Raw genomic sequence first — 72,089 nt, 5'->3', positions numbered from 1 at the left:
GGAAAAAATTTTCAAAATTATTATGGGTTTGGCTGGGCTTGGAAAATATTCCTCAAAATTAATATGGGCTTAGACCTGGCTTGGGAAAATCTTTTACAAATTATTATGGGTCTGGCTTGGAAAATTTTTTTAAAATTATTATCGGTTGGACCAGGTTTGAGAAATTTCAAAATTAAATATTTTTCAAAATTATTAAGGTCTTGGCGCTTGGAAATTTTTAATATATAATATGAGCCAGACATTGGCCAAGGAAATTTTTCCCAGGCCTGGGCCGGGCCTGATCAAAAAAAGGACCATGAGGATCTCTGATTAATGCATTACGATTTTTTTAAAATTTTATTTTAGTTCTGAACTACCAAAATTATTATGGTCTTGACCGGGGTTTGGAGAAATTTCAAAAATATTGTGGACTTGGACGGCTTGGGATTTTATAATATTAAATATTAGCCATAGGTAATCAATAATATTTTAACAAGTAATTTTCATTTGGGTTCAAAAATTTTAATATATTTTCAATCAATAAATATCACTCTTAGTATTAATGGGTTGGACTTGACCTGAAGGGGGGGGGGTAAAAAGTATAAAAATTAAGGTTTTTAAATAAAAGGTAACAACTTTTGTAAAAGAAAGAAGAAAATTCTCATTTCTCGTCATTTTTGACGGGCTATCTACTAGTATTGTAAATAATGAAGTTTTGCGTATGCCATAAATCCTTAAGATAGTCTTTAGCCATTTTTTTGCTCAATACTCAATAAAACTTGATATCGAGAGTCTAAATATATAGAAGCATATACAACACTATTTTGCAAATATTGTTGCCCTCGAATTTTCATGTTTTCTAATATTTCGAAAAATGGTTAGTAAATCTTTCTAAATCTAATCGGCATCTAATCCATATGCCATCAAAATCAGCTAAACATAATTGTTCTGATTATAATCTTGATGTTGTTATTTTTAAAGGAACTAATACTAGTAAGGTCCTTTATTTGGCACCAATCATCTTCTGACAAAATGACTTCATATACTCCTATAAAAACAGATATTCTTCAAATTTAATAATCGTTCTAGCATCAAATTGAAGACCAACGTGTTGTGCAAACTAATATTGTCATTGACCTTTTCATTGATTTTAATATTCCTACAATTGTGGGAATTCTTAAAAATTTTGCAAAATCCCCTGCTTTATCAATGATAGTTTTAAGTGATTATTTTTTAGGCAATCATTAATAACCAATTGTAGAGTATGGGCCTGATGCAATATATATTTATGGGGAAATCTATTAATAACTTTACATAATAAAATACTATTACCTATACTAGAATATAATTTATGATATCAATCTCTTAATAAAATGGAAGTCCAGAAACAAAGTTAAAAGAAAAACGCGAAGATAAAATAAATGATTCCATGGAAAAAAAGTTAATAAAATTATAAAAAATTTTATGACATCTAGAACCCTTGGACCCAGTGGCGTAGCTACGGGGGTGGTTTCGGGTTTGGACCCCTCCCAGAGCAAATTTTTTTTTAAGATTATACTTTCAAAAGACTTAAAAGTGACTTTGTATCAAATAAATACCATTAATATTTATATTTTTCTGGTTTTGATGTTTGTGAAAGGATATTATATTACTATTGAATTTATTCTGGGTAGTATTATTATAAAGTCATTGAGAATAATCTACTAAATTATAATAACATTATTCATGCATTTAAAAATATTTATATATATTGTCGAAGATGTGGTTATGATTTTTAAGATAAACCAAGGCCGAAGGCCCGTTAAAGGGGGTCTGGGGGCGAAGCCCCAGGGTTTTATATGTATGGACCCCCTCTAAGGAAAATTCCTAGCTACGCCACTGCTTGGACCCTTCACTTTTAAAAAGGGTCCGGGTTCGGGTACAGCCAAAATACGAGGGTTCGGGAGGGTTCAGGTTCCGGGTTCTGGTTCACATCCCTGCTTTTTAAACAAATAAAAAAAATTAAGTTAAAAATTAGTTATATTCGATATTAAGAAAATTAAAAGACAAAATGGAGAGATCATTAAATATTGCCAAAATAATGAATCTGTAAATATATATGTGAAATATTGTAAAGTAAAGAGACAAGGATCAAATGTCTAATCTTAGTAAACCGAATTTTAACTAGAATAAAATGAGTTACAGATTTTTAATGTAATAAAAAATTTGTTTAAATTTAAGTCAGATTATATATATAGAGTTATCTAATTGTGGGGAGGGTTATTTTAATAAATTAAAGTTTTTTAAAAGGTTTATTAACTTGTGATTTTATTAAAATGAAATATAAAATTCAGAAAGGGGTATTTATTGTAATTATGAGGGTGCGGAAGTAGAGAATTTATATCAAGCATTTAATGTGATGAAAGTTGTGATAATTATATACTATAAAAAACTCTACCATTAGTACAACGCTATTTAATAACTCACTCAATTATCCAACCAACACTATAACTAAAATAATAAATTTTCAACTCCAAATTTTATTGATTAAATATATTTTAAAAATCAAAAAGTCATAAAAGTCATAAAAGTCATCATAATTATAAAATTCAGTCCGTTACTTTTTTGAGCAATCACGAGTTTTACACTAGATTATAAAATCAGGCGACTATTTATAAATTTGATAAATATTAAACAAAATAATTTTTTAAAATAAATAATTTTATATAATATGACAAAGTGGAAGATTTATTATGATTAGTGATTATAATTATGGTAAAGATATAAATTTGTATAATGGGTGATTTATAAAAAAATAATAGATTTTTTGTTTAAAATTATTATATTATATATATAAAATTGGAGCCTTTAAAAAGGTGGACATGTGTGTTGGCCATTTTTAGTCCATTTTTAATTAATGTGAAATATCATGAATGTAATCCATTTTTTTTTAATGTTGATATATTATTAATGTGATTTATGATGAATGTAATCCTTATTTAATTAAGGTGTGATCTATTGTGAATGAGGTGTTAATGTATTTCATTTTGAATGTTTTATTAATGTGACATATTTTGTGTGATAATATTGGGGTAATTTGAATTAAAAATATAAATTATTTAATTTTGAATTTGAAAGATATGTTATCATTGTTGAAAAATATATGATTATTGATTGTTAAATGCTAGAGGTGATGCATTCAAATTTAAATTAATCTTTTCATTATAATTAATGTTAATGATAATTTTAAAGAAGTCTTATTATTTTGATGTGTTTGTAATGATAAGACATAATTGATTTTGCAATATTTCCTGTCTAACCATTATGTTACCATATTCATTTCCCTATCTTATTTTTTTTTGAAAATTAAAATTTTATTTGAAAGAAAATATTCCTTTAATTATGTATATTTAATAAAATTATATTTACATATACAATATATATTTTACATGTGATTATGCCACCAAAACTTTTTATATGTTTCACATTGTTCAATGATTATGTTAAAACATTACTTTCTTTATCTTATTTTTTTTGGAAATAAAATTTTTATTTGTAACAAAATATCCCCTTGATTATCTATATGTAATGAAATTGTATTTACATGTTGTTGTAGTATTTTAAAATGATGTTAACGATATATTATATTTTTATATGAAAAAGAAATGAGGTCAAAGATATTTTTGTATTTTATTTAAAAAATAATAATAATAATGTTTTTTACACTTCGAAGATTGTTAATTAAAAAGAAGTATTATATATTTATTAGTTAATTTTTTTCGTATAAAAAAGAGGATTTTTTTTTATAAAAATTATATAAATAAAATTTTCATCTAATAAGTTATAAGAAGTCTACAAAACATGTAATCTATATTTTGATTGTTATTCTTTTATAAATAAATATATATCATATATGTTTCATTAAAACCCTGATGTGTTGAAAAATAGGAAAATGGTTTTCATATGGGAGTAAAGGTAGCAAGGAGCTCAGACTCAAATTGATTTTTTTAAAAAGATTATGAGATGATTGTATCAAATAAACTGATGAAAAGTAAATAAAAAATAAAGTGAATTTTGAGAGATTATATGGGAAAATGAAGCTTATCTTAGAAATTAAATGAAATCATATATTTTTTTGAGAATATAACATGTGGCCTGTGAAGAGTGGGCGTGTTGTAATTGTGTATTTTTATGTTATATATGTATATAACTTTATATAATAACCAATGTTAATCATAATGTTTAATGTATATTCGTAGATTTTATATTTAATTTTATACAATATCATATGACAATTTTATAAGTTATTGATGTTAAATCAATTTTTATTATTCTGAAAAATATATGTGATATTGAATGAAATATTATGTTGTTTATATGATTTTGCTGTGGATTGGAAATAAAAACTATCTTTGAATATGTTTAATAAAATATGTTCTTAACAATAAATATCTACAATTTTTATAATTCTACGTGACTGCAGAAATTTAAAAAAAAAGACAAAATATTAATTTCACACAATATGCAATAAAAGAGGGAGCACCGATCTTGAAGTATATTTTTTTTTATAAATAATAAGATTTATTTAATTTTATAGAAAGGCATGATAGTAGAGAAAGTGATTACTTGTATGATGTTATAAAAGATATACCCGAACCTGATTAAGCAATGAATGGGTATGAGATCTTTATTCAGTATTCTATTAACTTGAAGGACCAAGAATCATTAAGAAGACTAGAAGTCATTGTAGAAGACATATTAAAACATTCATTACAAATTTTTTCAAATTAATTAATTTTATAAAAATTATTTTAAATTAATTAATTTTATAAAAAATGTTTTCAAATGAGAAATTAAAAACGTTTCTCAGTGAGTAAAATTGGAATCTTCTACTTTATCATTTGATTTATTCATCATTGATGATTCTGATTTGTTTAGCAGGGTCTACTTACATAAATTAAAGGATTATCTTAGATAGCATGCTTTAAAGTAAGGTGTATATATTATATTTCTTATTAAAACTTTGAAGTTACTTAGCTTTCTATTAGAGGTGGGCGCGGGCCGTGAAATTAGGCGTGACCCAGCGTGTCACGGTGGGTCCCGGCGTGAATGAAAATAAATTTTAAATTCCAAGGCGTGACTAGGCGTGACGGGCCATCTCAAAATTTTCAGCGGGATTGATCGGGCGTGAACATAAATTTCCCGTGAATCACGGAAATTTAATTTTTAAAATTGTTTTTTATAAATATGAATTTGCAATTTTATAATTATAAATTTGCAATTTTATAAAAATATTATATATTTTCTTATTTAATTTAGTTCTTTTTTAAAAAAGAATAATTTATGAAAACTAAAAATCTTCCGCATTTTATAAACAACATCCGGTATAATTTTGTTAGTTCTATTTTCTTTTTATGTTTAGGTGTTTTTTATCGCGAGACTTTATACTAAATTTTGCTCAAATTTTTTACAGAAAAGTCAGTTATATTTTATTTGTAAAGATCTTCAATCTTTAAATGTAAAGTGAAGGACTTTACAAGCTAGGCCAAGAGATAAATGTTGGTGTTACTATGGATAACAAAATATAAAAGTTGTGAACCGGAAAACTCTCATGAATACTATAGGTCCAAAAATATACCATGAAATAAAATTTAAGATTAAAAGCATGATCATTGTCCATAATCACTGATATTTGGACGGATGACTATAAAATTCTAAGTTTTTTAACCATTATAAAACATATTATCATTAAGGATTTTAATTAAAAACATTTGTTTTGGCCACAAGGGCAATGGATGGAAAAAACGTCAAAATTAATAGTGTAGTCAATTCAATTTTAGGAGAATATACAAAAGTAGAAAATTACTTAAATAAATGTATAGTTGTGAGTGATAACGGATCAAATCTTATAAGTGCATTCAAAGATGACGAAACGCTAGCATGTATATGCCATATACTAAATAATATTATGCATTATATTTTTGACAATTGTTTAACTGAAATAGCTTTAAATATAAATGGTGTAAAAAAATAGTACAATATTTCAAACACAGCTAATAGCAAACTAAGCCACACCCTTAAACAATATTTAATAGCGAGAATAACGAGATGGAACTCTGTATATATCATGATACAGAGTTTCTTAAAATCATATTCTGAAATACAGGTGTACTTGTTTAGCAAGCAAGAATTAAATAGATTAGCCACAATTGATATCAGCATCATACTCGAGTTAGATAAATTTTTATCAATATTTAAAGAATGCTCGAATAATCTGAGAGCAGATTCTCGTCCCACAATAAATAAAGTTTGTCTATGGAAACAAAAATTAATAAAATTTTGTTAACTTTCTGAACGTGATACAATAATAATCAAAACCTTAAAATACAGAACAAGATTTCATTTAAAAATTATTATGCAGCCACTATAGTAGGCTTAATTCTAGATCCGAATTTCAAAAGACTTAAGTTTTTAATCAAAAAAGAAAATGATATATATAAAACATCTTAAAAAAAATTATATAAAATTAGATGATATGCATAAGTCGATGCCAACTACCATTTATAACTTTTCTAACTTATCCTAAACTCATAAAAAACCGTATATTCTAAATGATTAATACCAACTATCACTTTCCTAATTCATCCTACACTCATAAAAGACCATATATTTTTAGATGATACTGATGAAGCATCAACATCACCGATGAAAACTGTGAGGATGAACTTAAAAGATTCATATAAGATAAATAACAAGACAATATGAAGTTTTGGAAGCAGGAATATTCTTTTCCTTTTTTGAGAAAATTATCGAGTAAATTTATCAACTGCAAGTTCGGTTTCTAGTGAAAGGTTATTTTTCTGTAGCCAGTCTCTTACTAGAGGAAAGGCGTACATTGAAATAAACAAAGATGGACATTCTTATTTTTCCAAATAAATTTCGATTTATAGATTGTATTTATTTTTTGTTTTTAATATGGATTATGAAAATAGAGAAATAAATAGAATGAATTCAAAAAATTGTAAAATTATAGCAATTGTTTTGAAAAATTTAAAAACACCGTGAATTTTTGGGCGTGACGGGCGTGAATCAAAATATTGCTTGTCGTGAGCGGGCGGGTCGGGTCGAAATTTTTTTAGTGTTAAGCGTGAATGGGCGTGATATTTTTTATTACCACCGTAATTAGGCCCGCGCCCACCTCTACTTTCTATATCAAATTTTGTTATAATTATTTACAAGAATGAATTTAAGATTTTTTATTAAGTATTGTAAAAATGTAAATGTACATAACATTGTAAAGATAAAAATTAGTGTTGTTAAACGGCTAAGCCGAGTCGACTTAGCTGCGACTCAAGCCTAGTTTCTAGTCGATAAAACGACTTTGACTCGAGTCGACTAAATGAGCTGCATTGGTCGGCTCACTTAGTCGGCTCGCTTAGTCGGCTCGTGTAGTCGGCTCGCTTAGTCGGCTCATGTAGTCGGCTCGTTGGGTCTGCTCAATTTTTTTGTTTTTTTATAAAATCTGGTAAATTGCTAAATTTTGGGGAAATGATTTATGTGAACAAAATTATAATAAGAATATGTTGTTTTAGTTTTTCGTATTTTTTTGGCATAAATGGGTTAAAATAAGTATTGCTAAGGCTAACATGTTTAAATAAAATTTAGTGAAGATGTACCATAGCTAAGTGACAATTGTCATAATCGTTGTTTTTAAAGTTTTTCGAATTTTTCTGATGTAAATGGGCTAAAATAAGCATTGCTAACATGTTTAAATGAAATTTTAGTGAAAATGTACCATAGCTAAGTGACAATTGTCATAATCGTTGTTTTTAAAGTTTTTCAATTTTTTTTGATGTAAATGGGCTAAAATAAGCATTGCTAACATGTTTAAATGAAATTTTAGTGAAAATTACCATAGCTAAGTGACAATTGTCATAATCGTTGTTTTTAAAGTTTTTCGAATTTTTTTGATGTAAATGGGCTAAAATAAGCATTGCTAACATGTTTAAATGAAATTTTAGTGAAAATGTACCATAGCTAAGTGACAATTGTCATAATCGTTGTTTTTAAAGTTTTTCGAATTTTTTTGATGTAAATGGGCTAAAATAAGAATTGCTAACATGTTTAAATGAAATTTTAGTGAAAATGTACCATAGATAAGTGACAATTGTCATAATCGTTGTTTTTAAAGTTTTTCAAATTTTTTTGATGTAAATGGGCTAAAATAAGCATTGCTAACATGTTTAAATGAAATTTTAGTGAAAATGTACCATAGATAAGTAACAATTGTCATAATCGTTGTTTTTAAAGTTTTTCGAATTTTTTTGATATAAATGGGCTAAAATAAGCATTGCTAACATGTTTAAATGAAATTTTAGTGAAAATGTACCATAGATAAGTAACAATTGTCATAATCGTTGTTTTTAAAGTTTTTCGAATTTTTTTGATATAAATGGGCTAAAATAAGCATTGCTAACATGTTTAAATGAAATTTTAGTGAAAATGTACCTTTGATAAGTGACAATTGTCATAATCGTTGTTTTTAAAGTTTTTCGAATTTTTTTTTCTATTTTAAAGTTCTCATTAGATTCTATAATTAGCTCACAAATATTTTCACCTATGTGAGGATAGGGAAACTCTAGAATATCTAGCAAAAAATTTTTTAATATTCAGAATTCGTCAATAAAATATACGGTAATCGCACAATATGATATGGAATTTTGTGACCATATATCCGTGGTTAGAGAAACTAATCCCGTGACATTACTTAAAATTTTAATTATGCCATCTTTGGCACTTAAGAATATATTCGATAAATACCTTTTTGCAGTTTGGCGACAAACTATCTTTATATTTTTATTTGCATATTTAAAAATATCCTTAAAGGTTTCGCTCTCCAAAATATTGAAAGATATGTTATTCCTTATAAGGCATCTTAATATTAATTTATTCATATAAAGATTTTCGGTATCAGATAGTTTTCTGGCTCCGAACGAATCAGGAATTGCAATAAAATTGGTGGATAAAGCTTCAGGATGCATAGACTTCATATGCCTTCGTAAATTTGCTAAAATTATTATATAAGTAATTAAAGATAAATATAAAATCTGAATGGGGAGAAAAAAATGAAATTTTCCAAATATTAAAGATAAAGATGGTAGATAAATCTATTCTGATTTAATTAGACCTGTACCCGGCCGTTAATTTTATTTACGCCGGAACAGCCGTCGATTTTATTCAAGCTTTAATTTTATGTTTTTTAAATATCTATTTAATTTATAAAATAAATTTGAAATCTAATGGGGCGAAAACAAGAATTGCAAAAATTTTGCCGGGTTCGCATCCCTGGGCGATAATGTTTTTGCCGTAAAGATTTAATGTCATTTGATTCTATAAACAATGAAGGAATAACTGATTTTCTAAAGTTTTAAAATTTAAATAAAATGATTATTAAAAAATTAATTGTCCAAGAAATATAAGATAATTATTTCTCGTCAGAATAGAAATTACATAAATGTAAATTGGTGTGAGACAGGAAATAGTTGAAAAAATGAATTAAACCATATAAACAATATGTTAAAAAAGAACGCCCAAATAAATTATAAAAAAATGTAATTCATTGTTTTATAAATTAAATTCATTAAAAAAACTTTTTAAATAAATTTCGTTCCACCGTCGCCGACAATTTAGTAGGCGGTGGCATAATCTGCACGCCGCAGAACCTCGATGAAAAAATTATAAATCGCCGCGGTAGATTGCGACATCGGCGCACAGGTCTAGATATTATATTAGAAGTAGATTCATCTAATGAAGGTGTAGATAATGTGGAAAAGCCTTTTAAATTAAAATTAGTTATTTTAATCAGTTGTTAAAGTAACGGGTTATCATTTTGGTAGTGTTAGGTATTAGCATAAAAAATACTATCACTGATAATTTATTTTAAAATAAAGGATATTAATATAATAGAAAATCCTACTTTTACATATATTAAATTATGCAATTTCATTATAAGTAAAAAATAAAACAAATTTATCTCTAAATTTTTTTTATAAAAAGTAACCTAAAATTAGCCAAAGCTGCTTATAAAAAAAATAATAGCTAATAGCGCATTATGATAGATATCGCGTTAAATTTTTAAGGGGTTATTAAACAACTGATTTTAATTTGGTACTTTTATTGAATTAATACACATAAAATATAGGTAAAAATTATGAATGATTATTTAAAAAAATATACTTGTCGCTGTACTCACTCTATACATCTTTTGGCATAAGGAACATTTCCTATGCGTTTTTTGGGGAGTATGGAGAAAATAATTTTTAATATTAGAATTATCAGAAATATTTATAAAATTTTCCCTATCCATTTCCAACATTGAACTACATCTAAACTCAGTGTCAGTATGGGTCTATATAAAATAAATAATTTTTTTAAAAAATAATTCGTGCCTGGCGTGGTTTGAAAAATTTATAGTTTCAAATAAGAATAGGCTCATTCAATTTTTAAAAGATTAATAATAAAATTTAAAGAAATATTTATTTATATTCCTCTAAAATTATGAGAGATGGAATAAAAAATTTCACTAATCGGATGCTGAGCCAATTAGAATATTGGGTATTAATTCTATTGTTAAAACCTCAATTAAATATAAATAAGAGCAGCAGGATTGCTAGTTGATTAAATAAAATAATAAGCAGATTCAAATTAACTTCGAAATCTAAATTATTATAATTATCAAATTAAAAAAAATCATATTGATAAATTTTAGCAAAATTATGTAAAAAAACTCATCTTCAATATTAAATATACATATAGTTTACCTCTATCCCTGTAATTTCTTGTTGGGACTGTGATGATTGTAGAACTGAATATAAATAACTCGAATTAAAATCCATGGAAATATACTTAAAAATTTTTTTATTTAGTCTGTCTTCCCTAATGTTTTATATAATAAAAATTTTCTAATGTGTTTTAAAAATAAGAATTTAAAAATGATTATATTTTATTAATTTAAATATCGTTTGGTATTACAGCTAAGGTAAACCAAACGATTAATTTATAATTTAGCAATTGTTATATTGTCTGCCAAAAACATTAAATATAATTTCAAAAAATAATTATCAAAAATGAGAAGAAAAAATAGATAAATGCTCAAAAAAATAAAGATTAAAAAAGACCAGATTGAAAAGGTTAAAATATATGCAAAAGATTAAAATGTATAAATCATAAAAAGAATATTATATCTGTATGTATGATGAAAAAAATAAATTGTTAAAAAAATGGACCTAAATTTATAAATTGAAAAAAAATAAATTGAGAGAAGATATAGTATGAAAAATAAAAGTAAAGAAAATCACAAAAGGTTAGAAATAATTTGAGAAAAGATACAGTAAGAAAAAAAACGTTATGAAATCGCAAAAATTTAGAAATAAATTAAAAAGGAATAACTAAAATAAATAAAAGTCAAAGAAAAATTGTCAAAAATTAAAAAAATATTAAGATTTTCTTATTTTGAATGGGAAACGCTGTATCTAGGGTACATCTTCACTAAAATTTTATTTAAACATGTTAGCAATGCTTATTTTAGCCCATTTACATCAAAAAAATTCTAAAAACTTTAAAAACAACGATTATGACAATTGTCACTTATCAAAGGTACATTTTCACTAAAATTTCATTTAAACATGTTAGCAATGCTTATTTTAGCCCATTTACATCAAAAAAATTCGAAAAACTTTAAAAACAACGATTATGACAATTGTCACTTATCAAGGGTACATTTTCACTGAAATTTTAGGGGAGACCGGGGTAAAGCGATTGACGGGGTAACAATGTTAACGCGAATAACTTTTTAACCATTGAGTATAAAGACCTTAAATTTGGTGTGAAGATGTATTTTTATATCTAATTTCTTACCTATGTTCATCTTTTAAAAAACTTACCTGGTTTTATATATTTTGTCAAAAAACTGTTTTTTACCCAAAAAATATAAAAATCATTCTCTAGTATATTTTGCTTTTAGTAAAATTTACATATCCTCAGGATTCAAAATTTGGCACACATGTTCCTTAATGTATTAGCTATAAAATAAAATTTATCTGACATCTTTAGCTATATTAGAAGTCACGCAATAACGATATTTATAATATATGTCACCTAGGGGTAAAGCTGTTATGGGTAAAACGGTTAAAATATAAAATTATTCACATTAATTTTTCATTAATTTATTTATTATAATTTTTATTGGATCAACCAAATAATGAGAAATTATAAAAGAAAAACCATATACAGAGATGTAAATATAATAAATGAAGCCATAAAATATAAAATAACAAATAATACTTCATTAAATTTGTCTGCTAAAAAATTTAACATACCTTATACAACGTTGAGAAGGAGATGTAAAATTGGTATTAAAAGTTCAGATCATCATAAACAAATATTTACAAATGAAGAAGAATCTAGATTGTGTGACTACATATTAGAAGCAAGTAGGTCATTTATGGGATTAACGCCTAAACAAGTAATTAAATTATATTGTTTGTATTATATTGTATTTCATAATTTTAATAACTCAATTTAAATATCAATATTAATTTGGTAACTTTAATAAAAATGCTCAATTGAAATTATATTGTATTTCATAATTTTAATAATGCTCAATCTAAATATCAATATTAATTTAAAAATGCTCAATTGAAATTATATTGTATTTCATAATTTTAATAATGCTCAATCTAAATATTATTAATTTGGTAACTTTAATAAAAATGCTCAATTGAAATTATATTGTATTTCATAATTTTAATAATGCTCAATCTAAATATTATTAATTTGGTAACTTTAATAAAAATGCTCAATTGAAATTATATTGTATTTCATAATTTTAATAATGCTCAATCTAAAAATCATGTGGGGCAACAATTTCAGATTTATGATATTCCAGGAGTGTTAAAAAATGAAATACCAAGGGCAGTGACATCAAAAAATATATTAAATGGATTCTTAGCATGTGGCATATTTCCTTTAAACCCAAATATATTTACAGAACAAGATTATATCTGCTGTAATAATTCAAATGCTAACTCAAATATTGAATTTGAAAATAATGATGAAAATATTACAGTGACTCAAAATAATGATAGTGATTTATCTATATTATTGAACGAAAATGTTCCAGATGATATTGATGAACCTTATCATGATATGTTACCATCATGCTCAAAAAATTATAATAAAGTATTCAATCCTTCATCTATAATACCTATTCCAAAATTATTCAATATTTCATCGGATAAAATATCTAAAAAAAAGAATTCAGAAATATTAACATCTACACCTTATAAAAAAAAATTATTAATTCAGAGAAAAAAAAGATATCAAAAAATAATTGTGTATGTGTTATTTGTAATAAAAACTATAAAAATAGTCGCGAGGGCGATGAATGGCTAAAATGTACAATGTGCCTTGAATGGGCACATTCTAAATGTGCTAATTATGATAATTATTTTACATGTCCTTATTGTATCGATTAGTTTTTAAATAAAAATCATAAATAAATCTTAAATTTGTAATATTTGTTAAATAAAACAATAAATATGTGTCAAATATTATTTTAACCACTTTACCCTAGTGCTTATCCATTTTACCCTGTACCCAGGGTAAAATGGCGAAAATGAGTAGTTTTACATAACTAATCATAGCTCCTAAAATATTATAGGTAGAGGGCTACACTTTTTTTTATCTTGTAGAAGAGAGATGGGGCTACACATTGATCTATAATTTGTTGTGTTTGACTCTTGTTTAAAATTTTTATGGTAAATATGCAAAATGCCTATCGTTTTACCCCGGTCTCCCCTATTTAAACATGTTAGCAATGCTTATTTTAGCCCATTTACATCAAAAAAATTTGAAAAACTTTAAAACAACGATTATGACAATTGTCACTTATCAAGGGTACATTTTCACTAAAATTTCATTTAAACATGTTAGCAATGCTTATTTTAGCCCATTTACATCAAAAAAATTCGAAAAACTTTAAAAACAACGATTATGACAATTGTCACTTATCAAGGGTACATTTTCACTAAAATTTCATTTAAACATGTTAGCAATGCTTATTTTAGCCCATTTACATCAAAAAAATTCGAAAAACTTTAAAAACAACGATTATGACAATTGTTACTTATCAAGGGTACATTTTCACTAAAATTTTATTTAAACATGATAGCAATGCTTATTTTAGCCCATTTAAAAAATTCGAAAAACTTTAAAAACAACGATTATGACAATTGTCACTTATCAAAGATACATTTTCACCAAAATTTCATTTAAATATGTTAGCAATGCTTATTTTAGCCCATTTACATCAAAAAAATTCGAAAAACTTTAAAAATAACGATTATGACAATTGTTACTTATCTATGGTACATTTTCACTAAAATTTCATTTAAACATGTTAGCAATGCTTATTTTAGCCCATTTACATCAAAAAAATTCGAAAAACTTTAAAAACAACGATTATGACAATTGTTACTTATCTATGGTACATTTTCACTAAAATTTCATTTAATGTTAGCAATGCTTATTTTAGCCCATTTACATCAAAAAAATTCGAAAATCTTTAAAAACAACGATTATGACAATTGTCACTTATCAAGGGTACATTTTCACTGAAATTTTACATGTTAGCAATGCTTATTTTAGCCCATTTACATCAAAAAAATTCGAAAAACTTTAAAAACAACGATTATGACAATTGTTACTTATCTATGGTACATTTTCACTAAAATTTCATTTAAACATGTTAGCAATGCTTATTTTAGCCCATTTACATCAAAAAAATTCGAAAAACTTTAAAAACAACGATTATGACAATTGTCACTTATCAAGGGTACATTTTCACTAAAATTTTATTTAAACATGATAGCAATGCTTATTTTAGCCCATTTAAAAAATTCGAAAAACTTTAAAAACAACGATGATGACAATTGTCACTTATCAAAGATACATTTTCACCAAAATTTCATTTAAACATGTTAGCAATGCTTATTTTAGCCCATTTACATCAAAAAAATTCGAAAAACTTTAAAAATAACGATTATGACAATTGTTACTTATCTATGGTACATTTTCACTAAAATTTCATTTAAACATGTTAGCAATGCTTATTTTAGCCCATTTACATCAAAAAAATTCGAAAAACTTTAAAAACAACGATTATGACAATTGTTACTTATCTATGGTACATTTTCACTAAAATTTCATTTAATGTTAGCAATGCTTATTTTAGCCCATTTACATCAAAAAAATTCGAAAATCTTTAAAAACAACGATTATGACAATTGTCACTTATCAAGGGTACATTTTCACTGAAATTTTATTTAAACATATTAGCAATGCTTATTTTAGCCCATTTACATCAAAAAAATTCGAAAAACTTTAAAAACAACGATTATGACAATTGTCACTTATCAATAGTACATTTTCACTGAAATTTTATTTAAACATGTTAGCAATGCTTATTTTAGCCCATTTACATCAAAAAAATTCGAAAAACTTTAAAAACAACGATTATGACAATTGTTACTTATCTATGGTACATTTTCACTAAAATTTCATTTAAACATGTTAGCAATGCTTATTTTAGCCCATTTACATCAAAAAAATTCGAAAAACTTTAAAAACAACGATTATGACAATTGTCACTTATCAAGGGTACATTTTCACTAAAATTTCATTTAAACATATTAGCAATACTTTAGCCCATTTACATCAAAAAAATTCGAAAAACTTTAAAAACAACGATTATGACAATTGTCACTTATCAAGGGTACATTTTCACTAAAATTTCATTTAAACATATTAGCAATACTTATTTTAGCCCATTTACATCAAAAAAATTCGAAAAACTTTAAAAACAACGATTATGACAATTGTCACTTATCAAGGGTACATTTTCACTAAAATTTTATTTAAACATGTTAGCAATGCTTATTTTAGCCCATTTACATCAAAAAAATTCGAAAAACTTTAAAAACAACGATTATGACAATTGTTACTTATCTATGGTACATTTTCACTAAAATTTCATATAAACATGTTAGCAATGCTTATTTTAGCCCATTTACATCAAAAAAATTCGAAAAACTTTAAAAACAACGATTATGACAATTGTCCCTTATCAAGGGTACATTTTCACTAAAATTTCATTTAAACATATTAGCAATACTTATTTTAGCCCATTTACATCAAAAAAATTCGAAAAACTTTAAAAACAACGATTATGACAATTGTCACTTATCAAGGGTACATTTTCACTAAAATTTTATTTAAACATGTTAGCAATCCTTATTTTAGCCCATTTACGTCATAAAAATTCGAAAAACTTTAAAAACAACGATTATGACAATTGTCACTTATCTAGGGTACATCTTCACTAAATTTTATTTAAACATGTTAGCAATGCCTTTTTTAGCCCATTTACGTCAAAAAAATTCGAAAAACTTTAAAAACAACGATTATGACAATTGTCACTTATCTATGGTACATTTTCACTAAAATTTTATTTAAACATGTTAGCAATGCTTATTTTAGCCCATTTACATCAAAAAAATTAGAAAAACTTTAAAAACAACGATTATGACAATTGTCACTTATCTATGGTACATTTTCACCTAAATTTCATTTAAACATGTTAGCAATGCTTATTTTAGCCCATTTACATCAGAAAAATTCGAAAAACTTTAAAAACAACGATTATGACAATTGTCACTTAGCTATGGTACATCTTCACTAAAATTTTATTTAAACATGTTAGCCTTAGCAATACTTATTTTAACCCATTTATGCCAAAAAAATACGAAAAACTAAAACAACATATTCTTATTATAATTTTGTTCACATTAATCATTTCCCCAAAATTTAGCAATTTACCAGATTTTATAAAAAACAAAAAAATTGAGCAGACCCAACGAGCCGACTACTTGAGCCGACTAAGCGAGCCGACTACACGAGCTGACTACACGAGCCGACTACACGAGCCGACTAAGCGAGCCGACTAAGTGAGCCGACCAAGTGAGTCGGCTCATTCGGCTCCTTGATCGGCTTGAGTCGGAGCCGTTTTTTACGACTACGACTCGAGTCGCAAGTCGTAAGAACTCGACTTTTTAACAACACTAGATAAAATACATATTTATTTATTAAATGTTTCTCTAAAATTATTGATTGTGTAAAATTTGGAAAGAAATTTTTTTATGTATTTTAGAATATCTTAAACTTATCAAATTTATATAAAAATTTTTTTAAAACATATGGTAATATCCAGATTCGATACAAATTTGAAAAAAATAGTTTTAATCATTATCAATTTTTTTAATAAACGAAATATAAAGATACAAAATTTGATGGCTTTATATATAATATATTAATAATAATAACATAAAATTGGCTTATATTAACAAAAAATTATATTTAATCTTTAATGGCGAAAAATCGGATAAGTGGAAAAAAATTAATTTTTTTCAGTCTAAATTAATGATGTAAAATTGCCTGTGTAACGTATGAAAGTGATCTATGAGATTTTGATAAGGTTTTGATTTATATGGCCCCCAATGTTTTTAAAGAGATAAATCGAAAGTTAAAATTTTCATAACATAAATTTTAAATAATATATAATATAAAGACATTAATGGTATGAAACCTAGCTGTTTAATAGCTATAATCTCTGTTTTAGAATAAAATTTTAATAATATTTTGCAAGAGATATATTGTTTCATTTCAAGAGCTTATCCCTATTTTTTTAAGATTATTAAGTAGAATAATGAGAAATGTAAATTCAAGGAACATCATTAGAGTTAAGGATATAATAAAATTTCTCTTTTTAATAATATAAATTTAATTGCTTACGATTAAATAGTCGATAATTTATAATAATATACAAATAAATTGAATGTTACATGTGTAGTGGCTATTCTTGTTGGCTCGTATGTACATCTAAATTTTTTTTTTAAATTGTAAATCTGATTGTTTTGTTTTTTTTATGTAAATCGTTATAATATCTAAAAACCCGATGCCGCCTATCTATAGTCTGTATTTTATATATTTAGTCTGTATTCCATACCAAAAAATGCCTGGGATGATAAGGTTCAGATAAGTGATCTGCATCGGGCCTAATTTTTTAAGTCCGGTCCGGCCCAAAAAATTTTTTGAAAAAGTTTTGTCAGCCCTGCCCGAACCCGATTTTTTTTTTAAAAAATTTACCGGCCTGGCCCGATTTTATTTAAATATAGAAATTAATTTTATAATTACTCAAAATAAAAGACATATGTTATATGGCGTCTAGTTCTATAAATAAAATAAATATTTTTATTTTACATATAATTTTCAATATAAAATTGATAAATCTAAATATATTTTAAAAAATTTCTAAGGCCCGACCAGGCCCAAAGCCCATTTGGGCCGGACCGGGTCTACATTTGCAGATCTCTAGTTCAGATTATTGATTGATAGGCTCCAATCAATAATCATTAGTGTTATGACAATATATAAATATTACATAATTTATCATTTGTAATAATTGAAATTATAGCTTAGTAATATTGAGGAAGGGAAAAGATCCTTACTAACATTCTAATTTATATAATATAAAATTTATAAAATAATATTGTAAAACAAGTTTAAGTTAATTAAGTAGGTCATATACCAAAGACTCTAATCCCATTGCTACTCAGAGGCACCTTAATTTTTCCTTTTCAGATTTCCTATACAAGATATCTTCTTGATTGACATTAATTTATTGAAAACTTCTACATGACAGAAAGTTTACTAGAGGCAAATCCCCCTTTTCTATCCTACCCTCTAAAATTAGTACCCACCCTCTGTAAACATTGCAAAGAAGCAAAATTAAATAGCTGTGAGATTTTTATTATTTAAATGGCTCCCAATGTATTTGAAGCGATAAAAATAAAAATCTCATGAAATCATTTTTACACGGTAGGTATTAGCCGTGAGATTTTGATGATGTGGGAATTCGAAATCTCACGGAAATCACTTTCACATGTTACATCTAGTAGTGTCGGCCTGGCCAAAAATCCAGCCAGGTATGCTGGAATGATGGTAGTTATGCATATAAGTATACTCGCCTTATTATAAATCACATGGGAATTACTATTGGCTTAAAATTGCTATGATGATTATCAATGGACAAATATTTTTTAAAACACTATTGGTTAAATTTGATTGACGTTTTTTAAGGATTATTATAATAGATTATTAAATCGATTAGTTAAAAGATCAATATAAAAAATAAATTGATCTAATAATAATAAATATAACACTTTAAAAAATGAATCTGAAATATAACGGAAAAGTTAAATGTATGAACGAATAAAATTGTAATTCATGCTACTCAATGTCTTAATATATCAAATAATTTTATATGTAAATCCCATATGTCTAACATTCTCCTCTCTGTTTTCTTCTCTTAATTTTTTAAAATGTTCCTCGCTGTATTTGAAGTTAGCGGTTATCGTTAGAAGCATGGAAAACAACAAGAAAATAGACTTAGATATCGCTTTAGAAAATATCTTATTTAATTATTGCAACACCTGAATGCTACCACAAACATGATACCGAGTAAATTAATGTTTTCAAGAACAATTAAAACCAAATTTGACTTAATTAGACCCTTGGAAGAAAAATATAAGGAATTAAAAAGGAAGATAACGTCAAATAGAAGAATCGAGATAAACAAAGTTTTGTATAACACTTTCAAGGAAAACATTTGGGACAAATGAATGACAGATAAAGATGGGAATTTATCACACAAAATAAAAACTGGAAACAATGTTATAAGAAGACATTTAGACCGGTTAAAAATATGATCAACTAATATTATTCCACATAAGAGTATCACAACATTTGAAAAATATAAATTGTGGTTATAAAACTATTAATTTAATACCGAGTACACAAATTTTTAGAGGGGGAAGAAGTAATGATCAAAACCAAAATCATATTTAAGATAAAAATATGTAGTTCAAGTTCAAAGTCGTAATAGTCAAAGAAAAATTAGAAATAAAATATTACCTTAAAAATTTGACAATTTTGTAATGAATATAAAAGAAGATTTAAAAAACTTTAAAAAAATTAATTAATTTAAAATAAATTCCAACATAATAAAGACTATAATAATCAAAATATATATAACGTGAAAAAATATTATATATAAGAATTTTTTGGATTGAAAATTAATGGAAATCGACGAACGATAACGATCAAAGCTGATCAACAAACAATGACGAATAACAAGCCTGACAATCAATAAGACGATAGACCACGTACTAAACTAGGTGAAGCAATGATTTTTGTAGTGGAGCTAGGGAGCTAAAATAACAAAGAGATAAATGTTGTTAAATTCAAAAATAAAAATTATATTTTTTATCTTAAAACATATTTAAAAACTTATTTTTAAACTATTATTGATTTTATTCAAAAATTTATATTTTATTTTTATTATTCAAAAAGACTTATATTAACTTATATTTCATTTTAAATACTTTTACGTTAACATTCAAAAAACTTATGGAACAAAAGTACGGAATGATGGCTGGTGTTATGTATTTTATATATTGATTATTATGATGTTATTATCAGAATATATATGATTAATATTATTTGTATGAATCCTAGTGATATATATTTATGCATCTATTTTTATATTTTTCTTATGTTGTATATTTTTAGTTATTATTCAAATATATTGGATTATATAAACGCTATAATTTTTATAAATTTCAGTGATATTACATTTGAAAAAAAGGTTTCCCTTTTATCACATATGTTTCATTTATAAACTATAACTCATTACTACTCCTTATTTCATTTAATTTTAATTAATCCGCATCATACCTCCTCCAACGTGTTTATATAAATTTTTTCTATAAATATAAGAAATTATATATTTAATATATTTTTATGTACATTACAGCTGGAAATTAATTTTCTTTGTAAATTATAAGTTAAAATTTTTTAATAAATATATCTTATTTTAGGAGGTTTTAGTCAGTTTGTTTTTGAATACGGTTTTCGAAATTTTAATGAAGATATTTTGTATTTGTATTTATATTCAAATACCTTTACTTCAAATGCACTTGTATTTATATTTGAGTATTTTTTTAAAAATGCCCAACGCATTTGAACAAAAGCTCATCGTGTTGAGAAATATTGAGCGCTTTTTTCGTTACGTTATTTTCATATGATTTTTTTTTAATAAATTTTTTTTTAAAGTTTTCACATCACGATTATTTTGGCTTATTGATATTTATTTTATACATATATGCAATAAAACTAATTCAATCATTCAAATTATTTTCATTCACGATTCATTTTCAAGGTTTAGAAATAAACCAAAGAATTATTGAAATTATTATTTAAATTGCAATTAATTTTGTTTTTGTAAATTATTAGTATATTTCAGTATTAATTTAAGGAACAGGAAGTGTAAAATATTCCATTCCTCATAATTTAATTTAGGCTTTTATTGATATAAGATCTTTAAATCATTTTAGCTTAATAATATATTTTGAATATTGAATACAAAATTCACTTATTTACTCATTCCTCTCCTAATTTTTTAACTATTTGTGATTAAAATAATTTTGCCAGATATTTATTTTACATATACAATTAAATGCAATATAAATTAATAGGATAAATCAAGAAAGTTGACATAAAATATAAGTAACCATCTTAAAATCATTTGATATATAATGCATATGTTTTTTAAAGTAAATCAGAATGATTATCACAATGAACTAGCAACCAAAAAGTATCCTTAAACTTTCAATTCAAGCATTAGAAAATCTTAAACATTAACCTCAATATAATATGTGTATACCATACAAACTAATTTAAATATATTTATTATAGAAAATATATTCTTCTTCTTCTTCGTTTTATGGCGATTTCCAGGTTTACCCGGGTAGGCCAGTTTTCCTTCTGATTTTTCTTTTCCATTTTTGACGGTCCTGAGCATCAATATTTGTAAGATTCATGCTTCTCATATCCGCCGCTATCACATTTGTCCACGTCATCTTGGGTCTTCCTCTAGGTCTTGATCCTCCTACTTCCATCATTGTGCATCTCTTTACCCAGTCATCTTTTGTCATACGTTCCACATGCCCAAACCATCTTAGTCTATTTCGTCGCATTACCATTCCAATCATTTCTATACCTAATCTTGCTCGCAATTCCTTGCTAGTTTTTCTTCCTCTCAGAGATACCCCACACATCCATCTAATCATCCTCATCTCTGTTCTTTCTAATTTGGCTTCGTGAGTCGCTTTCATTGCTCATGTTTCGCCGCCATAAACTAAACAACTCCAAACACAACTTACGTAAACTTTCCCCTTTAACTTCAGAGAGACTTTTTTTATTTGTAAGAATAGACGACATCTCTCTGAACTTCTTCCAAGCTTGTCTGATCCTTGCAACAACGGCAGAATCTACACCACCATCTACGTTTAGCATATCACCTTAATAACAAAATTTATCCACTTTTTATAGGGTTAACCCATTGCCAATATCTAGACCACCATTTTCTAGGTTATCATTATTATGTATCACTTTCATGCATGTTCTACAAATAAAGGTCATTCTTTTTAACATCAAACTTCCATTTTTCCCGCTACATCTATTATGTACCCATTTCTGGCATCTGATGCATTGGATAGAATTTCTAGAAACTCCTTTCCCACATACACCCAAGGCCACTTACCGGAATCATCCATCTTTAGATTTTCCCCACCAATCATCACCTTTTTCTTTGATGCATTCATTTTCAGGCCCTTTGCTTCCATAGTCATCTTCCATTTACTAATTTTATCCCTCAATTCTTCCTCACTGTTTGCCTTTAATACAAGGTCATCTGCATATAATAGCTCCCAGGGAAGTCCTTCACGCATTTCTCTAGCCACCACATCCATTACTAAGATAAATAATAATGGACTCAGCAGATGAAGTCCTACCTTCACCTCAAAGCTGTCACTATCACCATAATCCGTCCTACTGTTGTTTGTGGTCCAACATACATTGCCATCACTGCGATAACCAACCATTCCTCCACACCTGATTTTCTCAAGGCCCATCTAGTAACCTCACGCGGCACATTATCAAATGCTTTTTCCAAATCAACAAACGCATAATAGAGTTTCTTTTCCTTCGCAACATACTTCTCCTGCATTTGTCTCACCACAAAAATAGCATCTGTCGTGCCTTTTCCCGATGTAAAACCAAACTGCATTTCATCAATTTTAATTTGTTCCCTTATCCGCTTCTCTAACACTCTCTCAAATACTTTTATTGCATGTTCCAAGAGTATATAGCTCTGTAAGACCCGCAATCTAAAGGATCACCTTTCCCCTTGTATACTGGGATAATTATACTTCTTCGCCAGTCCTCGGGAATAGTTCCTTCTGTGACAATTTGATTGGCTAAATTTATTAACCATCCAATCCCTAAATCGTCAGAACCTTTAAACATCTCTGATACCACCATCGTTAAACCCGATGCCTTCCCTTTTTTCATCTTTATCACTGCTCTCTTTATCTCGACCTTGCCAGATTTACACCCTGAACCTTCTATCTTTGCACAACTAACATTATTATCCCATTCATTTTCTTCATTCAAAAGTCCTTTCATGTAAATCTTCCAGGTGTTCTTAATACCACTACTATCAATCACCATTTTCCTTCCATATTTTCAAACACTTTACACCTATCACATCCTGCCTCTTTTTTGACATCTGCTTTGCCATTCGAACCCTATTTCCAATTCCATCAGCGCATTCAGTGGCGTAGCTAGAAATTTTCCTTAGAGGGGGTCCAAACATATAAAAATCTACTAGGTGGAGTTTATATTTTAAAAAATGTCTAGTTCTTAATCTCATCCCAGACTCCTCTTTAACAGGCCTTCGGCCCTTTGCCCGGCCTTCGGCTGGGTTTATCATACAAATCATAACCATATCGATAACATATAGTAAATATATTTTTTTAAATGCATCAATAATTTGTTTTATAATTTATTAGATTATTCTCAATCTTTATAATAATACTATCCAGAATAATTTTAATAGTAATATAAAATCCTTCCACAAACATCAAAACCAGAAAAATAAAAATATTATTGGTATTTATTTGATATAAAGTACCACTTATAAGTCTTTTGAACGTATAATCTAAAAATAAATTTTTGCTCTGAGAGGAGTCCAAACCCGAAAACCACCCCCGTAGCTATGCCACTGAGCGCATTCCATTTATTTAACAAACTCGTGTCTTTTTTCTTTTTGAGCCTTCGCTATTAATTTCTTAGCATTTCTTTTAGCCATCTTGTAAATATCGTTATAACTATTTTCTTTGATATTATGACATACTTTGAAACACCTCCGTTTCTCATCCACAGCTTTTGCTACCTCCGGGTTCCACCACCGAGTCTCCTTATGTCTAGCCGGCCCATTTGTCTATCCACATACCTCCTCACTTGTCATCACCCAGGCTTTCTTCATGGCTTCCCACTTGTCATTTACCCCAGATGCTTGTGTAACCTCCGCCTCCCTAATCGCCAATGTCATATTGAATTGACGTCTAGCAATCTCCTCCTTCAATTTCCAAACCTTCAGCCTTGGCACAAACTTTCTTTTAGTGACCCTGGCACCTTTAAAGTGAGATCCCTTACAACTAGTCGATGCTGATTTATACATTCCTCTCCCGGTATCACTTTCACATTTTTTACTATACATTAATCACATCTCCTTAATAACAAGTAATCCACTGCACTTTTGGTACTACCCGACTTATAAGTCACCAGCTTCTCTGATTCTTTCTTAAACATTGTATTACAGACAATCATATCCATAGCATCACTAAATTCTAAAATCCTCTCTCCTTCCAAATTTCTCATTCCGTAACTGAACCCTACATGTACACCTTCATAACCCTCATTACTCGCTCCCAAATGTCCATTCAGATCACCAGCCAGGATAATCCCCTCTTCATTAGCCAGTCTCGATATCATCCCCAATAGACTGTCCCAAAATATATCTTTCTCTTCTTCACTTCTTCCAACCTGAGGAACATATGCCGAGATAATATTATATAGCTTTCTACCAAAAATTATCTTGATAACCATTATCTGGTTATCTAGCCTTCTCACGTCGACTACTTTGTCTACCAATTTCTCCGCAACCAATACCCCAACTCCAGTCTTACCATCATTACTTTCTTGCCAAAAGAATTTATACTTTTAGCTAGTCTTACCAATCATTCTTGTCCTATTTTCTTATCATCTAGTCTCCTGTATGCAGCAGGCATCTATATGTCTTCTCATCAATACATCGATGACTTCTCCCGCTCTTCCCGTCATACTCTCAACATATGTCGCGACCCTAGCTCGATCCCCCGTAAACTGGTTTCTCCACTTATTTTCAGGTCATTTATGGCCGTCATAAGTTTCATTTTCATGAATCGTGGTTCCATCAGGTTTCCCATCTTTCTTTTTGTCGTAGGCGGATGAGGAGGCCCACGGGGTACTTTGGGCTGTACCCCGCGTATGCTTTGTTGTAGCCATAGGGAAATTTTGTAGCGAGGTTTTTACAATCGGATGACCTTCCTGACATCAACCTCTTTAAGTGGTTTTTAAACCCCATCGAGGAGACTGTGATTCTATTCCTAGACCCAGATTACAGTGAACCTTTTAGACCTCCATTAGCCGCCAAAAGACGTTGCCAGTCTCCCGCCACGACGAGGCTGAAGGTAGGATTTTGGGAGAGTTATAGAAAATATATAAAATATAATAATAAATTTATTCAACAATATAAAATGTATATGAAAATATAATGCATATACAAATAAAGGTAAAAATCTATAAAAAGAGTTGACAAAAATATTATAAAAAAATAGTTATGTTTATTATATAAAAGATTAGCTAATATCATATTTTTTTTTATTTTATACTTTCTCTTCTAGCCAAAGCTGTAGGTTGGACATGAATCTTTGATCCCTTTCGAAAATAAGTTTTTTTATCTAAAAAATAAGGTTGAAATTGAGTTTTAGTTTTAAAATTTTTTAAATCATTTTTTAATTTATGATAAAATGATTTTGTTCCTTTTAATAAAATTGATTTATTGAATATATCCTTGGATAAATCTTCAGCATCCTCTGATGTCATTAATTCTATTTCAGTAATTATATTATCATCATTATTATTTATTGGAAAATGTTTTAATTTGATGGAAGCTATTCGAATCTTCATTATTATGATTGTTTTCAATAAATCAGAAAGTTTAAAATCATCTGCAATATTTTTTAAGGGTAGATAAAATGAGGGACTTGTGCAACATTCGCCTAAAGCTAAGGGAAATTCTATTACTGTCTTGGGTAGTAATTGGAAGTAGAGATCTGCAAAGTTAGGCCCGGCACGAACGGGCTTCGGACGGGCTCGGGCCTAATTCTATTTAAAATAATCGGGTTCGGGCCGGGCTTAATATTTTTAAAAAAATTTCTGGCCGGGTCGGGTCGGATTTTGGAAATATATCTATATTTATCAATTTTATATTGAATTTTTTATGTAAAATAAAAAATTTTGATTTAATTTATTGAAACTAAACGCTACATAAAATATGTCTTTTATTTTAAGTAATTATAAAAATTAATTTCTATATTTAAATAAATTCAGGCCTGGCCGGACCGGTAAATTTTTTAAAAATAATTTCAAATTCGGGCCAGGCCGGCTAACTTTTAAAAAAAATTGGGTTCGGGCCGTGCGAGCCAGGCTTGAATAATTAGGCCCGATGCAGATCACTAATTGGAAGCGCATTTACAAAAGTTTCTTTGAATTCTTTCATGGTTTATACCTAAATAAAAATATTTATCAAATATATTAACAACATATTAACCTGATGCTGGCATAGTGCACAATTTGAACCCTTGGTACAATTGCACATTCCCAATTTAACGTGGACATGATATGTGTAATCTTTAGTAATTTTGTGATACACATTATTTGGTAATTTTTTAACATCATCATGGGAAAAATTTAATTTTTGGCTGAAATAAAAGATATCACTTTGTTTATAATTTCTACCAATGTGTTGTAGAATCTTATATTATAAATATGGTTCAAAAATGTTAATGATGGTTTCTGTGAGAGAGCTTTTGAGCATAAACTAACTAAAAACATTAGGTTCTATATAATATAATAACCCATAAAATATACCGATCTAAATATTTCTATAATGGTAAATAGTTAAGATTTCATATTTGTGGTCAGCTCTGAAGGAAATGAAACTGGCAGAGTAAATAAATATTTTGCTAGTCTCTCAGTTGAATTTATAGAGGAATTAAATCTAAGTTCCATTTTTTTATCCAATCTAATCTAATGGTTAGATAGTGATATCTTTTAACATCTACCAATGACATTCCCATGTCAAAATAATTTTCAAAGAGTCTTGGTCTTATAAAAATTATATTAAATATGATATTTATTGTTTACCTTAGTATGAACTTAATCATTTTATATCATAGGCGTTGCCGGGGGGGGGGGCAAAGGGAAATCCCCCCCCCCTCTTCAGAAATTTATCACTTTTTGTAAATATCATTTTTAGCTAATAAAAAATATCCCCTTAGTACTCCCCCCCCCTCTCTGACCCTTAAATATGTATGCATATATCTTAAATAATAATTTAAAAGAAAGAATGTAAAAGTTGATATTTTTTTATAAAACTATTCATCATAATTTATAGATTTTTGGGAAAATAAATTTATAAATATGTAAAATGATCCAAAAATGTTTTTTAATAAATGGAATATAAGCCAAAGATAAGTCTTAAGACAGAAGTGAAATGTATTATAATTATTAATAATAGATCCATAAAATTACTAAATAATATAATATATCAAATATAATTTTTTATAAAGTGAGTAATTTTAATTTATTTATCTTAATAAAAGTAAAATATAATTATAAAATTATTGATAAAATTAAATCATAAATTAAAAAAATATTAAAGCATAATACAAACAGTGGAATATTATTATAACAACCCATAATTCAATAATAATAAGAATAAGAATACGACTCAACTTTATTTATTAAAAAACACTCACAACAATCTCTATACATTAACAAAAGAAATATACAAATCATAAATCATAATTATCTAATCTTCATTTCCCAAAGCATTCTTAGTTCCTCGCTGACATCTTCTCGAATTAATCCAAACTCTTCATCCCAAAATGGACAACAAAAGAATCCTTCCCATCAACCCATCATGTGATCATCATCTCCCCTTCTTCCCCCAAGGAAAACTTAATTCCCCTGTCAGAAAATAACTCACATTTGATGTATTATAATAAATTTATTTCTTCTTTTTTTCAACAGTTTCAACAATTATATGTCGTAGATTTACAGTATATCTAATTATCAAATGACAATTAAGTAATTTTTACCAATATAGCGAATTATATATTTTACAGAAAACTATAAAATATTGATAAGGACATCAGAAAATATCTTTTAAAGATGTTGTGGGATGAATAATATGAAGATTAAATTTAAATCTCATTTTTGCTAAAATAAATAGATGGCGTTAAATAATTAAATGCAAATTGTTGCTATATTTAATATCAAGAGCATTGATTAGTAAAATTTGTTAAATTATTAACTGTAAAATTGTAAAAGTGGAATTTATTGTATTTTATAACTAACTATATAATAGAGTAAAATCAACTATATGTCTACTTACTTTTTATAAATAAATTTCTTATAATTGTTTGGAATAAATTATTACTATCACCTTTTTTTAAATTTTTTTAGATGTGATGGTATATCCAAGAAATATGTAAATCAATTCTAAAAATTGAAAATTTATATATGATATGATATTAATTCTGCTAGATTTAATCAACTTACTCCATAAAATAATATTTTTACAAATATGTGATTTCAACACACCCAATTATAAGCTTGAAAAAAATAAATGTATAATATTACTTTTTTAAACTTTTACGAGTGTTGTATACAATAAACGATGAGCTTGTGGCTTCTTCCATATCATGAATAAAGTTTTTCACTTTTTCTGAACTTATATTGAATGTTCTTAGAAGTATCTGACCCTGCATTTTATTTTGGACAACAATATTATATTTCTTCATTTCATTAGACTTTCGAGTTTAATAGTTCCTATAAAATAAAAGTATAATTTTATAAAAAATAGAAATAAATTACTTCATTTTGTGTGAACTCACTTGATTGCATTTTGGTTGAATGATCGAATTAGTTTATTTGCATATTATTTGCATAAAATAAATATCAATAAGCCAAAATAATTGTGATGTGAAACCCTATAAGCTTTAATTAAAAATTATTACTTTGCATTATTTTAAAATTTGCTAGAAGTTATCCTTAAGAATTTAATTTCCATTTTTGCATCTGATGAATTCGTAAATTTATCAAATAATTTATATTTATACTAAAAAAATTCTTTAAAATATAGGAAAAATTGGGCTGAGCAACAAGAAGCAGAAGATAGTATTATATATACATACATATTAAATTTTATTATTTTTTATTTAGATCTTAAAGATAGAAACATATCAATCGAACAAAAAGATGATATTAAAACAGTAACTGAGATTGTCACTAATCCAGATGGGCAAAAAATTAAAGTTATTTAATCTATTTATAACTTAATCATTATTTTGTTATTAGGTAGTAAAAAGGTATAAAATTGAAGTGAGGAAAGTTCCAAAATCTGTCATCAAAAGAAAAGTAATTTATTATTAAAACTTTTTTATCATACCCTTTTAAAATATTGATTAATTTAAACATTATATCTTAATTTTATGTATATGCCAAAAAATTAAAACATTTATATTTTTATTAAATATTTGCATAAATCAAGGCTTGGAAAAAATTTGGCAATGTTGCTGATAAAAATACCCAAGCACTCCATGATCACCAAAAATTGTGTGAAGAGACGAAATTGGAATTAATTAATTCAAATAAGGTATTTTTTTAATTAAAATCCTTTATATAATTTTGTGTGAATATTTAACATTACTATTTATAAATTCTCATTTGTTAAAAAAAGATTTGACTCTAACCTAATTAACAATAAGAGTTATATTTATATTATTAATTTCATAAGCTTAAAAAAAACTTTCCTTAGTGAAATTTTAAAGTAAGGATACTAAATTATGACGTGAAATAAGATAATTTTTAAGATTATAGATAAATATTTTGGAAAATATAATTTATAAAATAACATTTTATTTTTCCAATCTAATCAAAAACAGACTGAAAAAAGCATACAAGAAGAACCAGTTTTTAAATCATATGGTGTGAAGTGTAGGGTGTGCCAAGGGGATCATTTTACCCATAGTTGTGATAAAGGTAAAAAAAAGAATTATACTTCCAAATTGAGGCTTTTAACATTTTTTATTTTAAATAATATATTGAATTGTGTCATGCAAATTGATAAACTTTTTTTTGCTTTTTATACAAAATATAAACACTCCATTTGAAAGCACTATTATAACCAATACCAAATTTGAATTTTCTAATAATTTTACTTTGTTTCTAACTAAAAAAATTTCTTTATCTGATATTTCTTGTTTTTTATTATTTTTCTCTATTAATAAATATACAATTTACTATATTTAATTTATATTGGTGATTCATGAGTTTCAATTTGACCTACTCAGGTTTTTTATAATTTTTACTGAGTTTGCCTACATTATAATTAAAAAAAAATTTTTAGCCTCCAATTCCAGACAGCAGTTGAGATACATGACTCTTGAGGTCAAAAAAATTAGGCATTTTGGACAAAATGTTTTTCCTTTAATTTTGGATGTAATTGATCTAGAAGCATCATTTAAATTTTAGATAAGCCTAATGGTAGGCCTTTAAAGTTATATCATGTTAAATATTGTCTAAAAAATCTAAATGTCAAAAAAACGGAAATGATTATAAAATCAAATTGGCATTTTTTTATATATTAGATATAGAATTATTAATAAATTTGCAAAATTTCAAGTTTGGCCAAGCTCAGGTTTGGGAGATATGGCATTTTAATCATTAGTAAATTCTAAAAATTCATAATAAACATTTGATAAATCATAATCTTTCAAATATTTTATATATTTAAATAAATAAGTAATTAAGATAGGGGAGGGGGTATTGTTAATTTATGTAATATTTAATTCGTTCCTAAAATTCACACAATTTGGATAAACATATACATTAGGCCTAAGAAGTTTACCTCCTCGGATAATTAACCTAAATAAATCTTTGATAAAATTTGATTATCTGATGTCAAAAATTAAGAAATATTTTTTGAAAATTGTTTCAGAAGATAATTTTAATATTAACAATGAACGTGAAATCATTAAGTGATTGAAAAATAAATTTTAAACAACACATTATCAAAATAAAAAAATCCAGATATTGATTGTTTTACCAAATTCTTGGACCCTAAAAACACGAATAATAAAATTTTCTAAGACTGAATCCATGGCAAGAATAGCAAAAAAAATTGATCAAGGAAAAGAGTGTTTTCTTCAATCCAAATATTATAAAGGCCAATGTGTTTTTTGAGACTATATTATAGATATTATTGGAAAATTTAAATTCCGATTAAAAAAGTTGTATGATTAGTAAAACCATCTTATATCAATAAAGGTTAAAAGAGAAAACCAAGTGAAGAAAATATTCATTTTATGTTATCCAAGGAATTATATTCTAATTTTAAAGAAACCTATAATGATATAAAAGTGGCTTTAATAAATTTGCAGATATAAGACCAATTTTTTTTAAAACTAAAATTATTGGTTTTCTAAAATCAAAATTTTAAAATTTACGAAAAATGTTTTTTTTACGATAATTTAGTAATCAATATATGAATAAAATTCATAATTTAAGTTAGCAGGAATTTTATTTAGGAATCAAAATAGAATAAATTTTTTTGTAACAGCCCATGGCACATTACCAAAAAGAAAAAAAATAACCACCCCCCCCCCTTCCAAACAAACTTTTATAGATCATAAACAACTACTCTTTTAAATATTAAACATAAAATATTTGATAGCTTTTGACTTATATTACAATTATTGATAAATATTAAATATTTATTAATAATGTTTGTAATAGACTAATAACTAAATTGCCATATCTTCTAGACTTGAACTTTTCCCAACTTGATAATTTGCTCATTTGTTCATTAAATCTATACATAAAAAAAAATTTGAGAGAAAAAAAATGTCTATTTGATTTTATATGAATATTTCCAGTTTTTGACATTTAAAATTTTTTTAACATATAATTTTAAAGGCCTATCATTAGGCTATATAAGGATTTAAATGATGCTTCTAGTTCAATAATATTCAAATATAATAATTAAATAAATCTCAGCCACTGTTTGGAGTTGAGTTGGGAGCTAAAATTTTACCTTTTTCTTACTTGTAATATACATAAACTTATAAAAAAATTAGATAAATAGGAGGGGGTAGGATTGAAAATCTTGTTGATTTGTCAAGGAATATATCATATGTATATTAATATCCTTTTGATATACTTCTTATCACCAAAAAAGCTCTAATAGATTCCACTGGTCTTGAGAAGCGCATCATATTGCCTGTGGATGAACGAGGTAACTTTGGTCTTAACACCTTCTCACAGGATAGACCAGATGGCCAAGAAAACGAAAATAATAGTCAATCAGGGGGTAAGTATATACCCCCCAATCTTAGGAAAAATGCAGCTGGTCAGCCAATGGCAATGTTAAATGGTGGTGGTTCACTAGATTACAACCAGCAAAGACTTCGAGGTATTTAAATTTTTTGCTTTTTTAATTTACAAATATCAATTTTACAGTGTAAAAGCTATATTTTTATATTGTTTGTCAACCTTTATTTTATATCTCTTATCTTTTTAACATTTTTTAAAACTCGTATTTTATTAATTTTTTATTTAATTTGTTTAAAGGTTGGTAGAGTATTATTTAATATTAACAAAAGACTGTCTTCCTCTAAGTATCATTAAAAATATTTTTTTTAGACTATCACCCATTTCAAAAGTTATAGAATGGATTCTCTAGCGTTTTATCCTTAAGTTTAAAATATTTTAGAATTTATATCTTATTTAACAGTGTTGCTGCATTGCATTTATAATTATAGCCTAATTATCTTGATGTAAATCCATAGGATGAAGTTAAAACGCTAAAAAATGCAGGCAAAGCAGAATTTTTATTAATTATTAATAAATAATTTATTTTTGTCAATAAAATACAAATATTGACTCAAAATTTCTCGCCTTGACTCAAAAACTATAATCTAGCGTCAGAAACGGAAGGAAATAAAGAGAAAGAGTATTCAAATTATTTTAGTGTTCTATTCTAAAATTAAAAAAAATATGAAAATGTTAAGAATACATTTTTAAAAATATCCGTAATAAAAAAATTTAGATGAATGCACTATCAAAGTGACGAATCTACCCATTTTATGCGATGAAAAGGATTTGGGCGATCTATTCACCCCTCTGGGTCCAATTGCGAAAACTGCTTTAATAAAGGATAGGATAAACAAAATATCCAAAGTAATTTATTTAGAATAAATCGGAATTTCATTTTTTTACAAACCACAAGATCAACTATACGAGAGTTTAGAACCTTAACTATAATAAGTTTCGGTTCTGAATATTAAAAAAAAGTGGTTCGTGCTTTGGTTCCCCAAAATTTTGTAAAGTAGGTTCCTGTTCCTCAATTTGACTTGTCCTAGGGGTTCAATCTCTTATTCTAACTTAAAATTTTTAATTCTTCTAATAATTTACTCAAAAATGACTAAATGGTTAACTTAAATTGACCATAAATAATAACTAATAATAACTGAACCATATTTCAACTCTTTGATTATAATTTTTTAATAAATTTGATTTGTAAAAAAACGGAAATATCAACTACTCTAACGTAAACTATTTATTCAATCACACCATTTTTATAAATCGCTTTTTTCACCAATATTAAATATTAGTAGTGGATATGCATCAATATTGCCTAATTTTGAAAAAAAATTGAATTGTCTATTTTTCAATAACTATTTTTATCTTAAATTTATATTTTTTTTATAATTGTAAATGAATTGTATTTTAATTTTTTTTATAAATTATTCAGATAATTTACTAATTATTATAACGAATCTAAGAATTAATTTTAATATAATTGATTTTATTCAGATAATGAAATTACTATGAAAAAATGCCTTATATATCAATTATAGAGAAATCAAGAAATAATGATGTGTGATTTGCAAAACCTAATCTATCACATGTTATTATTTTTTAATTAACACCTCAAATAAAATTATTATTTTCAGAGAAATGTAGAACTGTCCATAATTGTCTCATTACACGCCTATCACTTATGTATGTTTCATTTTCTAAAATGGCCATAGGTGATAAATTATTTGTAATAATCTTACGTCTTTATTCATCCCAGTTTTTTGTCACTTAATTTTTACCTCGGGTTCAAGAAATTAAGAAGTCAGCCCTGGTTTCACTTACAGGTCTTTTCGTTGGTAATTAATTAGAGATTTGATATGATTCTTTATACCTCCCTCCCCTTAGCCTTTTCATTTGATAATTTATTCTTCAGGCTTCACATGAAAATAATCATTTTTAGGTGTAAAATTACATTAAAAATTTTATTTTATCGCTACAGGGAATAGCCTACATAACCTACAAAAACAAGGAGTCTGCCAGGAAAGCCATCAGCATGCTAAATTCTCACAGATATTATAATATGATTCTTAACGTGGAATGGGCAAAGTATGAATTATTAAATGAGTCTTATAAGAAAAAAAAGGATAATTGAAAGAAAGGATAAGAATATATATATAAGTGGAAAACTCAGTTTAAACATGTTAGTAATATTAAGAATTGGCATTTTAATTAGCCAAGTATTCTGGTCAATTTGAAAAGTATCCTTCAAAGCTTGTAGATTGTGCGTTATAGATAAACCTAGGTAGAATGTTCTATAACTTTTCTGCATTTTTTAATTTTTTAATGCAATCCCTTTTTTTCATAAATACATATAAGGAAAATTACTTGAAGAACCATAGCTGAATAACCAACTTGTCGCGCCGAATGCATAATGATTTTATAAATAGTATTTTTTTCAAAATGTCTAATTTACGGATACTTACTACCTACTTTTAATCTTGTTTAATTATATAACGTTACGAGATCTTTTTTTTAAAATAAATTATAAAGCTTAAAAATTTATATTGATAAAATGAAACATTTCTATTTATAAAAATATTGAAATACTATGGTTTCTTTTCGTTATAATTTATTCTTAAAAAATGTTTAATCCTTTTTGTGTAAGTATTTTCTTTTTTCATATGTATAATAAGCAAAATTTGGAAGTTGAAATTAAAAAAAACGCTTCCTGTTTTAAATATTTCTAAAAAGGTTTTTTTCCTGTTTCCTTATTTGACACTTTTTTGAGGATTTCAGGCAGGAGCCCACTCTACCCATTGTCTATAAGACTTCGGTTTGGTTACGGTTTTAGAAAAATTATAAAGCATATTTTATTTTATAATATTTTATCAAATTTTTCCTAAATACATATTTCTCTCATTTTGAATATTTTTATTATATATAATATAATTAATAAAATATATTGTGTAAATAACAGGGATATGAACTCGGACCCTGAACTCTGGTATTTTGACTGAACTCAATCCTGTACCTTTTTAAAAGTGGAAGGTTTAAGGGTTCTAGGTGTCAAAGAATATTTAAAATGAAAAAAAAATTTCTTTAAATACATGAAAATTAAATTTTTTTTCTTTTCCCATTTTTCAAAATTTTATGGGCTTTATACTTCCATTTTATGGGTATCTTGTTTTTAATTTATATCAATTTTACAAAGTGAATTTTGCAGTATAGGTAATAATATTCTATTATTAATTTATTAATAATTATTGTTATCAATTTTAGAAAGTGAAATATTGGGAATTTTATAGCAGGCCCATAATCAAGCACCCTCCTCTCCCATCGTAAATTTATCTGCTCTCGTAAATATCATTTTAAGCTAAAGTGAAAACTCAAAATTATTTTTATAAAAATCTAATATGATCAAAGTCCTAAAGATCTCCAATAAAATTTATGGGGGAAAACCATAGTGCCCCCCCTCCAACAAAATCCTGGATAGCCTATGTTTTATAGTGTAGGTAATAATATAGATTAAGTAAAACATTTAAATTATAAATTAATTTTTACTTGTAAGCAAAATTCGGATTGATATTAAATAATATTTTTATTTTCAAATGAATAAAAATAAGAATATTTTTAAAATTGAACGAGCATATACCACGAAAGCTTTCGTCAGAATGGAACACTTTCAAAGTTCGCCAAAAATAAAAGAAACGCCGTTCAACATTTTTTTCAAAAAAAAATTAATATCATTCATGAGCACGTTCATTATGAACACATTCTTTCACAACATTACTAATTAGGTTCAAATACTATCAATTAAAAATGGGAAAGGAGGGTAAGTAAAAGTTATAAAATTGCAGGAAACTCCTTAAAATTATAACCAGCTTAAGAAATAATTTTGGGAAAAATTAGTTTAACACTGACAAATAGTTTGCTCATTTTAGCATTTACAATTTTCTTGCTCAAGTTTTTATAAAGATGTCAAATTAGATTTAGACCAATTTTTTATAACAGTAAAAATACATAAATTGATTTTCATTTTTCTAAATTAATTTTTTGATAAACGCATAAAGAAGAAAAGTTCAGAATCTCCACTACGCGAAAAGTTTCATTCCATTTTATAAAATATGGTTGGAGCACATTATGTAAAACAATAATTTAATTTTTTTTTAAAATCAAACACTTTCCTATATAAATTAAAATACATGAGAGACAAATCTCAAATAATAATTTTAAAAAGGTGTTCATTATTTATTCTTCAAAATAAGGTTTCCAATAAAAGTAATTATAGATGAGGAACGAACCGGGAAATAGTATTTTGCAAATCTTATCCAGAACGGAGACACTGTTGACTTTGGGTTCATGATTTCGCCTAGCTTCTTCCTTACCACCAGGCTTAGTTTTGATAATATTAAGTTAAAAATTGGGTTTAAAGTTTTGGAAAAAAGTCTTAATTTGCCAATTTTAATTTGAAAAATATATATACTAAAATCTCGACCTTCGTCAATTATTAAAAACAATATGTTCAATTTTCGATGGACACGTCTCCTTACAAAGATTCTACCGGATAAAGCTATCCAATTTTATCAATATCAATTTGAAACCGGCCGATCACTGATATTAATCGATCCGATATGTAATATAGAAAAAATAATGATTGTCTTTTTTTCTTCAGGATTAATGCGTACTCAGGGCAATTAAGTCTGGTCACTGTTTTTATATTTTGCGGTATTTAGCTTATTAAGTATTTTTTTTATTAAGTATGATCTGGAGATTTAAATCCATTAAATATATTTTCAATGTTGATAATTATTTTTATATCATTCGATATATTTATATAATATAGATATTTTCATTTCTACATTTTAATCATGGTAATCTTTTCAGATGATATAATTTTTTCATGTTTTATTCTCCCCATAATCGGATAATAAGATAATTTTGTCTTTTTAACCTTAACTACTAGTTAATTCACAGATTCCTTTTAATTTTAATAAAATTTTGTTTACAAAAACAGTTCTAATTGTAACTTCGACTTAGGTAAAATTCTTGCATCTTACTTTATATTTTTGGAGATATAATAGGTCAAAGTTTTAATTAAAAACCCAGTGTCTTAAAATGTTTACTAAAAAAATTAAATAGTATAGTCTATATGTCGTCGCCTGAAAATTAGATTATTCTTCACTTTATATCAAAAATGATTTTTTAATCAATTTATAATTATAATATTTCTATTTACACAAAAAATTTGAAATATAATACAAAATAAGTTAAATTATAGCCAATATAAGATTAATATTCCTATTTAAAACAATAGAGATTTAATTTTAAAATTGCTCTCCTGTAAAATTACAAAAGTATACGATATTTATAGGAGTTTAACAAAATGTTTTTTAAAAACCTGATTCCCCCATTTAGGTTGACTAGTCATACATTTCCATAGTTTTATCAAGAGGTAGAAAGGCCAAAACAGGACAAGAATTGTTAGTTTACCAATCATTAATAAATAATCCCTCTTTTTGTTAGAAGATCCATGTTTGAAGGACTATAGTGTTTTATTATATTTTTTAAATTAAATAATAAATTTTCAAAGAGGAAGATTGGTGGTAATATAATATATTTTTTACCAATTATAAGCAAGATAGTTCGGAGAAGAAATTTTTTTAGCTCACCTGCCCCCCCCCCCAATTTTTTTGTTAATAAAGACAACAAAAATGACCAATTTAGAAATCCTTAGTGACTAATTATAGGTCCCCTCACCTTTTAATTTTTTGCTCTATGTTATATATAATTTATATTTTCACTCCATTTGATGTCGATTTGCTTGTTTGATCATTGCTGATATTTCCACGTCTATTCCTAAGGTCTTTTAGAATTTAAAATTTTATTAAGAATCTGATATGGCTATAAAATTATTAAAGGATCCATGATCATGGATTTGATTGTAATTTTGGCAAGTTAAATGGATCTTTAATCCTTTAAAATATGTGGGTCATGTCAAAATTTTATTATCCACTTAAACATAAGATTAATATCTAAATAAAAAAATTTATTTTAATTAAAATCTTAAAAAATTCTATTTTACTATTTAAGGTCTATCAGAAATTGTAATTTCATCAATCTAAATCCAATAAAAATAAAATCACATTCATAATAATTTAACAAATAAATATATCTCATTGAAAATCTCTATTTTATTAATCAGCATTGTAAAAATGAGATTCTATTTGCTTGAATCCAAGAACGTGGTCCTATTTTTTTGTAATGATAGGGAATCGATCTTTTTAAAGGATCATTTAGCAATCATGTATAAATGAGCTTACTAAAAACAATGAAGAAAGCATTGAAATATTTCAAGAAAAGCATATATTATCTAAACCTTTTTGAGGAAATTAATTTCAAAATTACAACTTATAAAAATCATAAAGGGAAATTTAAAGAAATGAATTATTGCAATACTCCAGTTTTAATAAAATATATTAATAAACTTCTATAGCTGTTTCCCATTCGATCTATTAGGCTTCCTCTATAATTCCCACCACCCATGACACCATCGACCTTGGTTCCCTCTTCCGAATAGTCATTACCTTTGTCTCGTTGGTGTCCTATTACATTTTCATATAAGTAATTTATAAACATATAGGTATGTATATATATTTATAATTCATTGGTGTAACCGGGCGAGAGTGGATATTCTCCTCGCAATATCAGTTTTAGTAAATATTATTCTAAGCTAAAAAAAATCCCAACAACCGCCCCTCCCCCTCCTTCTAAAAAATTATGCAAATCTTATTTTTTTTAAAAAAAAGTATAAATAAAGAATTTAAATAATCCCTATATTAAAAATTTTATGAAACCTTCAAATTTTATTTTTTAAATTGTTATCTGACCGAGTTTTTTAAAGGTGATGGGTAAAACATCCTAAAATTTATGGTGAAAAAACTACCCAAGAGCCCTCGAATTATACGAAAATCTTGGATATGCCAGTGATACAATTATAATTGAAATGCAAGGCTCGACCCGTCCTAAAACCTATGGCTCGGTTCGAACTGGGCCAGCCAAATTTTTTAAAAAATAGAACGGGCAAAAATTTTCAGGCCGGCACTGACAATTTATATATAAAAATCATGCAAGGCTTTGCAATTTTTCATAAATTATAACAGGCTGCCCGGGCTGATATATATATGAAAATAAATTACAATATTCCTATTTCTTTGTATTTTAAGAATGTCTAACTAAAATGCTAAATTATAAATAATATATTAAATTCAAAAAAAATTAAACAAACTATTTTGATATGATGCAATTACAAATTCACAATAGAGATATTAAACACTGTTGATTTATAAAACGGTTGTTCAAGAAAGAAATAGATAGATGTAGAGGAGAGATATACTACCCTTAAATGACGTTGGGAAAAATTAGATATAGTTATTAAAAACGTGCTGGCGGGAAAATTCGTATAAAAAAATTTAACCTATCGGGGCTAACTTTTTATAATATTTCTACGGGCCTGGCCAAGTCTGAATTTTTTAAAATTTTAACAGGTTGGGTCGAGCATGGTACAAAAATTCTTAATTGACCAGGCTGGATTTTGCAGATCTCTATATTATAAACATAATTACTTAAAACTAGAAAAATTAATAGAAATTAAAATTTTTATTTGGCCACTTTAGCTGATATTTGTGCTTAAACTATCAAATATTTATCAAAATCCTAAGGAATTATGTATATGATAAAAAAGAGTTAGTCTAAAATATATGATGAACCTTATCTTTTAGCTGAATAAAAATAAATGAAAATATAAAAATATGGGTTTGCACCTTTTATCCGAGTGAAAACAAAAATTTATGGAAAGATATAAATAAAATCAACTAAAGTACATGCATTATAATACCTTTCGGTAGATATCCTAGCTTAACATCGAGCATCTCACTAAGCAAAAGTTCCCCTGTACCAAATTTTGTATTGTAATGCACGGCTGCGTATTCAATAAGGGTAGAACTGACGTAAAAAAGGCAAACGAATACAAATTTATCCAATCTAGTAGGATAAGGGGACTTAGGAAGATCTGAGCGGGCATCAAGAAAAAAAGCCGAGAGGGCTAAAACACTTGTTATACCTTTTTTTGTTCATTCATGATAGATAATATTCTCATTGGTAATATATATATTATACTTAATATTCAAAATTTTTCCCTTTTAGCATATTTTTACTCAAATTTCTAGAAAAGCATTTAATTTACTCTTTCTCAAATATCGCAATTAAAAATTAGATAATCTATATAAATATTATATCCAAGAATACCAAACAGCTGCCAAATTTTAAATAGGACTTGCAATGTTTTTCATTTTTGAATCAAGCTCGGATTAAACAAATATTTTAGCCCGGCTCGGGTTTTTTTTATTTTTCAGCCCGACCTGAATTTTTAAAGTTTCGTCTAAATGTTAATTAATTTATATTTAGCCTGCCCCGGATTTGTATTTTATTTTTAGGCCAGTCCTGCCCGTTTAAGGATTTTATAATTTTAGGGTCGGTTTTGAGTCGGATTCTAGGGCAGACTTCTGAAAATTATATACATTAAAATTAAATTGGCGTCCATTGATAATTATCATTAGTATTATATACATTTAATTATTGTAAATAAATTAACTTAATCCGACTCTATCGGCCGTAGCTTCTCTGTTAATCCAGAACGAGACCCAAGATAAAACAACGATCAGAATACAAGGCAAATATATTTGCAGTAGGAAATATCCTATATGTCTCTTGAAATGAAATTCTACTTTCAACATGCTAGAATTTTCTAAACTCGAAATAAAATATTATTAAAGTATTTTAAAAAGTTATTGTCCGTTATATCCCTTTATTTGTGTCATAACTTAGCAGTTTGCTTTTAATCAATAAGTTCCCTTTTAAACTCTATAGAATTGATAATTTCCATAGGAGGTAAACAATAATTAGATGTATGAAGAAGGAAGCGTAATTATTATTTAAATCAATTCTCAATAATTTTTAGATTCTTTTTCGGGATATATATGTTGTAATTTTTAAAAGGATCAGAACTATCCGGGATCATCACGAATTTTAAAGGGATCCCTTTAAGAATTCAATTTTATAAAGGATAAAGAACTCTACGGTATTATCACGTTTGAACCATTAAAGAAGAATCTTAATTTAAAACGCGTTTTGCTTATTTTTTAAAATTTTTTATTTATTTATTTTCAAAGTTAGTTAGTTTTTTGGGGGGAGGGGGGGGGGGCTTATGAAAGTAGATATATCGAATATAGGGTATCAACGATAGCTAATCAAAAGATTTATTTAACTAGAGGTCAACATTTCACCATTAAAGGGTTAGTCTAGGTCTAGGGGGTCAGGAATATTTTTATCAAACAAAATATCGATATGGGTACCAAATAATGGCTAATTTAAATATCTTTTAATGGAAGTATTCATTATTAGTCTTGAAGGATATGACTTGGTCTGGAGGGTGGCCGGAAGGGTGGGGGAGGGAGTAAAAAATAATAAATATCGATATGGGTATAAAATAATAATTAAAATATCTTTTGATTGTAATAATAATTATCACTCTAAATGGGCGGGTGGGGGGTCATGTATATTTTTATCAATGCAAAATAACGATATGGGTATCAAATAAAAGGTAATTATATCTATTGTAATAATTAAATAACTAGGCTAGAGGTTTTGGATGGTGAGGAATACACAAAATATTAAATATTTTTGAAAATATTTACTCTTATCTTAAAGGGTTAGACTTAATCCGGGAATGAGGGGAGGGGGGGGGGGGCTTATAAAAATTGATATGGGTATCAAATAAAAAGTAATTAAAAAATCTTTTGATTATATTAATTTTATCACTCAAAGCGGGCATGTTAAGATGTCATGAATATTATTATTAACACAAAACATCAACATGGGTATCAAATAAGAGTTAAATACAACATATTTAGACTTCAATATTAAATATCACTATAAGCAGGGGTCATATATAGTTAATGTTTTTTAAAAACTCATTGTATCCTAATGATTAAATTATTGGCTCGGAACTTTATCTAATATTTTTAAATCTCAAAATTTCTGGAAGTTATATTTGAAACCATCGATTCACAAATTTTAAAATGACATAGAATTTTCTTATTGCAGTTATAAATTATTACACTTCTTTACAAGCAAATCATCTTTATTATTATTTTTTTCAAGCCATATAATCAACGCATATTTTATTTGATTTTGATAATTGAAAATTAAAATATAATTTTGAACAATTATTTATTATTTACACAAATAATATTTAAGTTGACATGCGGAACAATTATTTATTATTTACGCAAATAATATTTAAGTGACATTTTGTAAAACAATTAATGCCATTTTTAAAACATTGGCATCTCTTATTGTTGCAACTTTGACAATTGCAAATTAATTTACAATTACCATAAGATGACGCACTTTTTGATGCTGTTATTATGGAAATGGTCTTATTAGAATAATTAAATTGTTAAATTTTATTGATTTGTGAACTTTCGTTTTTAAAAATGGGGAATCTTTTCCAAATTAGTACCAACCCATAGTTTCTCGCCCTCCATTTGGATAATTTTGGTTTCAATATTTTTGAGGCATAGATTTGATCTATCATTTTTATTTAATATATTGTGTTGATAAAAAATTTCCTCTCCATGACCTAGAGCCCATTTAGAATTTAATTATTATTACAATCAAAAAATATTTTAATTATTTTATATTTGATACCCATATCAAAAAAAAATTCCCCCCCCCCTCCATCTACGCCCAAAATCAAGATGAATACTTCAGTCAAAGGATATTTAAATTAGCTTTTATTTGATACCCATATCGATATTTTGTTTTGATAAAAATATTCCTGACCCCTCAGACTTAGACTCGCCCATTAAGGGGGAGAGATTGACCTCCAGTTGAATAGATCTTTTGATTAGCTATCGATGGATACCCTATAATAGACATATCTTATTTCATAAGGTCAAATAAATAACAATAAAATTAAAAAGAAATAAAACGAAACTCTCGTAAAACACTTTTTAAAATAAGATTCCTCTTTATCACGGTTAGAACGCTATATTACCGTATTATTATTTCTTAACTTAAAACCCTAATTTTTTAATTATCCCTTTAAAACCTGTGATGATTCCGGGTAGTTCTGATCTTAAAAATTACGACATATACAACCAACTCCAAGATTCCAAAAATATAAACACATAGTTATGCCTTGATTTTTGAAATTTTAAAAATCTGGAACCCTTGTCTAATTTTGAGAAAACCTCCCTTTTATTTCTTGAAATATTCTTTACGTTTTTATAATTTATTTTTATTGAAAATAACTTATATGAGAATCGATAAGCACTTCATAGGAATCGGTATGGACCATAGCGAATTGAGAAAACTTTAGATCATTAGTAAATGAAACCGCGTTCTTTTTGCCCCACTTATAGATCACGTCTTTGGTTTCGTAACCGACTGATTTATTGTATAATTATAAAATAAATATTTTAATCTAATTAAGGGTTTTTAAATTTAATTAGTCCCTGTGACTGCTTATCCGTTTTAAATAGTGAAAAATACATGGGTCCTATATAACGTATATATCAATTAAAGAATAGCAGTAATTATAAAAGGTCAAAAGTACGTCCCTGCCATATCTCAATTTCATAAAAGATTATAGAATGCATCACGTTTAGGTATGACATCTTTGGGAAATCCCGTTAAAAAGATGGAATGTATAAAATCACTTTATAAATGAAAAAATCTAGTAAAAATAATATTATTGATGAAGAGTAAATAGATCATTTGAAAAGATACTGTATTATTTGTTTCAGAATAATATTAATAATAACTTTAGGACATGTCCTATATAAAAAATGAAAGCTGACGAGGGTGTACGGTTGATTTTCCCTAGTAGTAATTAAAGTATAGATGAACTGGAGACCTCAAGGCTCTACTCAGTCCGTTAAAAATGCGCGGGTTCCCCGGCCTGGCTCATTATTTAAAATTTTGCCGAGCCGGGAGTCAAGTTTTTGAACACGCTTGGGCGTAATTAGTTACATATAATTGATTCCATAATTACAAATCCTTTTTTTGTAATTAGCAACTGTAATTAATTTCACTTTTGGAAAAAGGAATTAATAATATAATTATTTACATTTTTCAAACCTGTAATTAGAAATTAATATTTATAATCCTTTTTTCTTAAAAAAATTAATTTTTTATGAAAAATGCCTTCATATTTTTGGCGGGAATATAGTGAGTGATTTTGGATCTTTTACCTTAGACTTACTGATAACGCAAGTAATTTTCATGATAAAGAAAACAAGAATGAAATACATTTTATATCAATATTAGATGGTAATATAGGTAAATAAATTTTAATTTAGTAATTACCCTTATAATATTTTTTATTCTCAATGATATATATTATTAACAATTCTTCTCTCAAATCATTTACGGTAATCTTGTCACTTTGATTTAATTGTCAAGTGATAACAAAAGTATATTAAATGATAAAAATACAAGCGTATCAAGAATTTATGAATCAACAATGGTTTTAAGTGATACGGAAAATGGCAGACCTAAATGCTGAAATATTGAAAGATATTTTGGGAATTATGTAACGTGCTTTATTTTACAAAATGTAATTCTATGTGTACTGGCTTAATGGATATTATTAAGCATAAAAGTCTAAATTAAGCTTATTGTTTGAAGTAGAGATCTTTTTAAAAAATTCTGGTTCGATCTGGATCGGGCCTAATATTTTTTAAAGAAGTTCGGGCCGGGTCGGGCCTTGGAAATTTTTTTAATATATCTAAATTTGTTGAATTTTTATTGTAAAATAAAAATATTTGATTTTATTTATAGAAACTAAACGCCATATAACATATATCTTTTATTTTGAGCAATTATAAAAATTAATTTCTATATTTAAATAAATTCGGACCGGGCCGGTAAATTTTTTAAAAAAAATTTTTTGGCCAGCCCTGGCTTGAAAAATTAGGCCCGATACCGATCACTAGTTTGATATTCTGAAAAAATATTTATTTCAAAGATATATGAATGAAATATACAAGAATACTTTAAAATTTTATACGGCAATTGGCTTAGATAAATTGGAGGAAGAGAAGTGTTATTATAGGGAACTGGTTCCATTTATTTCATACTAAATAAATTTTATTATAAATATAAAACTCTTGCCTGCGACATTGTGCACTTTTTAAGACTGATTTTCAGATTTTATACGATTTTTTACAGTTGGATTGAAAAATAGACCCAGCCTTTTTAGCTATCATTTAACGCCCATATTTTAAGCTTAAATGGGTTGAATTAATATCCAAACAAAATGATTTAACATTATTAATCTGTATTTGCTTCATTAAATACTTCTAAATATTAAAATCCGGTGATTGTCAAAAATAATAATTTTTTAAAATTTGAGATTTCTTCTACCCCAAATCTAATCAATGATACTGAACTTGAGGTGCCTACTTATCTGACAGATGAAATTAAATTTATATGCTAGAAAGTAGTGTTATCAAACCGCTCTTTTTGATCCTATTTTTAAAAACGGCTGACTCAATATTTTATCAAGAAAAATATTATGCAAACCTGAAGATTTTTCACATAGATGGCACAAAAGTTTGGACATCTATTAGCGAAATCTAGGCTTAGGCAATATTTTTCTGGCTAAAACTTTGAGTCAGCCGTTTATAAAATCGGCTCAAATCGAACCCTTTAACAATACTAATTTCCAATAAGTAAAAAAAAGTGTTTGCGTATCATAACACATTTAATGATTTTTAATCAAATCGTCGGTCTACTGGAGTCCTTCATTTGACATTTTTAAGATTATGAAGTTAGGAGGGGATTTAATTGATTAACTCTCACTAAATATATAAATAAAAACTAAATTTTTAGAGTACTCTCAATGGGTTATTTTCTTAATTTTTGCTAATATATGCACTTATCATATTTTGTAATCGCCCATTGTGCATTTTTTTTAAAATTTTATAAAAAAAATTGATATAAAATATAAATGGGAAAAATTATTAGTAAATATTGGCATAATTTTTTATTCCGCTTAATTATAATTTCTATGAATAAATCTGAATTAAATAAAGATTGCGTATGTCATGTAAGTATCGGAGCAGGTGACATATTACTTTAACAATACTTTCTAGAATAAAAAAATGCTTAACTTTTGATTTTTGAACAAAAAAAATTTATAAATTTTTATGATTTTGTTTAAGTACTCAATTTGATGAATTTAGAGTAAGATATCAGCTAAAATATATTTGAAGAATAAATAAGATTTAACACACAATTATTAAAAAATTAAAAATCAATCAATATTACGATGTCTGTCCCAGGCGCGTACGCAGGAATTTGGTCTGGGGGGGGGGGGGGGGGGGGGGGTGATAATAAATTTTTTTAAGAAATATTATTGTTATAAAAATATCAAGCACAAATTTATTAGGACTAATAACTATTTCTAATACACAATTTTAAATTATATAAATTATAAAAAATTATATATATAAACGGGCACATAAAAAACTATAAAATAAATGTGAATTAAAAAATATAAAGTGAATATAACCATCATATGAATCACTTAAATGACCCAAAATAGAAATTTGAATTTTATGAGCCTTTAAAATTTATATATAAAGTATAAAAAATTTAAATGTTGGAAATATAAATATTAATACACAAAAAGTTTCTTAGGAATAATTGTATTTTGTATTATATTTACAATGTAAAATCCAATCTTCGTTGGATTGAGCTAATTTTTCAATTACTCATCCTTGCTTGGCGTCAAATGCCTATAAATATTTTAAAAATCCAAACTATTCAATCCACTTTCAGAAGTTGTACTTTTTAGGTATGTTTTTCAGAGACTCGGGCCGGACCATATTTTAATTTTTTAAATATACCCGGGTTGGGCCTGAATTTTTTAAAAAAAAATTATCCAGGCCCGGCTGTATATTTTAAAACCAAATATTTATTAGCTATAAAAATCAAAAATAAATATAATTTATTTAAAAATATCCGGGCCGGGCCTGAAAATTTTATTTTAAAAAAAGCCGGGCTAAGCCTGAAAATATCTTTTAAAAAAAACCCGGGCCGGGCTGAAAAATATTTTGAAAAAAAATCCGGGCCGTGCCCTGCAAATGATACCTCTGCAGGGCTCTGTTATTCTTCTTAAAAAGAGAATGTTCTCTCATTAGTTTACTAATGGGAAGAGTTGCTAATATATATATATAATCATTTTAATACATTGGGAATATAATCTAAAATGTGTTTGAAATTATACAAAGCATCCATAGCATTTTTTAGGACTATATCTTTGTTAATCTTTTAAACATAGTTATTCAGCTAATAAGGCATCAAACAAATATTATTTTTTCTATCACCATCTGAAAAAGATTGGGAAGGCTTTTGTGGAAGTAATATCTGCTGATTGGTAAGTGCTGCATGATGAATTAAAAACCATTCATTTATTTGGATTATAGTTTTATAATACTTTTCTACTGATCTTATACTAATGTTTTGACGATGAGCTTGCCTTGCTGCAAGTCAAGAAAGACAAATATTAAACATGTATAGTTCTCCTTTTAACTCAACAATAACATATAAAATTGAAATTCTTCATCAACATTAGCTCTAATTTCCTTGAGTTCTGATAAAATGCTCTCCGCTATTCTCATCTTCTTAATCAAGTCAATGACATGTTTTTGAAAAGTAATACATAAAATAGTTGTATAATTAAATAATACATTCTAATGAGAAAAAAAATTTGAAATAAGTATTAACTCCAATAATTTTCTTGCTTCTGAGGAAATATTTCTTTCAGGCCATTGTGATATTTCAGTAATAGCATTAATAATCGGCTCTTCTACCTCCATAAAAGCTGTTACTGCTTGATGGCGGAGACTCCATCTCGTTGGACAAGCTTGCACATTCTTTCTCCCTGTTGGACAAGGAGTTTCAGAAAAATTATTATTTGACTAGAAATATAAAAATGGTAGATAAATATTACACCACTAGAAATTTGAAAATAATAGGTAAATATTACGCCAATGACAACTTGAAATCGAAATTAATTGACAAAATTACTTAATAGTTGTATTTGATAAATAAATGTAATTAAATATATATTTAATATGAGATAGGAATAAATATTAACAAATATAAATTAATATAAACATTAATATTTTTGAAAAATATATCCGTCATCTGCATTTTTTGGCTTTAACGGAGGGGGGGGGGATTTGTCTCCTTGCCCCCCCCCCCGCTGCGTACGGCCAATTTTTTTTAATTAACCTTGTAGTCTATGAGAAGGGCATATCAATTATAAAATATTATATTGTAATAATGTACAATATATTTGTTTGCTCGAACTATTTGAGAATAGAAATCAGCTTAACAATCACTCATGGTTTTCAAATTTGTTCAAATAATTACGGAAAAAATCTCAGATATATTAAAAACTAGTAGTGTCACTAGGGTGAGGGGGGGGGGGGAGCTAAAGCCCTGAAAAATTTTAAGAGCCCCCTAAAATTATTTTTTTTAATAAAATACCTTAAAAAAGGTCATTTTGAAAGTAATTAAATATTTACAAGAGCCAGGCAATAATATAATAATTACCTAAATTGAAAATGAGAAAATATAAATAAGAATTTTATAATATTTAAAATTGCTTATAATTTAGAAAAAAACAACATTTTAAAAATAGCAAAAAACAGAAATTTAAAAAAAATAATTTTTGAGCCCCCTGAGATTTAAAGGCTAGTGACGCCACTAAGAAAAGTCATTGATATTTAGATTTTGATTATCCTAATATACTAATAAAATATTATAATTCAACTTTGAAAAACTTTTTATTATATAATTTAATTTTTCTAATAAGTAACTTACAACTGCCAATTATCAAAGGGCACACTTGTCTGTCCATCGGGAAATTCATAAGGCTCATGGGACATCTAGCCTTTATCGTTAATCTACATTTGAACATTTTCAATTTTTTGGATAATAAAAGTTATTATATTAAAATTGATCTACCTATCAACAACGGTAATATAACATTAGTTTGAATCCGATAATTTACCGAATACATTCTCTTTAATATGTAACAAAATAAATCATGATAACTTAAAACTGGAAGTGACTTATAAACGTCATTTCATTATATTTTTGGGTCAAATTTCGCCACAGATTCGAAATTTAAAAAAAAAAATTTTAATAATTAAATCTCTGTATTTGTGCATAAAAACTCTTTCACAATGAAATCGAAATTCTTAAGACTTTTTCTAAATCCTGATTTTAAGAGCTTTAGAAGAGTATGTTAACTTTATTGATATCAAGGTCATTTATAAAAGAAAATCCTTTGAATTTATAGGTGTATTATTTATAAGGAGTTTTAATTTTAACAGGATATAAAGTTGATGATATAGTCTTAGAGAAAATCATTTTTTCTGCAAGTGCCTCGTTTTATTCAAGTGCGCATACAACCTACTTAGAGAAATTTTATAATATGAGAAATATTTTTTATTTACATTTTATAATGCTTTTGTAATATGGCTAATAGGCAACTAAAAACTATATCTGCACAACTTAAGTACAAATTAAAATTAAAATATCATATCCTTGTAATTGATCCATACATTATATTACATTTTCCTATGATCTCATTAAATAATATATTTCGCTTATTAATTATATATAACCTAGTAGAATAAAGTATAGATCCGTTGTTATCTATTCTCAGGAATCTATTAGGCACGGTTATACTGTGAACAAAGGACTCTTTCCCATTGTGGAAATAAGTGTCCGGCTTCCATATTTGCTCAAGTATTTTAATAGAAACGGGCAAAATTTTTACTGGACCATCATAGGCCAACCTTTCATCTCTCCACGTTTGTCGAAAGTACATGCTCATAGTAAAGTCCTAAAATTAGGTGGAAAAAAGAGTTTAACTATACGTTTGTCGAAAGTACAAGCTCATAGTAAAGTCCTTAAATTAGGTGGAAAAAAGAGTTTTAAGAGATAATGAATAGTTTATGAAGTGATTGTTTTTAACTATAGCATTTTATAATCTTATAGGTCTTCTCTTTAAGTTAATTTTGTTGTCAATATTTAAAATTAGTTAGAACCTAAATAACCTCGTTCTGCACTACAGGTGTTTGGCTCACTTGCAATAAGATTCAATTAATTGAAAATAATTATATTACTGGTCAATTCCATTCTATGAATAAGATTTAACAAAAATCAATCATTATCCGTAGTCCTAACTTTTAAAGTTAGTATAATAATCCAGGGCATGGATCGTAACATTCGGACATATGCAGGGAACGAAACTTAGAGAATATTATGGAACAAGAAGGAAACGAGAACTGCAATTCTGGGAACATTTTAAAAATTAATTAGCATGGGTGTTATTTAAATGCGCAGTTGAATAATCAAAATGCGTAGTTTTTAAATAAAGCCAATTTCATATCTTTAAAATCAATTGATTGCGCAATATTTTATTGATAATGTGCAATTTTTTCAAATTAATTTAGTTTTTTGTTTTTTTTTAAATAAAAATTAATCTATTATAATAAACTATAATAATGCCCATTTTTATGATAAATCAACCCTAATCTATATTTGGCTAACCTTTAATCCTGCCTTATTTCCTATGACGCTTGATCGAGGAGGTGGCAGGGAAAAAATTATAAATACCCTTGAAATACTAAACTATAATATTTACTACTCAATTAGGGCAAAGAATGATTTTTTTATAATTTTCATTAGTATAAAAAAACTGCAATTATAATGCAAATAATTTTTTTATCGCGTTTTTAAAAAACTATAAAAACAATTTTAAAAACTTTTCATTTAAAAAAAAACTGCACAAATAATTTATTGTCATAATAGCTCATTCCTAAATATAATATTTATAATGTTACATCATAAATATCATTATTCTCTTTAATTCCAATTTGCTACATGATATTATATTACTTATTATTTAGGAGAGTTGTTAAAAGACTTTTTTAAATAAATCTAGATACAGATACAATTATTATACCCAAGCATAGTTTTTAATATTTCATATACAAATATATAATTTTATTAACAAATTATTCCCAAAATTTTTATCATTAAGGCACTGCAATTTGCAAATTTTTAGTCACATTGCTGAACTCTTTCTACTGGGGCACTTGAGGCAGAGGGGCTGTCATATTTAATGAATAATAACTTTATATTAGTATAATCATTAAATATAAATATATTAAAATCCCAACACTCATTTTTAAAAAATATTGTTCAAAATTTGATGAGTTCAAAATTTATATCAATATATTTATATTATCTAAGAGGTACCCCCAAAAATATAATATTAAATTTCTTTTAAGAGATTGTCAAGAAATATTGATCTAAAAAATATATTAAAATAAAATAAATTATAATATAAAATTTACCATGTTGTCGTCATCCATTACGTAAAATAAATTTGTCTGGTTAGTTTTTATAATGAAATAAACTCGAACACATTATTAAAATGAATTTAATTCATATATTTTTTTTTAAAAAACGTAAAATAAAATTAAATCAAAATATATCTAAAAGTCAGGTTCCTCTATAATAGTATCTAGATCACGTTATTTATATTAAAGTGTATCAGATACATATACCGATGTCACATTTTTATATCTAGATACTTACAACTCTGTTATTTAACAATAAAAACATTATTTTAAATCAAATTTGCTAAAATTAATAGCCATAAAAGTTTTATTTTTAACACCACCGCGTATATCTAAATGATATTTAGAGAATGTCATTAATGTTTAGATGTAATAATTATTTTATAAAAATTAATCAATAAAATTTGAATATTATTAAATATAAATTAAATTAGCTATTTTTTCAGAATAGCCTGGAATCTTTCGAAACGTAGAATCAAACTGGAACTGAACATATTTTTTGACCGAAAGGGACGAGAACGCAAAAGCCTTTTTCCTAAATTCCTGATAAGTCCAAGAGTTGAAAATAATATAATATTTAACTAACTTTACTGTATTTGTAAAATAAAATCAATTAAATTTTTTTTTTATAAATTTTATACTCACCATATTTAATTCGGAAATGGAACCCATGCTTCGAATCATGATATCCACGGTAATAATCACTGAACGTTCTATTATAATTTTAAGGATATTATTTATTACTCCAGTATTTTATTAGATATCAGGATATCACCAGTTTTTTAAAATATTTTCTCAGTTATAAAAACAAAAGTATATTTTTAATTTTACCAGTATAAATAATAAAATGTGAGTAACTTAGGGTTTAGTATAAATTTTAAGGGTTTGAATAAACTACAAATGCCAAGGTAAACTGCAAATGCTTAGGTAAAAATTTTTGATATATATTCTATTAAATGGAGTGAGATTCATTTTCTTATGATATGAATATTATAAAAATTATATTATTAGATATAATCAATAAAAAATGAATAGACATTAATAATTGTATTTCCTTTTATCTCATAATAAATAGTTTAAATCCTTTAATATAAATTTAATATTAAATCCGCAAGTTGGCGTATTATTTTTTAATTTTTTTTATGAAATAATAATACCCTAACTTGCGGATTTAATATTAATGAAATTTAAAATATAATTATTTTTAATGAAATTTAAAATATAATTACTTTTAATGAAATTTAAAATATAATTATTTTTAATGAAATTAAAAGATTTAAACTCTTTATTATGAGATAAAAGAAAATACAACTATTAATGTTTATTCATTTATTATTGAATATATCTAAGAATTTAATTTTTTATAAGTTACTTATAGAATAAGTAAATGAACTTCGCTCCAATTAAGAGAGATTATATCAAAAAATTTTACCTAAGCATTTGCAGTTTACCTTTTAAAAGTTAATTCTTTTTCAGTGTTTTAATTGATTTGTTAATTAAAACATTTTTTTCTCCATTATTTTATTAATTATATTACAAGTAAAATAAGTACATCATTTATATAAAACAGCCAGTAAAATATATTCATTATTCAGATATTATATTTAAAATTTTAGGATTTGTGAAAGAAAATCTAATTAATGTTACTTAGAAAAAGCCTTTTTCAAAAATGACCCAAAATTTATTGGCTAGTTATATTCGTTTATTATTTTATGATTAATTACATAATAATATATCATGTTTAAATATATTTTTATAAGGTATTTTAGTGTTGTAAAACGGCCCTATTTGGGTCGATTTCTAAAAACGGCTCGATTGAGATTTTAGCTAAAATAATATTATGTAAACCTCCAGAAAGGTTTGAACCTGTATTTGCCAAATCTCATGGTTTACATAATAATGCTTAAGCTAAAACTTAAACGGGCTTTTATCATTAATCGGACCGTTTTAAAAAAACTAGTCTATTAGAATCAGGACTAGTCAGATCAATTAAATTATACTTAAATGATATATTATAGGGGACACTAGCGGGCATGTGTTCCTAAAAGGCAAAAATCAATAAAAATTAAAACTACTTGATAATATTATAATTTTTTAAAAAATAGACTTTTTAAACAGTAATAATATTTCTATGGTTATTGCCACTTTCGGGGGGGGGGGGGGGGATATATTATTTCTTATTTTTTTTTAAATTGATATGTAAATTTTTTATTTAAGATATTTTCAAAAAGTTTTTTCTACAAATTTTTATTTAAGATATTTTAAAAAAGTTTTTTCTACATATTTTTATTTAAGATATTTTTAAAAGTTTTTTCTACAGAATTTTCTATTAGGGGTAAAATATAGGAATTGTTAATTCCGCAGCGTTTATATATGGGGGAGGAAGGGGGATAGGAGAATTTTGCCTACAAATTTAATTTTTTATTTAAAGTTCAAATAGTTTTTCTACAAATTTTTATTTAAGATATTTTAAATTTTTTTTACAAAATTTTGTATTAGTTGTAAAATAGACCCCACTTTTGAAGTTTAAGTGATTTTTTAACCTTTTTAGTGAAGTAAGTCGAAATATAGTATTAAATGACGCAATTAAATATAGTATTAAAATTTATACAAGAAGTATAGTATTAAATAATGCAATTTAATTCAAATTGAAACATATTGTTGAAATTTATATAGTCATTAATAAAATGAATAAAAATATCAAAACGATTTAACAATAGATATTTTCTATAATATCTATATTCTAGTAGATATTCATGAATGTTATCCCGATCCCCATGTCCTTTATAGTTTGCTTTTAGATCCCGCCACATCCTTTCGACTTTTTGGGTGTGGATAGACCTGTCATTTGGATCAATAAAATTTTGCGAATGATTGACCCGATAGTGGAAATAATTGGTTTATTCTAACCTCTTATATCTAAGATAAATAGATTTAAATTTATTACCACTTTTGATTTTCAGGAAAAATTTACATACCCTAACCACAAGTGAGTCATTATCGTCGAATCTTGCATTACATTATCTTTAACCAAACGCAGTGTGGTATCTTAATTCCTTGTTGTTGTAGTAGTTAGAAATATTTTATTTGTCTCCCGACATATGCCTCCGGTAAATTCTCCTACCCCCTCCCTCCCCTATATATAAACGCTGCGGAATTTAGAATTCCTTTATTTTATTCCTAATATAAAATTTTGTAGAAAAACATTTTAAAAATATCTTAAGTAAAAATTTGTAGAAAAAACGTTTTTTAAATATCTTAAATAAAAAATTGATATATTAATTTTAAAAAAAAATAAACAAAAAAAAATAACATAAAAAAATAAAATAAAAAAAAATAATATACCCGCCGAAAGTGGCAATAACCAATAATTTTATATAGAATAGGGATAATCTTTTATATAAGATAGTTATTGGATATTTAAAACTTTTATTGTTTTTTATTTTTGATAAATTGCAAGCATTTAAAAAAGTTATTATTGAGGGTATAAATGATATATTGTGTTATAAAATTTTATATGTGATCCGATATTTAAAAAGATGTAGCCTCATATTATAGTTATAGATATTTGGTTAAAAAATAGACCATTAGAGTTGAATACACTAGAAGAAAACCCAAAGGCTCGCAAGAACGTCAGGCTTATACAGGGGCGGACTGGTGACGCTAAGGTCTCGTGGGAATTTTTTTTATAGCGGCCTCATTTATATGGGGCTTCGCCCCCATACTCCAATTTTGTCCCGCTTTTGCTCGGTCTTTGACCGGGTTCCTACATGATTTTTATTATTTTGAAAATAAGATCGAAAGATTTATATTTTTAGTATAAAAGAGAATAGTATTATACGATAATCATATATTTTATTTTAAAAAAATGCACATCTAAAATCATATTCACTACCATTATAAAATAATATTCATTGCACAAATATATTTTATATTAGATTTATAACGATATTGCACTTTAAAATCAATCATACATCACATGTTAAATATAAAAAAATACATACTCAATATATCAAATCAATTAATTACACATATAAAATTATTGCAGTTATACAATATTACAGCGTATAAAATTTCTGCACTAATAAAATCAGGCACCGATCATATTGTAAATAGATATTAATAAAATTCAAATAAAAGAATTAAGGAAATATATATAAATCTCTCATTAACTTTGAACCTTTGCGCAAATATACAAGAATATCTTCTAGTTCAATCTGCGCTAATGGTTCTCATTCAACTGACATCATTAAAAACGCTTCTAATTTTTCTTATTAGCTCTCAGCTTATTTTTACAATTTTTAATTTACTAAATGTTTTCTCGCAATTAACCTGCGTTAAATGACAAAGTTAAAATGCATTCATATGCTAAAAATAAATTAGTGTCACTTGTATGCATATTGCATCTTTTAAAAATTTCATACACGCATATTAAACACTTGTTACATTTATTATGACACTCTGAGTTATTATCATATTGTAATATTCCACCTTCTTCATTTGACTCCTCACTTGTACATACGATCACCGCGTTTCCTTTAATTCTGCTACCAAATCTTTGAATACACTGGCAAATGAACATTATTCGTTACGTAATTTAACACATAATATATATACTATTTATTTCATCAAAATATCTAGGATGCAAATATTGCACATTCAAAATAAGCTCTTTATTCGCAGAGAGCCGATAAGCTGTTTATAATTTGATCAATTATAGGACGAAATTCTCCGAACCTATAAAGATCAATCGATTCTTGAGGATCTTTATCTTGGCATTTGTTACTATATTTCTCTTCGCTCGCCCTATTCGATTTTTTGGGAGCATTCTGTACCCTGATACTCTCCGGGAGCTATAAATTTTAAAAGTGTTTCATTTAAATTAGAAGCCATTTTATTGCTTTATTTTGAATCGATGTAATAATCGATGATACAGAAGACTTAGCATCTTCTATCATTTTCCATACTGACAAAGTACCTAATTTTTTTGTTTGAAGATATGACAGTGGCCCAATTATTTCAAAAATTTCCAAATATATTATAGGTGTACTTAAGTCTTAAATTTACATAAATTATCAAGTTTTTGCCTCAAATGATTTATTATCTATTATAATTTGAAGTGCATATCGTTTTTGGGAGCAAGCTCACTTTACCATATATCCTCTAAGGGCTTTTCACGTGCCCACCACCTTATCTAACCTATTTTTTGCAGTTTTCTCAACTTATTTTGGCCAGATGAATTATTCTGTTTCACCCAAGCATCCATCCTTTTATCTAATTCACCGACCTGGATTTTATTTGATTTCAATGTATTAAGAACAAGAAATGTTGGCTATATTATTTCTACAATAAATCAATGTATAAAAATGTAATATAATAAATTAATCAAAACTTAGCTTTCACTCTACTCAATCGGAAGCATTTTTACTACATTTGAAAAAAAAACAAAGGAAAGAACGCGGTAATGATGTATAGCGTCAAGCGACGTTACTGGTATTTTATGCATTAAATTATAGTAAACGACATGACAATTGTCAAGGAAGTGATATTCAAATCATAGAGATATCATTAAAAATAAATAAATGATAAGAGAACATAATGTGAACATAATAATATATTTTTTTTCTAATCGGCCTCTTTTTTGATATTTTTCTTTGATAGACCTCAAAAATCTACATTTTCTTGCGGCCTCGTGGGCACACCTGGTCTTAAGGCCAGTCCGCCCCTGGGCTCATAAGATCAGTCTCCCCTAATAATTTTATATTGTAATATAAAATAAGTATTCATTGGCTACTATTATGGATTTAAATCAATTCTATATGATAATGCAATAGATAGAAAAAAATAAATAATTATTAAAATTTTACACCTTTAAGTTTCAAATAATGTCATGAGTCATTTTTATATGAAATATTTATATGCAAATGGTATATTATGACAATCAAACATTGTCTATTAAAATAATGGCATCATCATATTAATTATCCTATAGTGGACTTAGAAAATCAATTGTATATGCAAGCCTTGTGTTTGGGGTATGTAGGCACCAAAATTTACTACTAGAATCCATCTTAAAATAAAAATATAAAATATTTTAGACCTATGATGATTTTGATAATAATTACGCCCACTAGCCCTGGTCCTATCATTTGCAGTATACTTAGGCATTTATAGTACCCTGTTCGATACTTCTTTAACTTATTTATCTTATCCTCCTAACTAGTCCCAAATGTTGGTGTCAGAAAAATTTTGTCCTAGGGTGGGGACAGATCCATAACCATCAAACCTACAGGCAATCAAATAACATTAGGATTTACAACCTCAAAGTAACTTTTTTAAAAGCTGCAATTCATCAAAAATAAAAAATAATAAACGTTTTAATTTGCCAATAACTATCTTATATAAAAGATTAAACCGTATATATATAAAATTATTCCTTATTTAAACAAAAAATATGTCTAAACTATTATAAAATTAAATTTTAAAGATTTTAATGGCCTTGAGTTACTCTCCAGAGGTTTATATGAGCTTTTTGAGTTTGCTTTTTAAAATTTTAAAACCTCAATTCTTTTATTTCAGAGTCTATTATGCCATATCCAAAACTAAAAATAAGCAATCATTATAATTTTAACCTACTTTCCCAATAAAAAGCAAAGGAAAGGGCTGTGAAAATTAAAAATGATGATAATAATAATAAGAATAATGATAATAGCTAGTGATCTGCATCGTGTCTAATTTTTCAAACCCGGCCCTGCCCGAAATTTTTTTTGAAAAAATTTGCCGGCTCGGCCCGAATTTATTTAAACATAGAAATTAATTTTTATAATTACTCAAAATAAACGCTATATGTTATATGGCGTCTAGTTTCTATAAATAAAATCAAATATTTTTATTTTACATAAAAACTTCAACATTAAATTTATAAATTTAGATTTTAAAAAATTTCTAAGGCCCGACCCGACCCGTCCCGTCTCGATATTTCTTAAAAAATATTAGACCCGACCCAGCCCAAACCCGATATTTTTTTTAAAAAATAGGCTCCGGGCGGGGTCGGTTACGGGCTGGGCCTACTTTTGCAGATCTCGAATAGGAACAGCAATAATAAAAACCCATGTTTAATATATATATAAAACGATTACAAATTTCATAATATGAAGACTGGTTTTAATGCCGTAAATGCGCTTTTTAAGCACATGGATTCTGGTGCAATTTTAATCCATTCACGATTTGTTTAAATTGTCAATAAATTTCACTAAATTTTTTTATAATTATTTTCCATTGTGGCTTATTTTTGTCAATAAAGTAGTTGACATATTATATAACATTTCTGTGTTTAAAAATCATCGATATTTTACAGCTCAGATGTCTCACGGGAAAGCTCATCCTTCCACGAGTGTAGCTCATCCTTTCGCTAAAAATATTTTCGGAAAAATTAATATTTTTAAGAAATTATAATTTTTAAATAAATTATTTTTGTGTATAACATGAAAGTAAATATATGGAATAGAATGAAACATTATTTAATCAATATTAACAAGTAGTTTTAATTTTATTGATGTTTTATTTAGAGTTAGCACGTCCACCGATCTCCCCTACTGATATTCTATTATTTATTCTGACAATAATTTTATAAATAATTTCGCATAGAATATAATAAATGAGCTAAACATACACATACACATTGATAATTATAATTGTAATTGTAATTTAACATAATTTATAACTATATAATATAAATATTATTTTTTATACTGGTAAAAAAATACACTGATAAAAAAAATGCTGAAAATTTCGGAAAACTGCTGAAGGTTTTAATTCTAATTTTAATATCAGGTATAAATAAGTGTAATTTTTGAACCCCTTTCTTGCTTATTTCCTCCTTTCTTTTATCATAAAAAAATACAAAACTACTTCCATATCCAGGTCTCAATTTGTTATCGTAACCCTGCAAAAGGGTATCCAGAATATGTGTAATATTGTTTATTAACAATTTTTGGTACGTTTTAAAACTCGAATTCCTAAGTCGTCTAATACTAGTATTCTTTAATTTGTTATTATTAAAAATTTTTTTATTGAAATTTCTAAGCATCTTTTTTCCCTCAGAAGAAATACTAAGATTTTTCATATTTGAGTAATTATATCTTTTCGATGGGTATAGATTATTAACTTGCGAGAGGTACATATTATATCTATTAGTATCTGATGTCTCAATATTCCCATCAATTGGAGGTAAATTTTCAACATTCATATATAATGGAGGCAATCGGTATGCTTTATAAGAATTTTTATTGGGCGCGATTTTTAAAAGTCTAATTTTCGGATGAAAATCTGGGGAACAAACAACTAAGATTTGGTTCTGATGATGATAATATAAATAAAACGTAAAAAATTGAGTGTAAAAATACATTTAGTTAAAGTAGATTGGAATAAAAATGTATTTTTTTAAATTTGGAATATTATTTTTCTGACTGTCATTCCATTATAATTAAACAAGATCTAAGATCAAATAACAAATATTCGTTTTATATTGATTATTAATGATGATACAAAAAATGCTTAGGCCTATAAAAAAATCGAAAATTTATTTTTATATAAATATGATAAGATAATTTAATTTAATTATATTATCATTATTAAATATATAATTATTATATTTAATATTATTATTTTTCCGCTCTTCTGATTTTCAACTGAGCCACAAAAAAATCGATAAATAGAAATACTTTAATGGGAAGAACAAAATGTTATCTTTATAATCTCTTAACACATTTGATAGAAATCATTTATATATTCTTTTAATTAGTATATTGCGCCTGGGCAATATGTTATATATTTTTCTAATATACACTAAAATTATTGTAAAAAGTGTTATAATTCATATTTTGCAAAGTATCTTCCCCTTCTGTAAAATTTTTACTGGTTTTGAAAATATAGCAACATTTTCTCAAAGGGACAATTTGTCAAAAAAAAGCCTTTTCTCTTTTTTTTACTAATTCACGCCAAAATGATTCCCAAAAAATCGAAGCAAGCAAATTTAGAAAAACGTTTGAGTATTCTTATATTTAATGAAGAACAAATGTTCATTGAGGTTGGGACAGACATAATCCCTCCCAAGATTAGCGTCCATGAGACGCCCAATCTAAAGATCGGTAGAACGTCTCTGAGGCTTCTATTTTTCAAAAAACCACGCCCCCACCCCTGGCAAAAGACACTTTGAGATGCCTACCGCCATATAAAAAAAGACAGAATTGTCGTTTGACCTTAACATTTTAAATGTTTTTTAATCTGAGGTATCATAGAAAATTATAAATGATTAAATTTAGGATTGACATTTCTTATTCTTAATTACAATAGATTCCTTTCAAGCTGCATTTAAATTTATAAGAATATAGGTCAATTTTCTAGTATCCTAAGTATTCTTCAATGAAATGTAAAATTGGTTGACAATTGCGATAAAAAATAGTGAATAGGCAATCAATAATATTGAAGACACAATTTAAATATTTATAAAATATATTTCCTCCTAAAATTTTGACTGATTTTCTTAAAAATTGTGGGCTCCAAACCCGCAGTCATTTAAGAAAAAACGGGACACATTTAGGATTGATGTTTATAATAATCAGCGATTAAAGATTTGTAATAAGTTTGTTACATTTCCATTTTCTTTCTTTGACAGGGGAGGAGGGGGGGGGGGGATTAAACTTAATGTTTTTGAACTTAGCATTCTCAATTTGTATCGAAAAGAGTGTAAATATATTTTTACAAATCAATATCATCTATCGAACCCTACACCATCCACCAATATTTCTTTGCTCTAACTTGCAATATTCTGAAATGCCTCTATTTTGCTTAATCATCCATATTCTAAAATATTTATTTTAAAATCATATACCCCCTAATAGAAATTTTTAATCGAAACGCCTCATTTTTAGGTTTTATTAATATATAAAAAAAATATATTTTGTAATTTTTTTAAATAAAAATAATCAAAACCTAATTTAAATGAAAAAAAATATGACTTATAATTTAAAATAATTCTACCGGGTGTTTTAAAATTTTTAACTTTATTTTGATTCGATCTTTTTTTTAAATTTAAAATTCCCTTTTAATTATTCTTTTCTTTTAATATCCCTATTTTCATTTAATCTTTTTCCAATCTCATATTTCTTTCAAATTATTCCACTTAAGTGCTATTATTAGCCATAACTATCATCTCCACATACTACATCTAGACGAACACTCCCCATGATGTCAAAACCTTATACAACCAATAACAGAACAAGAAATATCAAGCATGTGAAAAACAACAAAGCTAGGGGTCCAGATGATATTCCAATAGAAAGCCTTAAAGCACTAGGAGATAATGGAATGCATCTCCTAACAAATCTGTACAATAAAATACTGGGAAATGAAGAGATCCCTCAAAAATGGGAACTATCTAGTTCCTATCTTCAAAAATAAAGGGGATCCACACAATTGTCAAAATAACAGGGGTATTAAACTAATGGCACACTGTATTAAACTTTACGAAAAAATCACAGAAAAAAGGTTAAGAGACATAATCGAAATAGGAGAGACTCAGTTTGGCTTTATGGCTGGAAGATCAACAACTGATGCAATCCACGCAATTAGGGCAAATGAGTGTAAAATAGAGGGAAAAGAACACAAAGCTACACATAGTCTTTCTCGATCTAGAAAAGGCCTTCGATAGAATCCCAAGATAACTTATCTGGTGGGCGCTACGCTACAAAAAGGTTTCCGAAAAAAATATATAAGAATAATACAGGATATGTATATGGGCCATACAACAATGGTCCTTAGCACAACTGGTACTTCAGCAGACTTCACGAGGGAGTTTATCAAGGGTCGGCTCTCAGCCCACTTCTTTTCATAACATTAATAGATGTATTATCACAGTCTATACCGCAAACAGTCCCGTGGAATATGATATTTGCAGATGATATTGTGATACCTGCCGAATCCAAGGATTAAATAGAAGAAAGATTAGTGAGTTAGATAAATATCCCAGAAAAACACGAACTAAAAGTAAACAGAGAAAAGACGAAGTGTATGGTGATGGGAGGAGATGAAATAGAGAGCATTGATATAAATGAATGGCAGATATCGGCAATTGAAAGCTGCAAATATTTGGGCACTATACAAACAAACGGCACAATTGAGAAAAAGATAAAGAGTAAAATTAATCAAGGGTAGTAAGTGGAGATCTTTATCTGAAGTGCTCTTTGACAAAAGAATTCCACACAAATTAGGAAAAAATTTACAGCTCCATAATACAACCAACTATTTTATATAGTTCGGAAACATGACCAACCAAAGAATCAGACGAGAGAAGTCTACAAACTATAATGCTGAATGATTGCTAGGGTAACTAGAAAGGATAAGGTGCGAAGTACAAGAATATTAGGAAGTTTAAAGGTAGTGCTCATTAAGACTAAGATAATGGTAAACAGTCTTGGGTGGTATGGGCACACAATGAGAAGGTATATGAACTACATAGGAAATATGGTTGAGAGTTTAGAAGTGATGGGTAAACGTAAATAAGGAAGGACAAAACTTCAATGATGCCATAAAGTTAGAGCCAATATGAAGAAGTATAAATTAGATAAAAGAGATAGTATGATTAACATAAAGTGGAGAGAGATATTGAAGGAGCTTACCACCAGTCAAGATGAAAGCTAAAGAGAAATTTTTTTTTTAGTATGATCGTTAACATATATTAGTAGTAATTTAGCCATAAATTAAACTTTATTGCATTTTATCATAAAATCCCATTTTCTGGGGTGTATACAAATTCACAAAAATAATGCCAAAATTATAAATAAACATTTTACAAAAATAATAAAATAAATATACAAAACACTGATTAAGTACTATCTATATAATTTTTTACGTTATTTAGCATCCTATCTTTATTGATCTTCTTTTTTTATTTGTTTCCGTTTTCATGTGTCAGGATTAGGGATCTACATTGGGAGGGGTTTCGGCCCGCCCGCCCATCTAAGTGGGCAGGCGGATGGACGGGTGAAAAATTGTTCGAAAATGGGAGGCGGGCGGGTTAAAAAAATTTGAAACTATGGGCGGGCTGGACGGGCGGGTTAAGAAATTTGAAGAATGGCAGGGCGGGTTAAGGAAATTTAAAATAAACTAAAAAAAATAATTGTTTAAATGAACTATAACAATATTTTTTTTTTATTGAACCAATCGTTTTTTTTTAAGTGGAGAACATTTACCTAACTATATTATGTAATAATAAACACAACAATAAAACTTTTTTCTTAGAATAAATAAACATTTTTGTCTATTAAAAATTTCCTTTTATGGGAATGTAATAAAACTTTTCTCTTAAAATTTCCTTTTTTGGGGTTTGCAATCTGCATTTGATTTCACTTTTATTTAAAGATCTCACTTGAGGAAGAGGATATACTTCAAACGGATATCCTACTTTGGTGGAAACGACAAGAAAGAGATTTGCCAAAGCTATCAAGATTAGCAAGAAAAATATTGGCAATTCCTTCAACTAGTGCTTCTTCCGAACGCTGATTTAGCATTACTGGAAGATTTTTAGAACAAAGAAGAACGTGATTGAATCCAGAAAATGTCGATTCATTATTATTTTTGCATTAAAATTACATATAATATTAATTTTACATTTATATTTTTTTCATAAATATTCAATTTGATCAAATAAATTGTCCATAATTTACATTGATTATTTTTATACTTATATTAATTTCCTAAATTATAAACTTTTTGTAGAGAAGTAATGAAATATTTTTATTAGATGCTTAAAAAAATGAAAGAATGACCATAATTAAATTTTATAAGCGGGCTTGGGTTAAAAATTTTTTATAAATAATGGGAGGGCAGGTAAAAAATTTTAGACTAATGGGCGGGCGGGTAAGGAATTTTAGACAAATGGGCTGGGCGGGCGGGTTAAATTTTTTTGAAACTATGGGCGGGCGGGTTAAATTTTTTTTAAAATATTGGATGGGCGGGCTTTTGGTCCAAAAACCCGCCCAATGCAGACCTCTAGTCGTATTGCATCTGGTAGCACGTTCCCACTTCCTTTTTTGTATATTATTTCAAAATTTTCATCTTGATAGTTGGTTATTCACAATTTTGTCAGAAATCGACTACTTCCTAACGGTCTCTCTTATGGTTTATGGTGTGTTCTTAAAATAAATTTCCTCCCATACAAATATCTATTGAAATTTTCCATTTCAAACAAAAGGACCCGCGCTTCTTTATCAAAAGCGGAATTCTTCCCAGCCTACAATAATGTGCGTAATCAAAAGCTTTGGTTTTTAGTCCCATTTCCAGTGTTGTTAAAGTAGCGTGCTTACTTTTTTCAGTAACGGTAGCTTTAGTGCACTACTTTTAAAAGAAATAGAGATAGCGGTGATTTGCTACTTTCAATTTTATATAATAAATACACTTAAAAATTATTAAAATATATTTATAATAAATTCTAACATATAAATCTTTTTATTTTATTTAATTTAATTTTGAATTTATATTTTAAAATCTGCATTATAAATCTAGTTTTCAAAATAATTTAAAATGTCGAGGATAGAGATCGATATTGCAGATAATTTTAATACATATATTATCTACAAAATAATTTACCTAGAAAATGATAATATGGAATTTCCTTTTCCTGAATTCGTAAAATATTTTAATCTCGATAAAAATCACATGGTATATATGTCATTGTAAGATGTCCCAGAAAGTTTTATCATCAAACAAGACTGGTAGATTCAACTAGGAAACATTTAAAAGTAATATATCAAACAAATTTAATATCAATGTGTAGCCTAATCCTTGATCTTTGAATCAAAGCTGTATCTATAATAGATTTTGAGTTAGATGAGTTTATGTGAAAGATGATTTTTTTGCCCTGTTTCAACTGGCCAAAGATATTATTTTAGAATTATATTATAAAAAAAACTACAATAATTACTTATTATTAACATTTCATTTTATTATTAGACTCATCTTTAATGAATTTTATGAATTATTAACTATATCTTAAAGATACTTAAAATTAATATTACATCTATTTATTTTTATATATTTATAAATTTTATCAAAACATAAAAATTACTTACTTTAATCCTTTCACATTTTAAACAATTTTGAGAGAAATTGGTTCAATAGATAAAAAAAAAAAGGTGGTGGCCTGGCCAGTTGGTAACATCCACTTGTTCCTTACATACTTTTTATTTTAATATTACTATTATAATTTTAGATTGACCCAAGCCAAGCCAGATCAAAAACGCCATCTAATATAGATGATTTTTTTGAAATAAATAATAATACTTTTGAAAATCCTTTAGACGCATTTTTTATATCTAAATAAACTCAAATAAATATTTTTAATGATTTTTTTATATAAAGAAATATGTAGAAGATATGTGCCATAAATGGCCATGTGTGAAGACTGGCCACCACCCTTTAACTTTTTATCTATTGGACTAATTTCTCTCAAAATTGGTCAAAATGTGTATATTTATGATATGTACCTTACATAAGTTCATTTATTGAATAGAGCAATTCAATAAAAAAATATTTAAAATAAACTGTTTTAATACCTCTTTCTGGAAAAATTACCTTACACATTTTTTTTTGTTTGGTGAAAAATTACTAATTTAGATTACTGATATTTTATATAAATATTATCCTTAGATATTTAGCATTATTCACACAAAAAATTAGACTTTAAAAGCTTTATTTAATAGACATATAAAGGCGCTTAATAATAATAGAAAGGTGAGTATTGACTGGCCATCTATTGATTGGCCACAATTCGCACATTCACATATTCATATTAAAATGAAAAGCTCTTGCGAAACAACATTTGTTGAAATAAAATGATGAACAAGCTTAAGAATGTTTGGTAAAATGATAATTAAGATATTAATTTATAATATTAACATTAAATAGGTGGGTATTAAATTGAGATTTTAATACTAATTAAATTAGTGTATAATTAATTTTTTATACAACTAAAAAATGTAGAAACTTTAACATAGGTCTTTTACAAATATTTCATGTTGTATTATTTCATATTTTATAATAAAATTCTTAAATAATATATTTTGACCAGTTAACACATAGTGACCAGTCAATACATAGTATATGACCAGTCAATACATAGTATATGACCAGTCAATACATAGTATATGACCAGTCAATACATAGTATGTATTGACTGGCCAGAAAAACAACTTTCACATAATCTCATTTAGCTTATAAAGTATTTTACATAGAGCTTTGATTCAAATTTAATTTAAAGATTAATATTTAGGTTACACATTGATATAAATTTTTTTTGGTTAAACATAAATTAATGCTTTTTCAAAAAATCAAAAACATGGCCATTCATGGCACATCCCTACATTAAATTTAATACCAGACTGCGTGCTAACGTTGAACTATTATTTAGTCATAGTTTATACTTACTGATCGTCGCTCTAGACTTGGATGACAGCATGGAAATGTTATTATTATTGAAATTCAATTAAAAATAAATAAATATATATATTTTTAAAATTTGAGTCATATTTTTATTTATGTAAATAGAGTTACGTTGAAAATATTTTTAAAAAATTTATAAATTAGCTTAAATTTTGCTAATTTTTTTAAAGGTAACAGTGCGCTATTTTTTTGAAATAATTAGTGGTAGCGATAGTGCGTTACTTTTAAAAGTAGCTTTTAACAACACAGACTATTTACTAATTTATGCAGCAATATTGCCTTAAATCCTATATTCTAGGCATCACACTTCAAAATCAACAAATATGGTACGAAACATTTTGCTGCCGTCATCATTTTTTTTAATTCTGAAAAAGTTGCCTCTTCTATATTAGTCAAGACGCAAGGACTATTTATACTTGTTATTTTATGTAATGGTGCAAAAACTCCATGTAAATGTGGTAGAAAATGTTCTTGGTAATTTATAAACCCAAGAAATGCTCGAAGTATTTCTTACACGTAGGTATGGAAGCCTCTCGAATAGCTAGAATTTTCTTTTGGTAGAATATATTCCCAATTTTTTTATGTTAAAACCAGAGTTCAACACTTGCTCAAAGATCAAAAATCTTGAAAGATCTTACTCTTTTGAAGATCAAAAATCTTGAAAGATCTTGCTCTTTTGAAGATCAAAAATCTTGAAAGATCTTGCTCTTTTGAAGATCAAAAATCTTGAAAGATTTTGCTCTTTTGAAGATCAAAAATTTTGAAAGATTTTGCTCTTTTAAGATCAAAAATCTTGTCAAAGATTTTGCTCTTTTGAAGATTAAAAATCTTTAAGATTTTTTCATAAAAATGAGCATGCTCAAATAAATTTTTGGGCATAATAAAAATTGTTTTTTGTGAAAAAAATCTTCTATGATTTTCCCTCTAATGTTTTCTTTATTTAGATCACAAAAAAAAATAAAAAAATTTCCCAGATATTTTAAAATAGCATATAGAAGATTTTACATGTTTTATTTTGCTCAAAAATTTTCTTTGAGCATGCTTAAATTTTTTTTAAATAAATCTTCAATTATTTTGATCTTCAAAGATTTTCTGCTCAAAATTTTGAACGAAAAATATCTTCAAATGATAGCTCATTAGGCATCCTAATGTATTTAAAATGGCCGATATGGGTTGGTATTGTTAAATACTTTTAGGACTCCCATAAATACCCATTTGGAGATTTAGGATCAATTGGATATTTCTGATCTCCTCCAATCTTTGACAGTAAATTATCCAAAGTTGGAAATATATGATAATCCTCAAATGTTATTTTAAAATCTTCACATATTCTATTGGTCTCATCAGTCTTCTGTACATTGATTATCGGCGTTATCCACTTACACTGATTCTTTACTGGGTCTACCTTTACTAAGCTCTTCAACTCTATTATAAGTTTAAAAGCACTCTATTTGCCTGGAAACTCCTCAGTTTCGGGTCAATAACTAATTCAAACTTGATATTCCTGATCACATTTTCCATCACTTAGCTATATTTAACCAATAAATATTCCCAACTATTTGTCAAGTCATCTTCAATCTTCTATATTTTGTTTTTAAAAAAAAGTTTAATATTTCAAAAATCTAAAAAATAGAAAAATCTAAACTAAGAATGTACTTTTATTTTCTGTATAATTCATAAAGAAATAGAGGAACCACAAATTTTTGGCGTCTTATGATTATACAAGTTAGTAACTACAATATATTTTGGAAAAATAAATTATTTAATTTTTTTTTTAAATTACTAAGCTAAAAATATGGATTATTATTTTCAATATAATTCTTAAAGATATGATTAAAATTGGATTTTTTGCATTTTATGATTATATAAAGTTAGTATGAACAAATAATTACTCATGAAATAAAATTAAAATTATATAATTCTTTCTATATTGTTAAAATTATATTTAAAATATATTACCCTATCTAGTTGATATTTTTTAAATTTAATTATTAGTGAACTATATTTTTTAAATAAATTATATATCTTATCGGCATATACATAGGGGGGGGGGGGGGGTATGATAAATTTATTGGGGGGTTATCTGATAAAATTTTAGATGAAATAAGGGAAAATATTACTTTTATTATAAACCTATTATAATAGAATAATATTGCTAACCATCGACCAAATTTATATACAATCATAGACATCATTTTCCAAATACAATTTTCTGCTATTTAAAATCTTCTCAGCAAACTCATATTCATGCTAAACAATATACTATAACAATGTATTCATTGTAAATGTGGGGGTTTTTAAAGGAATTCATGTTCTAAAAAATAACTTTTATATTCACAATATTTTGAGAGTTGGTAGTAGAGTTAAAATAATATTAATTATTCTTTTTAAAATTTATGCAGGAAATACCATTATAATTCATAGGCGTAGCCAGGATTTTCCTAAAGGGGGAGGATTTTGGGCGGGTCTTCGGCCCTTTTTTTCCGAGTTACCTTAGTCTATATATATTCAGATAATATTTTTACAAGAGAGAAGGTTAGTTTTAATAAAAAAAATAAACTGGAACAAATATGAAATACATTTTTATTAATTTATATAAAAAATAAATTATTTGTATATATGTCGTAATTTTTAAAGGGATCATGACTATGCGGGATCTTCACGGGATTTTAAGGGATAACTAACAAATTAGGGTTTTAAATTAAGGAATGATAATACGGGATGGGATTATCACGTTTTAATCGTGATAAAAAGAGGAATCTTATTTTAAAAGCGTTTTCCACGAGTTTAGTTGCGTTTTTTAATTTTCAATTTTGTTTTTTTTTGGCCTTATGATATAAAATATGTCTAGTATAGGGTATCAATCTATAGCTAATCAAAAGATCTATTCAACTGGAGGTCAATCTCTGTCCCATAATGTGCGGTCTAGGGGGGTAGGGGTGGGGGGGGGGGGGGGGGGTGTAAAAAATTGTTTTTTTTGATATGGGTATCAATCGATAGCTAATCGATAGCTAATCAAAAGATCTATTCAACTGGAGGTCAATCTCTGCCCCATAATGGGCGGTTTAGGGGGGTCAGGGGTGTGTAAAAATAATTTTTTTGATATGGGTATTAAATAAAAGCTAATTTTAATATGGTTTGACTGAAAGTCTTTATTCTTGGTCTTGATGGGTATGATTTGGTCTGAAAATTGGAAATATAATATTATGGAAAGATAATTATACTACAAACTCGATTGGCAACAGCATCAATATTTTAACCAGACTACCTTCGTTCATTTCATATTTAATAGATAGGAAGAAGCAAGAGAATGCTTATAAGAATAAAATTAAAAAGATAAAATTTTGCATTGGGGATCACGCACTGATCCCAATAAATAAAAATGATAGATCTAATCTATGCCCCAAAAATATTGAGGCCGAAATTATACAAATGGAGGGCGAGAAATTATGGGTTGGAACTAATTTTGGAAAAATTGATTCCCCATTTTTAAAAACGAACATTCATAAATCAATAAAATTTACCAATTTTACCATTCCTAATAAGACGATCTCCATAATAACAACATCAAGAAGTACATCTTCTTATGGTAGTTTTGAATCAATTTGCAATTGCCAAAAAAGTTGCAACAATAAGAGGTGTCAATGTTTTAAAAATGGCATTAATTGTTCCACAAAATGTTACTTAAATATTATTTGTGTAAATAATAAATAATTGTTCATATATTTTAAATTAATTATCGAAATCATTAAAATATGTTGTTGATTATATGGCTTGAAAAAAAATATTATAATATAGATGATTTGCTTAGAAAGAAGTGCAATAATTTATAACTGCAATAAGAAAAATTTATAATGTCATTTTAAATATTGTGAATCGATGGTTTCAAATATAGCCGAAATTTTGAGATTTAAAAATATTACAAATTAAATTAAGTTGCTAGCAAATAATTTTATCATTAGGCTACAATGAGTTTATAAATAGCAATGACTATATTTAACCCCTGCTTATAATTGTATTTAATAATGAAGTCTAAATGTATTTAATTTTTATTTAATACCCATGTTTATGTTCTGTTTAATTACTATTTATTAGATATCCATAAAAATTCACTATCTTATGGCCAGTTGAAATATAGTATGTTTAGAGTAGGCCAGAAAATCAACTTTCACCTAACTCATCTAACTCAAAAACTATTATAGATGCTCTAATTTTTTTTAAAGATTAAGAATTGAGCTATACATTGATATTAATTTTTAGTTGATATATTACCTTTAAATGTTTTCTCAAATTGAAGCAACTAGTTTTGTTTGAGGATAAAGCCTCCCACATCTTACAGCAAATATATATTGT

At 26.7% G+C, this 72,089-nt stretch overlaps 3 protein-coding genes across 3 annotated transcripts; 1 reads left to right on the top strand and 2 right to left on the bottom strand.

Annotated features, from left to right (window-relative positions):
- Positions 1–24,753: 24,753 nt before the first annotated feature.
- LOC135926911 (uncharacterized) lies at positions 24,754–25,143 on the bottom strand. The gene has a single exon (XM_065462844.1). The coding sequence runs from the start codon at positions 25,141–25,143 to the stop codon at positions 24,754–24,756; it is 390 nt and encodes a 129-aa protein (XP_065318916.1).
- A 4,233-nt stretch (positions 25,144–29,376) lies between these two features.
- Positions 29,377–35,611, top strand: LOC135926208 (eukaryotic translation initiation factor 3 subunit G-like). The gene is made up of 10 exons (XM_065461978.1): positions 29,377–29,453; positions 29,507–29,541; positions 29,587–29,678; positions 29,722–29,781; positions 29,915–30,019; positions 30,309–30,405; positions 32,603–32,836; positions 33,473–33,603; positions 34,724–34,830; positions 35,101–35,611. The coding sequence occupies exons 1-10, from the start codon at positions 29,446–29,448 to the stop codon at positions 35,111–35,113; spliced, it is 882 nt and encodes a 293-aa protein (XP_065318050.1). The 5' UTR covers positions 29,377–29,445; the 3' UTR covers positions 35,114–35,611.
- Positions 35,612–36,972: 1,361 nt separating this feature from the next.
- LOC135926910 (gamma-aminobutyric acid receptor alpha-like) lies at positions 36,973–60,486 on the bottom strand. Its single transcript, XM_065462843.1, has 11 exons — positions 60,150–60,486; positions 52,884–52,951; positions 50,493–50,713; positions 49,684–49,766; positions 44,098–44,232; positions 41,375–41,527; positions 40,619–40,843; positions 39,210–39,326; positions 38,526–38,587; positions 38,123–38,266; positions 36,973–37,116 (listed from the first exon to the last, which is right to left on the bottom strand). Exons 1-11 carry the CDS (start codon positions 60,484–60,486, stop codon positions 36,973–36,975), a joined length of 1,689 nt encoding a protein of 562 aa, XP_065318915.1.
- Positions 60,487–72,089: the final 11,603 nt, after the last annotated feature.

The sequence above is a fragment of the Gordionus sp. m RMFG-2023 genome, chromosome 3, assembly GCF_954871325.1.
Source record: "Gordionus sp. m RMFG-2023 chromosome 3, tfGorSpeb1-WG-v2, whole genome shotgun sequence".
Lineage (NCBI taxonomy): Eukaryota > Metazoa > Nematomorpha > Gordioida > Chordodea > Parachordodidae > Gordionus > Gordionus sp. m RMFG-2023.
This window is presented reverse-complemented; position numbering and strand designations above follow the sequence as displayed.

Coding starts and splice junctions, on each gene's coding strand:
- LOC135926911 (XM_065462844.1), bottom strand. CDS start 25,143: ATGGTTATCAAGATAATTTTTGGTAGAAAGCTATATAATATTATCTCG.
- LOC135926208 (XM_065461978.1), top strand. Junction 29,782..29,914: donor AATCTGTCATCAAAAGAAAA/GTAATTTATTAT, acceptor GCATAAATCAAG/GCTTGGAAAAAATTTGGCAA. Junction 33,604..34,723: donor GGATAAACAAAATATCCAAA/GTAATTTATTTA, acceptor TTATCGCTACAG/GGAATAGCCTACATAACCTA.
- LOC135926910 (XM_065462843.1), bottom strand. CDS start 60,486: ATGAATGTTGAAAATTTACCTCCAATTGATGGGAATATTGAGACATCA. Junction 52,952..60,149: donor ATTGAGACCTGGATATGGAA/GTAGTTTTGTAT, acceptor AAATTATAATAG/AACGTTCAGTGATTATTACC. Junction 38,588..39,209: donor AATGGGAAACAGCTATAGAA/GTTTATTAATAT, acceptor AAATTCTAAAAG/ACCTTAGGAATAGACGTGGA.